General features: G+C 48.8%; 1 protein-coding gene across 3 annotated transcripts; it reads right to left on the bottom strand.

The window, feature by feature from the left end:
• Positions 1 to 18,609: 18,609 nt before the first annotated feature.
• On the bottom strand, positions 18,610 to 58,367 carry TNK2 (tyrosine kinase non receptor 2). 3 transcript variants are annotated; one of them, XM_054575154.1, is made up of 16 exons: positions 57,635 to 58,367; positions 37,824 to 38,004; positions 36,733 to 36,803; positions 34,621 to 34,842; positions 33,520 to 33,672; positions 32,741 to 33,018; positions 31,231 to 31,357; positions 30,673 to 30,819; positions 30,494 to 30,588; positions 25,386 to 25,580; positions 23,818 to 23,909; positions 23,390 to 23,512; positions 21,168 to 22,516; positions 20,973 to 21,068; positions 20,685 to 20,812; positions 18,610 to 19,417 (listed from the first exon to the last, which is right to left on the bottom strand). In XM_054575154.1, exons 2-16 carry the CDS (start codon positions 37,984 to 37,986, stop codon positions 19,411 to 19,413), a joined length of 3,246 nt encoding a protein of 1,081 aa, XP_054431129.1. In that variant the 5' UTR covers positions 37,987 to 38,004; positions 57,635 to 58,367; the 3' UTR covers positions 18,610 to 19,410. The 3 variants fall into 3 exon arrangements, with proteins under 3 accessions (XP_054431129.1, XP_054431128.1, XP_054431130.1); XM_054575153.1 differs by lacking the exons at positions 23,390 to 23,512; positions 57,635 to 58,367 and adding exons at positions 23,184 to 23,228; positions 41,741 to 42,114; XM_054575155.1 differs by lacking the exons at positions 23,390 to 23,512; positions 57,635 to 58,367 and adding an exon at positions 41,741 to 42,114.
• Between the last annotated feature and the right edge of the window lie 12,759 nt (positions 58,368 to 71,126).

Here is a 71,126-nt window from a genome sequence, read left to right as displayed (position 1 = left end):
ACTGTGCTCTGAGTGCAGACAGAAAGAGCTCCAAAAGAAGCTCTCTATTTCCAGTCAAAGGGGCAGAAAAGGGGCTTCTAAGGGGTTAAAGTGAGTGGAAGAAATCAACATTTTTTGTGGTAATTTTGTCCATTCTCTTCCACTCCCATTTCCCGAGCAAACCTACAGCAGTCGTGGCAGCAACAGCTGGACAGGCGCCTAAAGCTCCAAGGGACTGGGTCTTCTCTCTGCTCAGAGAATCTGTGGTCCCAAAAGTATGAGGGAAATCCCATTGCTTGTTTCTCTCTCTCTCCATTCTCTCTCTGCTTGGTCAGAGGCTGCTGTACTCATGGGACGTGTGTAGTAAGCAGGGCAACTAAAGCTCCCTTGGGAAGGGACTGGTGGTTTTCTCTCTCTTAGGAATGCTCTGCACACAGCAAAAGGCACAGAAGGTCCAGCAAACTGAGGACACACTTCCAACTAGCGCTGCAGGGAAGAGGCAGAAGTTAATAGGTAATAAGATCTTACAGCTGGAGGCCCTGACACATTGAGCCCACACAATTGCTCAGTCGGAAACTGACGCTCCTGAGAGATTACAAGACAAGAATGAGGTTGCATGTGTGTAGCAGATCTGGGATTGAAACCAGAGCTCTGCCTGTAACCCTGGGCCCTTTCCACAGGGAAGAAAAGAGAAACGAAGCAGAGAGAGGAGTGCACATGGCAGCTGTCGGGGGAACTGAAGCACCAGCTTTCTCCTTCCAGGGGCAGAAAACAGAGTATAAGAGGCAGGCAGCAAGGACTTTCTTCCAACACACTCCTTCATGGTCTGTAAAACTCAGGGCCAGGGAAGGACAGGGACTTGCCTAAAGTCATGCAATCAGTGAAGGAGATATCTGCTTTCCTGAAGTTTATTTATGGAGAATTAAGTATTTTGAGATTTTTAGAAGTTTTTTAAGGATTTCATTTTTTTTAATTAAAATGTGCACAGTTCAAGAGAAAAGTTTGTCTAAACATCCTTAATAAAGATTTTGCAAAAAGAGCATGATTGGTTTTGTTTTGTTTTTTAAGGAATGCTCCAAATTAAATGCTAAGCACTGAGAGGAGCTGATTAAATAGTGATAAATTTAGCACAATTAGCTTTGACAATAAGAATTAGAGAAAAGTGGAAACTACTTCTATACTCACCCAAAGGGGAATGATTAAGAATATTTTGGCATGTGTACTTCATGGACTATGTATATGAACCTATGATCAAGTGAATACAGTGTAAATTAATTAATTAAACAAAACAGAAACACCAAGATGTTACACAGTGGCTGTATTCAAATACCAGGCTACGAATGAGCTGAAGATTCTATTTTTCTGTGTTTCATAAATTCTATAATGTGAATGTTCTTTTGGCAAAAAAGAAAAGTGTTTTATTTGGTGGGGGGAGGAGAAGCCACTCTTATTTTGGTGAGAGGACAATAGCTGGAACAAAACCTTGTCTGACTAAGCAAACTCCATGGCTGGTAATCCATTTCCATTTTGCTCATGGCTGTATCTGTATCTCCTAGTTCACTGCCAGGTGCACAATCGGAATCCTGGAAATATTTGTTGATGAATAAATGAATGGGGAGATGGATAGATGGATATATGGATGACATATTTAGAAATATTTAATACTTAAAATTTAAAAACACCTATTAGAGAAATAAGGAGTTAAAAATCAGAATTATTCCAGCACTGGCCAGGTGGCTCAGTTGGTTGGAGTGTTGTCCTGTATACCAAAAGGTTGCTGATTCAGTTTCCAGTCAAGGCACATACATAGGTTGTGGTTTTGATCCTTGGTCATGGTATGTACAGGAGGCAGGAGATCGATATTTCTCCCTCTCTCTCTCTTTCTCTCTCTCTCTCCCCCCGCCCCCTCTCTAAAATCAGTAAACATATCCCTGGGTGAGGATTTTCTTTTTAAAGAACTATTTCAAATGGGAACTATGTAATTGAGACAAAGAAAAAGAATTGCATATTGGAGGAAGCTGTTAGCCTTCTCACCTGTGAACCAGGCTGTGGTTAAACAGTGTGTAAGTATCAGACATGACACAGCGCTCATAACCCCAGGGCTATCAACAGTCAAACCTCTAGTCTAAGACATAGGCCTGACATTGATTTTCTGCACCTCTGCCATCCTTCTCCAAACAGCTTTCACTTACCTCCGTGGTGTGATGAACCCCAAGGTTCTTAGGGGAGGCAAGTAAATGAGACAAGTGGGCAACTGTCAGGCCGAGAAGAAACCTGAGGGCCTTCGCTCCAGGCTGTGTCCTCCAGAGGCCAGCCCCTGACAGAGAAGCTCACTGCCCTGAGAGGCGTCTCTGGTTCTGGCAGGGGATGGAGGGACTGGGGAGGCAGTGATTTACCATCACAGACAGTGTGTCTTACATGAATACAATTTCTGTATTCTAAGTACATAACAGTAGCCGCTCAGTTACAACATAGCCACTCAGGGTGGGAGGAGGGGAGGGACAATCGGAGGGAGGAAGGGGAATGAAACCAAAATGCTGACCCAGAAAATGACAAAAAACAAACAGGAAATCAATCCACACTTTCCTAGAGCACTTGAAGAGGTAAGGTGCTCTCTAGAACTTAAAACCTAATCACTGAGACAAAATCATCCCCTGAGGCCACCTTGTCAGCTTTTTCTCTGAGCTTCTCCCCCTGCCTCCCTGAAGCCCCCCTCAACACACACACCTTTGCTCCTTCTAATATCCCCCTTCTTTGCCTGGCAACTTCTCCTCCTTCAAGGTCCACATATTTCTTTGATTAGGTGGCCAGAGATCCTTGTCCCTGTCCTCCCGGTCAGAGCTCTTGGCTGTGGTCATGTAAGGATCTGTGTGTGTGGCCATCTCCCCTCATCACTGGGAGCCCATGAGAGCCACTGACTGAGCACAGCTAGATGGGACCACTAAGAAATGACCTGTGGACTGCTGGCCACGGGCATGCCGAAGAGGCAGCCCGGGTGGAAGGGCCTGGAAGAGCCGGGGGCGGCAGCATTTCACGAGGGCGGAGGCCATCAGCAGGGCCGCCAGCAGCCTCCTTGCGTATGGCCAGGCTAGCGAGGATGATAAGGGCCACATGCAAAGTGCTTCTCCTCCAAGAACAGGTTGCTAATACCCTGAAAAAAGGAACAGCCAAGATAGAAGGTGCTGTGTGCATGGAGGAGAGAGCCAGGCCCACATCTGTGGCTTGGAGAGAAGAGAAAGGCAGAAAGCAGGATTCCTAGAGCCCGTGAACCAGATGGAGGGAGATGAGGCTCCAGGACATGGGGCCCAGCAAGATAACATTTAGAATGACCAAAAAAATCCAGTTAAAAAATGGGAGACAGACAAGTGACCAACAAACAACAAGATGCTTAACATCACTAATGATTAGAGAGATGCGGATCAAAACCACAAGATACCACTTCATCCTCATTAGGATGGCTTCTACTTAAAAAAAGTTGAAAATAAAGCCATTTTATGATAAGAAACCATTTTGCAACAGTACAGAATACAGAAGTTTTTCTTAAAAAAATAGGCACAATCTCATCACTCAGAAATAATCTATCTTAATATTATTGACTATTAATGAACTCTTTCAAGGATGATTGGATTGCTGTGTTATTTCCCATTCTGTGGATGAAGTAAAGTATATTTAACCAGTCCTCTATTATCCGACATTTTGATGGTTTCTGATTGTTTACTATTATAAACACTATTATGATTAAATTCCACGTATATTTTTAAATTAATTTTTTTATTCTAAGAAAGGTGGGTAGTTAGACTGAGGGTTAGTTAGGATGGGTCATCGGGGAAGGTGAGCAGAGAGCAAAACCCCTGCCTGGAGAGGCTCAGTGGCTCCCGGGAGCCCAGGCCCACCAGGTCTTTGGGATTACAGTAGAGCTGCCTTAGTTCAAGGTTTTATGCACTTCAGTGCATCTGCAAATCCTGGGGGAATCTTAGTAGACTGAAGATGCCAGTCAGTGGGTCCAGGATGGGGCATGGGTTCTGCATTTGTAGCAGGTTCGCAGGTGATGCTGTCACTGCCTGACCTCACACCACCATTTAAGAAGCAAGGCCTGCCCTGGCTTGGTGGTTCAGTTGGTTGGAGCATCATGCTGTGCACCAAAAAAAAAAAAAAAAAAAAAAAAAAAAAAAGGTTCCAGGTTCAATCCCTGGTGTAGTCAGGGCGTGTACGGGAGAAACCAGTCGATGTTGCTCTCTCACATTGATATTTTTGTCTCTCTAAAAACCAATAAATATATCCTTGGGTGAGGATTTCAAAAAAAAAAGGGGAAGAGCAAGCAAGACTCCAGGATAAAGGGCGAGCACATAGAAGGCTGTGATGACAGGACTGCAGACGTTTCCCTCAGAACCTGGTCCATTGGCTTGTCAAGATCTGCCTTGATTCTACCTCACAAAGGCCAGCAAGGGAAGGGGATTCTGTCCACCTTGTGCAGGAGGGGAGAAGGCTGATGTAAGGGAGAAGCCATGCATCCCTGGGGGCCATCCTGGTGGTGGCAGCAGGAACAAAGTGAGAAAACTCCGAAGGGGCAGCTTCAGAGAAGACAACTGGACCATCGGGATTTTCCCCACCTGAAGAGTGCGTGTGTTTTTGTTTAACTTTTATTGTGGAAAGGTGCATTCATCCCCTTAAGCTGAGTAGTACAAAGACCAGCTTCAATAATTATCAACTCATGGACATTTCCTCCAACTATCTGGACTAGTCTCAATAGATCATTCAGAAATATTTTAAAAATATCTCCAAAATATGACTGCTCTCTTTAAAAACATACACGTTTTGCTTTAATAAAGGAGATAGATCTTTCGGGAAAGTCATTTAGCGACACTTGTTAAAATATTTGGTCATAAAATAAAAATATGAACAAAATAAGGTGTTAAATAAAAGAATTTATTTCATTTCTATAAAATGAAAAATATGCAGCATCTAACTATCCTTTGAGAATATGAACTTAAAGAAATAGAAAACTACTTGTGGTATAAAATATTAAGTAGAAAAGGCATGTAACAAAACAATACAAGCCAGGTGCCCTTGTTTTTTATAAAAACGTAATACGGACAGACATATATATCTGCATAGGAACAAAACTGGAAGAAAATATATTAAAATTACAAGTGGCTTTCTGGGTAATTTTAATTTTCTCATTGTGCTTTTCCAAATGTTCCAGTTCAACAATGATGCCCTGGCTGGTGTGGCTCAGTGGATTGAGAGTCAGCCTGCAAACCAAAGGGTCACCAGTTCGATTCCCAGTCAGGGCACATGCCTGGGTTGCGGGACAGGTCCCCAATAGGGGGTGCTTGAGAGGGAACTACGCATTGATGTTTCTCTCTCTCTCTCTCCTTTTCCCTCTCTAAAAATAAATAAAATCTTTATTTAAAAAAATGGTATGTATGACAATCATAAAAACAACGTTAAAAGATAAAAACAACGTTAAAAGATAAAAACAGTGGCAGGGTGGGACTTCCCAAAGGGCACTTACGTCCTTCCAGGCCTTTTCACTGGCAAGTGATTGCATGCTCTCCCTTAATCTGTCACATCCTCCCAGGTAACCCATGGTTTCTTTCCTTGGTTTAGGGGTGGCCTCCTTCAGAAACCCCCATCTAGTCCCTTTTCCTGGCACTAGATCCTAGTTGGCCTCCGCTTGGCTTCAGTAGTGTTCCCCGCCTCCCAGCTGCCCTGGGATGAGTCCCTTTAAGCACCTATGGGATTGGGCCAGCAGCTTTTGGACTTGAACTGATTTATTAGGCAATGGCTTTACACAGTCTTAACCCTCCAGACAGCCTGAGACTGCAATGTCACATGTTGCCAGTAGGTGGTGCTGCCTAACTCAAAGGCACTCGCCCAAGGGTTCTGAAGATAGATTTCAGGGACTGTTAAAATGGTAATTGTTGGCCCTTGCCCTGGCTGTGTGGCTCAGTTGGTTGGAGCATTGCCCTGTCAATGGAAAGGTCGTGGGTTTGGTTCCAGGTCAGAGCACATGCCTGGTGAGGTCCTTGATGTTTCTCTCTCTCTCTCTCTCTTTCTCTCTCTCTCTCTCATGCCTGGTGAGGTCCTTGATGTTTCTCTCTCTCTCTCTCTCTCCCACTCTCTAAAAATAAATAAATAAAATAGTAGTTGCTGAACATAGCATGGCTACTGGACATAGCATTACTACATAAGGGCATGGGGACAAATTTACCACCTACCACTGCCATTCAATACCAAAATGTAGGTGGACAAAAATCTCAAAATAAAGACAGTCCTAGAAATTGAATAGGTTTGCCCTGACCAGTGTGATTAAGTTGATTGGGCCTCATCCTGAAAAAAAGAAAAAGAAAAAAAAAAGTCACAGGTTTGATCCTTGGTCAGGTTGCATACATGGGTGGCAGGTTCAGTCAGTGTTTCTCTCTCATTGATGTTTTTCTCCCTGTCTTTCTCCCTCCCTATTGCCCTATCTAAATAAACATATTTTTTAAAAAAATTGAATGTTTTATTTTAAGAAAAACCCACTTGTGTGGTTCTTATCCTTGTAATTTCACCTCAGACCAGTGAAAATTTGACCTGCCCAGCACTGGCCCTGGACTGGACTTCAGGAACTGCTGCTCTAGCCAAGGATTCCAGGAGTTGGTGGTTCCTCCATTCCCCAAGGTCAAATTTCTGTAAAAATTAATTTTCTTCAGGTTATACGTTTGCGCTCCCAGTGTGCAGTGAGACACATAGGCTGTCTTCCTCCAGTCATGGCTGCAGGGGAGCCGCAAGCCACTGTTAAGCAGTCCTCTCTCTTAAAAACAAAGATCTGACCCGATCATTTTTCTGCTTACTTCCTCTGCTGTCTCCCTTTGTCTACAAAATCAGAGAAGTCAGCATTTCACACCAGTGGCTTCGTGGTCCTGCCTCACTCACCAGGATCACATAAAAACCACCTGTAACCCACCCCCAAAACATACATAGATGGGTGTTAGCCTTGCCACCCATCTATTTGCTACCCGTCAGTACTCAGCCAGTTTGCTCTTCCATAGATTTGCACATGCAGTTCCCTCCACCTGCACCATTTTTAGGTCTTCTCACCTTCCTGGAATATGATGGTTCTTCCCCATCAAGCCAGCACAATGTCACCTCCTCCAGGGAACCACCTCCTCTGCTCTCAAGACACCTGGCACATAATGACCTGAGAGCATGCATCATCTTGCTGTAGTGTCTCAGTCTGCTGGGACACAGACTGTCTGTTCAACTGCATCCCCTCTTCCCGTCTTAACACAGAGAAGGTACCCAAGGAATCTTCGCTGATTTATTGATTCTCCTTGTTGGCAATCCAACCTGGCTCAGCTTTTTCAACATCCTCCCTTAAGATCTTTTCAATAAACCCAGGAAACACTGGCAGGCTGATTAGAAGTGAGAAAAACAGGAGGAAATCCTGGGGTTTGGGGAACTGTGTCTGGCAAGAAATGTACACTGGTTTTCCTGATCCTCTGAAGGGCCAATCCTCAGATGCTTTAGTTTCCTCCCTTATAAAAAAAAAAAAAAAATCTTTCTGGAATGTATTAGCTCTGCCATTGTTTAAAAAAAAAAAAAAGAAAGAAAGACCTTTTTTTTTTTTTTTTAATAGAGTGAAAAGCATTATGATCTATAAAATAGGAATGACTTTGCAGCAATAAAACTGTTTCGAAAAATTAAGGGAAAATATGAAGACAATTGTATACACAGAGTTGTGGTCAGTGCATAATATAAGCTATTGATTGGTAGAGATGCTGCAGATGGAGGAGTCCAGGTTCTAGGTGGTCACAAACAAAGAACTGAATGGACCACACAAACAGAGTTAAGTGAAGCAAGTGAAATTTATTAAGAAAAGTACACTTCCCAACACACGGGAGTGGGCCACTTCTGACCAGAGTGGCTCCCTTCTGCCAAAAGGGTTGCAGGCTTTACAGGGGGTTGGTTTTTTCCTGAATTTCTTTGTTTCATTGGATGAGCTTTTTATAGCGCACGCACAAGTGGTTATGTAACTTTTAAGTTTCTGCGCATGCAAATTCCCACAATGATCCTTGATAGCCCACTTGAGGGGGGGGGGGGTGTCAAACCACAATGCTAACTTATTAAAATAGCATGATTATGAAGCAGAGGTGAAACAGTGGTCAACTACAGCTACGGTGCCCAGGGGAGAGGCCCCTTGCTAGGTGCTACAAGCCTTTTTTGGTAACCAGAATGCTGGACGCTGGCTGACAGCTTGGCGCCTCAGGGCTTCCTCACTCCTATTCTTTCTCTTGCCTCGACTTCCCCGAGAGACATGGTTCTCAAAAATTCTTTTTTTGGGTTGCTGAGGGAGGACAATCTTCTGTATCTACTTCCTGCTAGAAAGGAACAGTAGTAGACCCTGCCTACTTTAGAACTACGAAACTCCTGCCCTGTTTTATCTAATGTTTGGAGATGAATTCCTGACACTGTCATGGATGATGCATGTGAGTCAGCTTCAGCATCACCCTTAGGGATTGGTTGGAAACCCTGGAACATTATCATCTTGATGTGGAACTGCTCAAGTCTCGAAGATAAATATTTTTTTATTTTTTAAAAAGATTTTATGTATTTTATTTTTAGAAAGAGAAAGGGAGGGGAAAAAGAGGGAGAGAAACATAGATGTGCAAGAGATACATCCATCTGCTGCCTCTCACACACCACCAGTTGGGGACCTGGCCTGCAACCCAAGCATGTGCCTGACTGGGAATCAAACTGGCAACCCTTATGGGTCACAGGTGGACACTAAATCCACTGAGCACACCAGCCAGGGCTAGAAGACACCAATTTAACCAATAGGTTAAATAAGGGTCGCAGAGCAATAGGATTAGGAGCATTGCTAAAGGACCTAATAGGGCCAGTAACCAAGCTGTACTTGGGAGCCAGGTCAGGGCATCTTGAATACCTGGGCTTTGTTATACTTCTGTCATTTTGCTTGCTCATAGATATTCTTTATATTGGTATCAACTAGCCTGGAGTTATTTACATACGCACAGCAAATCTCATTGATTGCACAAACCCCACCCTGCTCAGCCAGGAGGTAATCAAGGGCCAGATGATTGTCCATGACTACATTTGGTAATGAGTCTATGGAACCATGAATTCCTGCTAGGGTATCAATAGTGTTCTGAGCGGTATCATTTATAATCTGAGCGAACTCTTGTAATATATTTTCATGATATGCAAATCCTCTCCATGGAACAGCAGCAGCTATGGCCAGTGCTGCTCCTGCCACCACTACACCGAAGGCTCTTTTTTTCCTGCCCATGGTCTTCCGCCCTGAACTATGGGTAATATTTAAAATAGTAAGGCCATGCGGGGCCAAAGCACCAAGAGTGCAGTCAGCTCCATGGAGAGAATTTTTAAGATATGAGTAGGCAATTGCTTTTAAGAGTTCAGAATGGACAGTTGAAAAGTTGTTAGGAGTTCCACCGAGCAAAACGAGGCCTGGAGGTGCAACAATGGTGGCCCTATTAGTGGAATTGTATTCTCTCAGGAGCGTGGACAGGAGGTGAAATACAGCCCTTACAGGGGCCTAATATCAGCTCTCAAATATGTTGCCCTACAGGGGGCTGTGAGAATGTAGGTAGGACTCCCTGAAATGGTTTTCCTAGCATCTAACTAGTGCACTTTGAAGTATCATTTTCCGCGATGCGGTGGGTTATGTCAATGCAGGTGTTATTTGGAGTGCAGTTAGGGTCATAGTTAGGGTAAGATATTATATTAGACCAATTTAAGGGTTTAAACATGGATTCCTCAGTTAAAGAATTGAGGGAACTTCGTGCTGGTGAGGGAGACCAAGCCCCAAAATGGATCAATAGCTCCTGCATGAATTTCATTGTAACATGGAGTGCATCCAAATGTTTGGTTACATATAAGGGAGGCGGTGGTACATTTGAAGGTCTTCAGGGTAAGAGGTGGTTAAGAAAAAACATGAAGAGGGGATTCTGTTCCTCTATGACCTCCAAGGAGAGGAAGGGGGCGCACTTGGACAATGGAGGAACGTACAGCCTGCTGCAAGGAGTTAATTACTAACGGGGTAGGTTCTAATTAGAGTATTTATTCCAGAAGGGAACTCCGGATTGGGGTAGCAGATCCAACACCTGGACAAATTTTCCTCAGCAACCAAGATTCTTAGAGGCATTTATTAGAAAGCTATTGCCCCAGCCCTTAGCATAAGATTTTGGCAAGGCTAAGACAATTAAAATTAGAAGTGGGGATGGTGCGAGAGTCCCCATTTATAGTATGTCAACCTGGGCCTATATTTGATAGTGGTGGCAGTGCAAAAGTTGGTTACTTAGCTTTCTTGCTCCATGGTAGGTTCTCTACTGACTCACAGGTAGAGGTGGGTTCCTGGGTCTCTTGGCTGGTTCTGGGATGAGTCTGAGTTGACAGGTAGGGGCTTCACCCAGGATATATGGACCTAACTATTGACCCCTAGTAGCTTCACAGCCAAGGGGGTATTTAGGGTAACCTACCTGGGCCCTTCCACTTTAGGTTAAGTTGATCTGTAGGGATCCCTCTCTCCAAGTTCTCCAAGATTGAGAGGTACTCAATCTCCCAGAGATAGAGTGACCTGGAATTCTCCTTTGGGAATTAGCAAGACCTTATTTCCATATTCTTGTAATGCCTTTTGTGCTTGTCCTCAGTTTATTATATGCTTAGTTCCTTGAGGGGTCTTTGCATCAAGTGTTAAACCTGGAGTTGAGAAAGGCCTACCATATCGCATCTCAAGTAGACTGAGTCTAGTATTGGCCTTACGGGAGCCCCTGTTCTTATGAGGGGTATAGCAACTTAACCCAGGTCTCGGAAGTCTCCTGAGAGTTTTGCTGATGTTCTTTTTAAAGTCTGATTCACCTGCTCTACCTTCCCAGAGGACTGAGGTCTCCAAGCAGAATGGAGGTAATATTTTATGCCAAAAACCTCAGAGATTGAGTGATCTTAGATGTAAAGGATGGCCCGTTATCACTTTGTAGGGAGCATGGGAGACTAAATCAGGGTATTTTTTTCTTCTAAGAGAATTTTTGCTATTTCTGTGGACTTCTCCATCCTTGTCAGAAAGGCCTCACACTCCACCTAGTGAAGGTGTCTATCAAGACTATTAGATTTATATCCTCCACAGGGAAGCATTTAGGTAGTCAATTTGTCAGTCTTCTCTCAGATTAGGTCCCCCTTCGCTAAATAGGTTTTAGCAGTGGGGGAGGGGATAGCTTTTGCCCAGGGGTGTTGTGGGTACAAAGAGTAAAGGTCTGGCAAGTACTCTTTATATTTGTTAGTCCTTTGCCTGAAAATAATTTAACTGATGTTGTTGTAGCATCCCTTCCTATGTGGGTCTTCAAAATTTTTCATTGAGAGGCCTGGGGAAGGAGAATTTTCTGGCCAGGGCCCTTCCTGGATAACCCCCTTGCTCTCTGGCCCAAGATTTCTCTTTGAACATGTACTCAGGCTTCAAGTTGGACTTGTCTGTGGATGGGAATAAGGCTAATTCTGCAAAAGGCCTTTGAGCTGCCTTCTTAGCCTGTTGGTCTGCCTTGCTATTTCCTTTGGTAAGAGGGGACATATCCTTCCGGAAGCCCCTTCAATGTATCACTGCTATTTGTTTAGGGAGTCTGACTGCTTCTAACAGATTTAAAACTTCCTGTCTATGTTTAATGGGGGAAATTCCTTGCAGTAAGGGGCCTCCTTTCTTTTTTTTTAAAATTATATTTTATTGATTATGCTATTACAGTTGTCCCAAATTTTCCCCCTTTGCCCCTCTCCACCCAGCAGCCCCTTTCCCTCAGACAGTCCCCAAACCATTGTTCATGCAGAATAAGGAGGCATATTTGAGTCCGCATAGATATTAGTACTTTTTCCTTGTCCTTGAATAAGAGCTCAGGTAAGGGCCATAGTTTCAGCCTTTTGGGCCGAGGTTTAGGGTGGAAGGCGTTGTGCCTCAGTGGTGTCATAAAAACTAACGACTGCATATCCAGCCTTTCACTGCCCATTCTGTACAAAACTGCTTCCATCAGTGAACCACTCTTTGTCCGGGTTTTCTAAGCTTTGGTCTAGCAAGACAGTTCTACTGGAATATGTAAAATATTCTCTGAGCAGAAATGAATTAAGCCTAGTGATGATTCTGTAGGCATTAAGAAGGCTGGATTTAAGGTATTACAGGTTTGTATAGTTACTTTTGGATTGTCTAGGAGAAGGGCCTGTTATTTGGTTAAGTCTACTTCCTGTTAGCCAGAGATGCCTTTCATTTCTAATATACACCTTGGATTTGATGTGAAGTTAAGACCTCTAACTTCTGCTCGAGAGTTAGCTTAAAAGCTTCCCCAGTTAACATGGCTATGACTGCAACTGCTTTAGACAAAGGGGCCACCTGGTTACTACACTGTCCAGCTTCTTAGAGAAATATGAAACTGTTGAGGTTTGTTTCCTAGTTGCTGGACTAAGACCATTAAGGCTATTCCCTGCTTCTCTGCTATGTATAAAGAAAAAGGCTTAAGTTAGGGATGCATAGGGCCAGGACCTCAGCTAGGGTCTGCTTGATGTTTTGTTTTTATTTTTAAAGATTTTATTTATTTATTTCCAAAGAGAGGGGAAGGGAGGGAGAAGGGGAGGGAGAAAGAGAGGAAGAGAAACATCAATGTGTGGTTGCCTCATGCACGCCCCCAACTGGGGACCTGGCCTGCAACCCAGGCCTGTGCTCTGACTGGGAATCAAACTGGTGACCTTTGGTTTGCAGGCCGGCACTCAACCCAGAGCTGGGCCTGCTTGATTTTATTAAAGGCCTGATCATGCTCCTTTTCCCAAATAATGGGTTCAGTGTCTGGTCCCTTAGTAGCCTCATATAAAGGCTTTGCAATTAGTCCAAAGCCTGGGATCCAAATTCTGCAAAACCCAGCCATTCCTAAAAAAGAGTGGAGTTGTTGTTTGGTAGTAGGTAGTATTAGCTCAGTGATTGCTTTTATTCTCTCTGGTGACAGTTGTCTAGATCCTGGGATTAGGATATACCCTAAACAGTTTACCTTCTCTCTTGTGGCTTTCCCAGGTTACCTCGAGGCACCGCTAACAGTTGGCGCTGTTAGTTTGGCCTGCTTTTCCTTCCCCTTTTTCTCACACTGGCTGCTCTTCCTTTTCCTCCAAATCATGATTGGTAAAGATTGACAAGGCAGTATCGATCAGCTGCGCTAGAGGAGTTTGTGGGCCCATTTGTAATTTCCGAAGCTTTCTACAAATATCTGGCACTGGCTAATTGTGTTTCCATTAATACTTGGCCTTCTGGAGAGGGTGGATCTAGATTAGGATATTTCCATAATGTCTCTACTAGTAGTTTGCAGAAGAGAGCAGGGTTCTCCTCCTTTCCCTGTGTTACTTCTCTGACTTTATCATAATTCTCTGGTTTTTTAATACAATTTTATTCCAGCCAATAAGCACTGTATCGTGGTGTTTTAATTTCTGTTCCCTCTTGCTGTGTTATAGTCCCAGGTGGTTCTTATCAGGCACTGTCTGAGGTGCTGTTCCTACATCACTGGGATTTTGAGCATGTAATTTGTCTGCATATTTGTGAGCCTTTCCCCAAATTTGTCGCTTCGCCTCCAGAGAGCAACAGGTGGTTAAAATTACGTAGAGGTCTCTCCAGAACAGTGCAAAGGCAAGAGTTAGGGTTTGAAAATTACTTCCGAAGCATGAGGGATTTTCAGAAAAGTTTCCTCATCTATTTTTGCGCTGTTGCAGGTCAGTTATCAAGAAGGACACATGTACCCAAACAGGACCTTCTGTGCCTGCTACTTCCCTCAGGGGCAGGAGGGCAGGAGCAGTGAGGAGATATGCGGCTCTGCTCCAAATATGCCCCAGTGGACGAAGTTTCTCTTCAGAGGGTAATTTTGGGGGTACTGAAGGATGGGGTGGAGGAGGGGTTGTAGCTGTTGACTAGGGGGTTGAGGCCCGGAGACTCTGAGACCCACTAGCCTCCCCCTGAGAGACAGGTGGGAAACTTAAGAGGGAGTCATCTCGAATATCATTGCTAGCTTCCAAAAGAGCTGCCTCCTTCAGAGCAGAGAGGTGAATTTTGACAGTGCCATAAAGGCTTCAAAGTAGAGGACCTCTGACCACTTGCCTAACCTCCGACAGAAGAGTCTAACTGGAGTACGGTGTTGTAATTGCTGCTCCCATTTTGACCCCATATTTCCCCACCTCCCAGCTTATACTAAAGCCAGGCTGTATTACAAAAGAAAATTATCCTCTTTTTCTTGAGATTTTCAGGGTCAAATTTATCCCAATTTCTAAGAATGCATCCCAACAGGAATCCTGTGAAGATAGAGGGAGTATTTCTCATCTTGTCTGTGATGTATTTAGGAAAAGGAAAAAAAAAAAAAAAAGAGTGGAACTCCCTGGCTCCCTAGAAGCGTCCTCCTTCATTTGCCCAAGCAGTTTTCTAGTGGGTTACAGGGAGTCCCCCATCCCACCATTCTAAGCTACCAGAAGTCTCTGGCGATACAAAGCCTTGGGTGTGCTGGTCAGCAGAAGACTAAGACTAAAACTGACCACGGACTAATCGTATCCCCTTTGCAGATAGCGAAGCTGAAGGCTTCGATTAAACTGGATGCCCTCAGCAAATCTCCAAGTTTTTACATATTTCACCCCAGAGAGGAGCTGGAGAGATGTATCCAAATGACCGGTACATTTCCCAGAAAGACTGGAGGCCAATATAATATTGCTCAACCTGATGAGACAGATCTCAACGGTGGCAAATTTGCCACCTATGTGTCCCTAGTTCACTCTGGTCTTGGGGGTGTACAGACTAAAACATAGAAGGTGCCTAAAGAGGAGAGGTAAGCCTGTCTCTGTAAAATACCAAGGGGAAGTGACTGACCTGAATCAATTTCCTTTGTTCTTCGTGAGCATGAAGGGGGCAGGATCATTCTACCTTATCTATTCTCTCTGGGTATTTCACAAACCTGACCTGAGTTGTAAAGCTCCCTGGGAGGACTCTCAGGAGGTATAAATAAAAGGACCCCTATTCATATTTAAGGTGGATTATGGAGGGTTGATCTAGGACTTGAATGGGGTGACTAAGGGTGGCTTGAAGGAGTCAAGTGAACAGTCGCAAGGTCTTAGACTCAATGTGGTGAACCAGCAAGAGGCGCAGCCGCCTTTGACAGCAGAGGACTATGAGGTATCTATTGATGGCCTCTGGCGAGTGGCACCACAGGCAATGATGATATGAACAAGAGGGGAGGTAATGCCTCTTCTACTCTGGGATAGCAGCTATAAAAGGGACCCTCCGTCTGTAATCTCTGCCTACCCTCAGAACAAAGGCAGCACTCACCACATCTGCAGATCCAGCAGGAAGGAGAAAACTGTAAGGAGAGCGGCCAGAATTTCGCAGAAGCAAGACAACAGCGTAGTGGTGGGTTTGTGAGAAAGGCTGACAATGCAAGGTGGGGCACAGTGAACAGATGCCTTTGGGAGTTACGCCCAGTGGCCCCTTCTAAGAGTTGAGAGTCGAAGAGATACCTAGAGGGGAAACAGTGCAGGGAAGAAACAATGCTGTTTTTCTGTGTTGTCTCGGGACATGGATGTTGTCTTGTGCCAGGCAGGGAACCTAATGCTTCTCCCCAATCCCCGACCAAGTAATCCTTACACGGGAGTCTTTTAAACAGCAGGCACCCTATAGGCTCTGAACTGCCCAACCCATGCCCACCCAAAAGCAGTAAACTCTCCTCAAGGGGCCGGGGGTGCCTGAGGCATTGGAAATGAAACAGAAAGCAGGCAGAGAAAGTCTTCTAAGCATGGGGACAGAGGGGTTGTCTTACCATCCCAGCGCTTCCAGAGACGATTCCCCTGGCCAAATGCTGCAGGTGGAAATAGGGTCCAGGTTGTTAGTAGTGCTCACAAACAAAGGGTTGAATGGACTACACAGAGTTAAGTGAAGCAGGTGAGATTAAGAAAAGTACACTTCCCAACACACAGGAGTAGGCCACCTCTAACCCGAGTCCCCCCTTCTGCCAAGAGGGTGCAGGCTTTAAAGTGGATTGGTTTCTTTCCTGAATTCGTTTCGTTTGGTGGGCTTTTTGCGGTACACGCACAAGTGGTTATGTAACTTTTAAGCTTCTTTGCATGCAAGACCCCACAATGATTCTTGATCGCCCACTCGGGGGGTCAAACCCAGTGCTAACTTATTAAAATAGCATGATTATGAAGCAGAGGTGAAACAGTGGTCAACTACAGCTACGGTGCCCAGGAGAGGCCCCTTGCTAGGTGTTACAAGCCTTTCTTAGTAACCAGAATGCTGGACGCTGGCTGACAGCCTGGCGCCTCAGGGCTCCTGCCTCAGGGAGACAGGCAAGAACGTGAAGAAATAAAATGTATGACTACTGTTTATTGAGTACTTACCATGGCCTATGCACTAAGCACATTTTACCCATCTGATCTCATTTAAAACTCACAACCATTCTATAAAGCAGGAATCACTCCCCCAAGTTTATAGGCTCCGAAAGGTTAAGTAACTTTTCCAAGATCAAACAGCTGAGAAGGAAACCCAGGTCTAGTGGCAATGCCCAACTGTTACTTAATACTAATTTCTCTTCTTTATTCCACGTTTGACTAAATTTCTTAAGTTGCAGTTAAATATAATTTACTTCCTATCTTAGTGAACAGGGTAGGTCAAAACATGTTTGAATCTCAAGGGCCCAGATCTCCCAGGCCTCAGGGCCTACCACACAGACCAACCGGGGGCAGCAGACACACAGAGGAAAACAATCCTAAATGGTCTTTGTTTTAAGGAACCCAAGCCATTATCTTACTGCATGGTTTACCTCTTTTCTTAAAATTCACACAAATGTGGTTAAAGCCCAAATGACTAATTTCTTTGATCCAGTAATTTTATAAAAACCAGTGAGAGACTGATAATCTAATTTTTAATGGGCTAAGAATATTAATAGGTAGCTCATAGAAAAGGAAATACAAATGGCCCAAATTTTTTTTATATATTCTGTTACTGAACTGGGGACCTGAGCAGGTCTGCCCAGGGCCAGCTGGTAGTGTGTGGGTTATTGACGTTGTATAGGAAAGATCCCACCAGTCTAGGTGACTACGAAGGTATGTTTATTAAAGTTAGAAATAGTGAGACAAGAAAGGGCCTAGGGTAGAAGCAGCAACAAAAGCGATCCTAGGCTGGACTGCCTTAACTCACTGGGAAGTCAGAGAAGAGGGGGCCTAGGGGGCAGACAGACTCATGGGGTTAGCCTGGGATGAGCTACCTCTGCACATTGAGTTTAGGAGATGTGTGCCTGTTGGGGAAGAAGAGAGGGAGAAGGCAATGGCTCCAGCTGCTCCCCCGAGGGAGAGCCATGCTGAGTCCTTTGTCTTGAGGCTTTTCTCTCTCTCTTACAGGCAGGAATTCTAGGGAAGGTCTCAGCAGAACATTCATGTTTTCCAGGTGGGCCCTTTCAGGGTCAAGGCCTCCCCTGACTGGTTGGCGCCAGGGCAGGGGGTCATTAGTCACGGCAGCCAGTCCTGGCATCGCTCAGCTGGTTTTGCTTTTCTGAGCCCGAAGCGGAAATAAAACTGAGGCCTAGATGTTATCTCCAGGGTGGCCTTCTGCATCTGGCTATAAAATGCTTAGCCATTTTGTTCAGCTGTTTCCCTGTTCCACTTCTTGGCTTTCTACTTCCCTCCCTCCCTTCCTCCCCTCCTTCCTTCCTTCCCTTCCTTCCTTCAAGAAATGCAAATTAAAGCTAGAAAGACACCACTTTCCACTTGTCAGACTAAAACCGGAAAGCTCCATGAAACATAGAAAGCTCTCACATACCAGTGGCTGTGACAACTACACCAGCCTCTGCTCAGGAGAGCAATTCAGCAAGATCCGTCATTACCGTACATGCTCTGACTCAGGAGTCTCACTTCTGGGAACTCATTCTTCAGTTGCTAGTGAAAAATAACCCACATGCGCCACTTATTGCAGCAGTGGTTGCAACTGCAAAGGATTAGAAGAAACCAAAATATCCCTTCATCAAAAGAGGCCTGGTTAAATAGATTATGGTACATCCATAGATGCATGTAACCTGAAACAAGAGCGGGGAAGCTCTTTTGGTGGCTAGGGAACACTTCAAAATACTCTAAGGGAAAAAAAAAACAAGGCACACATGAGAAACTGATGATAAAGTCAGCCTCTGGGGAGGGGAAGTGGGCAGCTGGGATGGGAGACCACACTGCATATTCTTTAGTACCTTTTGAATTTTGAGCCATGTGAAATATCAGTTATTCAGAAAAACAAAGTTAAAATACTTAAAGGTACCGAAACCTTCCTTGTTACTGAAGTTTCTGGCTTAGCTCCAGCTGACTGAGTTACTGCACTCTCTCCTACAGGACACCCTGCCACACATAGCACTCTAGGGCAAAAACACGGGGGTTGTGAGCCAGTGACTACATCTGGCAGGGCCTCTGTCCCTCGGCCAGTCCAGGAAGGGGCGCAACCCTTAGGCTGACCAGTCTGCACTTTCTCACTCTGTCCACAGGTGGGGCTATGAGGCCTGCTGCTCTGGACAGATGGCGGTGGCCCAGGGGAGCACGCCGGCCGCTGACCAACAGGCAAAGACACAGACAGGGACAAATGAATAACATAAAATAGAAACTAATTTTATTTCTCTGAAAGAAGCAAATATCCATAGCTGGGGCAGCAACTTTGGCGACAGAGGCTGGTCGGAAAACAAGGAACAGAACAGGGGAAGAGCTGGGTCAGAGGAAGCACTAGTATCTCTCCAGGGCAGCTATCCCCTTGGTCTCCTCCCAACCCTGGGGCCTTGGGCCCTGGTCCCAGCCAAAGAACTCTCTGGCACCAATGCTCTGCTTCCTTAGCCACCTCAGGCTATTTCCAGGCACAAGGTCTTAAGACCAACCACGTCCCAAACCACTGTCCATGGTGAGGCCACCAGTCACATTCTGTTCAACACCCAAATGCCTGCCAGGGGCTCCCTGGAGAAGGGCCAGCCCTGTGCCAGTCCACCTTTTGGTGTGGCCAACACATCCTCCTGGCCCACGGTAAAACCTGGGCTTTCCTGTTGGAAGGACATGGGGACACACTCCAGCCACAGGCCCTACCAGGCCGGATGAATCCGGAGGCAGGTCAGCCACGGGGCCTGCTGAGGCCACCCCAGGCCTGCCTTCACGGGGCAGCTTCCTGCACCCAGGCTTAGGGCACCATGGGCTGAACTGAAGTTGCAGGGTTGGCGCTGGGTGAGGAAGGGACAGGCAAGGCAGGGCTCCCCCAAGCCTCCTGTTTGCCTTGGCCTCGCCCTGCCAGTAGGAGCAGCTGGCGGCAGCAGGTCCTCCAGGCCTGGGATGGGCGTCTTCCCACCCTGTCAGATGGACAGGCTCAAGGGATTCCTTCGGGGCAGACCCTCTGGCTCTCCAGACATCTCAGCGCCTAAAGCGGGGGAAACAGCCAGAAAACCTTTCCATCAACAGGGGCTGATGCAAGCGTATGGAATGTCCGGTGTGGAAGGGCCTCTCTGTGACGGGCAAACTGGTTAAAAACTGGTAGTTCCAGGCAATGATTTTGGAACCTATCACCCTGGGATGCCTTTTTTCTTTAAGAATTAAAAGTAAAAGACCAGCAGGATTGTGTATTAGAGTATTCAAGGGTGACAGGCTAGTAAAGCCTAAGTTTATTTTGATGCAAATTAGTAAGAACGTACCAATGATGTATGTGCCAGACACTTGCTGTGAAGTGTGACAGACGCATCCCTCACTAATTCTTCTAATCTATGAGGTAGGCACTGTCATTCACACACGTTTTACAGACCAGGCCCCTGAGGGACCAGGACACGCGCTGACACTGTGCCTGAGTGGGCACTGGGCTCCAGCTCAACTGCTGCTGCGGCCCAGCTGCTCTGAGACCCCAAGTCCCACCAGCACCTCCCAGAGCGCTGGAGCTCACCCATCTCGCCACTTTTTTTTGACTTGATAAAACTTTCATAAACGTATTTATACTATGTATCACTGTATCTTATTTATGTAACTGTTATTGTGTGATATGCACAAGTAGGTTTACATTTTTTGTAGGAAAGTAATGAATTTTTTTGGTTAGACATTCCTTTAAAAAGACATTAAAACTTAAGTGTTACTTTAAACTAAACTATGAAACGTAGAGGTGACAAGTATTTATTTAGGGCTATGTATTTTTATTGACTTTAGAGACCAAAAGGAAAGGGGGAGAGAGAGGGAGATCTGTTCCACTTACTGACGCATTCATTGGTTGATTCTTACATGTGCCCTGACTGGGGATCAAACGCAAAACCTTGGCCTATCAGGACCATGCGGTAACCAACTGAGCTACCTGACCAGGGCAGAAGTATTTATTTAAATCTCTGGGTCCTAAACCGCTGCCCCCTGGAAGCTGCTCAGGGTACTGTGGGGGGAGCTAGGGAAACAAGGCGATGTCACCACAGAGGCTCCAACTGCCTCTTTTACTCATTAGTTCCATTTGAAGCACGTGGCTAAAAGTCTAAATAAACACAGTTAAGGAGAAACTTGTTTTCACCCCGCACTGTCCTTGCCCCTTCTCCCAGCTGGGGAGCCCTGTGTCTCTTAGTTGTGTGAGACCTGAGGAGGTGCTGGGCTTCTCCCTAGAATGGTGTGCTCCAGGACACGCCTTGGGTACAGGGAGATGACAGGGGGTGGGGCTCACTCACTTGTGGTGGACAGGACCACAGGAGCCCAACAGGTGGCAGCCGGCTTGCTCCAGATTCCAGTCAAACATCTCCAGCACTTTGTGGCACTCGCCTCGTGGCCGCAGACCCAACCCAAAGAGCTGCTCCACCTGAGGAGCAGAGGGTGGTGCCATGGGACGCACAGGGGCCACAGGGCACCAACCAAGAATGGGGGCAAAGGAGAACCAGAGAGGGGGAAGGAGTGGGAGAGAGCAGCGAAACCAGTTTTCAGGGCTCCTGCAAACCAGAGTGGGCAGCACGCGGTGGTACCTTCAGATACTGGGCAGCCCTCTGCACGTTCCAGCTGTGGCTCTGCAGGGCCGCCTGGCACTCCTCCGTGGTCACCCCGTGCACCATGGCCTGCAGCTGGGCATACCCACCCCCCCAGTCAGCACCAAGGGCCCATTCCTCAGGGGTCCTCAGGCGCCCGCCCCTCGTCTCCCGACAGCCAGGCCTGGTACTTACCACCTGGACCTTATCTGTTGGCCGTCCAGCCTCTGGCCCATCCCCAGGGTAGCCCCTCTGTGGCAGCCGAGCAGTAGCCCTCAAGGCTGGTGGCCGGACCCCTGGATTGCTGTTGTTGGTGGAGAAGTTGGCCTTGGGGTCTGGGGCAGCCTGGGGCATGGGTCGAACAGTGGCAGTGGGGGCGGCAGGGGCTGGGGTGCTGGGTGGGGGCAGCAAGGGCACAGGCCAGGGGGCTGGCTCTTCGGGGCTCTGCGCCTCACGCAGGAAGCGCTGGTAGCGCTCCAGATAGGGTGGGCGCTCAGGCAGCAGGTAGTAGTGGGTGCTGCTGACCTTCTTGCCATCTCGGACGATGGGCAGGATGCAGGGACCAGCCCGTGGGCCAGGTGCCTGGATCACCTGTGGTGTGGCATACTTGGGGTCTGAGGCAAAGCTTTGGGTGGTGGGCATGGTCTTCCCGGGTGAACTTGAGAGCCGAGGTGGCAATGGGGAGCTATCACGGGGCACCAGGGGGCTGGGAGTCCTTGACCCTTGAGGGGACAGGGGCTCCCGGGGAGGCACCCGGGGAGGGGAGGCAGGTCCAGGCCACCTCCCCATCTCCTCCTCGCCTGAGGGGGCTGGAGACAGCTCACCACGTGGGCGCGTGGGCCTCGGGGGGATGGGCACCCGGGGGGGCACCTGGGGCTTGTCATCACCCACTGGGCTGGGTGAGGGGACCACTGAGCCAGCTGGGACCTGCAGCTGCCGCATGCATTCCTGCTGCAGCGCCTGGAAGATCTCTGCCGTCTGGGCCAAACTGGGGGGCTTGATCCCACCCTGGGGCGGGAGGAACAGGTTGTCCTCCAGGGGAGGGAGGAGCCGCGCCTGCTCAGGCACAAAAGCGTAATTGGTCTCGCCCTGGCTGGGCCCAGCAGAGACCCCTGCGCCCACCAGGGTGCTGTTGATAGAGCAGACCTCAAAGTCATCCTCATCTTGGGCCACATCGTCGTAGGCGGGAGGTGGCGGCAGTGGGCATGCGTCCCAGTCCACCACAGGTGTGGGGTGCAGGGGCCGGGGCAGTGCCCGCGTGGGGCTCTGTGGCGGGGTCTTGTCCAACAAGGAGCAGGCATCCATGGCCAACTGCGCCAGTGAGGGTGCGCAGGGCCGTGGGGAGGGGACCACAGGCTCCTCACTGAAGTCAATGAGTGTGACCTCACCGCCGCTGCCACCACGGCCTGTCTTGGTGCCTGACACCCGGGCTGAGGGCTTCGCCGGCCACAGCCCACGGGGCAGGCTCGGCTTCCTCAGGCCCAGCTTCTTGAAGTCGCTGGATAGGGGCTCTTGGTCCTCGCTCACAGGGTCATAGGTTGGTTCTGCAATGGAAGGGAGACCCGCACAGGGAGGCAGTGTCAGGCATGGGGACAGAAAGGTGGGGTTAGGAAGAAAGCCAAGTGTCTCCCACCAACTCCCCAAGGGATCAGCCCTCAGCTACTAAATTCTCAGCGCACAGCGACCCCGTTCAAACAGGAAGGCATAGTCTTCTCTGGGTGCTGCCAGCCTTCTACGTGGGTGGGTGAGTCCCAGACTCCATCTCAGCTCAAGCAAGTGACACCCACATTCGCCTACTTCTGACGCCCCTCCATCAACACAAGACCCCAACTGCCCCTGCGCCTGGATAGTAACCCCTATCCCCACCCCATAACAGCACATGATTAGTGCAGGTAGGGGGCTATAGGCAACTCCCCACCATCAAGAGCCACAGGAGCTCCTGACCCACCATCATGAAACCCTAGCCTCCGTACGCCCCGAAGAGAGTGAGACAAGCCCAGCGATGGTGGAGGGGGCAGAAGCCCAGAGACGTTTGGTAGCGGGCAGCGGGGCTCGAAAGGAGAGGAAGGCGTGCTGGGCCAGGTCAGCAGCAAAAGCTCACTACCCCCCACCCAGGGAGCCACCAGGGCTCTGTACCTTCCAGGAGAGGAGGAATGAGAGGAGAGAGGGAGCGGGGGCGGGGGCCAAGGCACCGAGGGCAGGCCCACTTACTCTGAGTGAAGATGGCAGGTTGAGGTGGGCGAGGTGGAGGCTCCCCTGCAGGAAGGGCCGTGCAGAGAGTAGAGGGGATCAGAGCAAAACAGAGAGAGGACAGGGGAGGCAGGCAGAGCCAGACAGAGGGCAGAGTGTGGATAAAGAGAGACAGAGACAGAGACAGAGAGAGTGCACAGTGAATAAGGGCGAGTGAACATACAAACCCAGGAGCAATGGGAAGCAATGGGGCAGGAGGATGGGGAAAACCATGTTCCGGAATGACAGGCCCAGGATCCAGGGGGTGGATGAGGCTCCTGGCCAAGATGAGGCCTGTGGGGTGGTTTTGGCTTGGGAGAGAAGAGCAGGATTAGAGTGGGTGAGGAAGGCCAGGTTCTGAGCACGGCAGGGAGGAGGAGGGTGGAGAGAGCTCAGGCAGGCCAGTGAAGGGCCAACCCAAGATACCCACCTCGGCGGATACAGCTGCCTCTCATCTTCCACCCCACACCCAGCAGGAGCCTGACCCAACTGTCCCCCTGCTGTCCTGGCCCAACCATCACAGAGCCGGAGCAGCTGGCTCAGGGCTGGCCTGAGAAGACGGCGCCCCTGGCCAGCCAATGAACTAGAGGTTGCCAGGGAGTTGGGGGGCTCTTACTTTTCACCCTTCCCAGATGCTGGGTGGGACGGGAGGCGCTCAGTTCCACGCTCAGCAGATCGGGAGGGTCCATAGGATTTCCCAGGTACAGTCTGTGGGGAGAGAACCAGTGTGGAGTGGGGGCAGTGAGGAGACCTCTGGAGATGCTGGGCCTGTTCTCTGGGGTCAGGTGTCCGGGGGACCACCTTGTCCAAGCCCCCTACCGCCTGAAGCACAAGACTTCTGACTCCTTGCAGCTGCCTCCTGCAGAGCTAAGTTGTAACCAGGGGAGGGCACTGTGGGGAGTAGGCAAAGGAAGGACTCCTGGCTGCGAAGCCAAGGCCTAGGACTGTAGGGGCTCCAAGAACACCCTACAAAGGCAGAGCTGGTCCTCTGCAACCCCCACGATGCCCCAACCCACGCCCGGCAGCCACCTGCTGGCACTCTCTCTCCTCTCCTGCCAGGCCCAGAGGCATCCGGCTATACTCCCCGGTAGGGTGGGCAGGAGACATCCTTCTGCCCCACTGCCAGGGGTGGGGCCACCTGCCCTGCTCTCAGTTCCCCTTCAACCCTTGTGCCGACTGTCAGGATCTGGGACTTAGTCACTGGGGCTGATTAGAGCCAGGAGGAATGGGGCTGGGCTGGCCCCGGCATGCCAGGAGCAGGGCAGAGGGCGCCCAGCCTCCTTCTGGAGGATGTCTGTGCTCTGCTGCCCCAACTCTCTCAGGCCCTCACCTGGCTCTTGTGCACAAAAGACACACACGGGCTGCCCTCCCAGGGTTTAGTGCTCTGGTGTGTGGGAGCATGGGAGGGAGGTGAAGGACCCGCTTCACCATGTCCTTCAGGACAGAACCGTGTCGGGTCTGAGGAGCAAGGGCTGCCGAGAGCAGGGGCCTGAAGCCCCTAGGGCCAGCAGAGAGGCATGGAAGCCTGGCCTGAGGAGCTTCCAGATGGAACCCTGGGGCGGTACATCCAGAAAGTGACAGTCTTCTCTGTGTCCTCCTCAGATGCCTCCCAGTGACCTCATCCTTCACTTAAAGGAGACTGAGCACTGCCCCCGCCCCACCCCCGCCACCCCGGCCACTCCGGCCAACCCCGCCAACCCTGGCCAACCCCGCCAACCCTGGTACAGAGTGAGAGGTAGGCAAAGCTCTGAGCTGCTGCTTAACATTAGCGCTGAAGTTTAGCTCTCTTGGGATCTTGTACCCCTGAGCCTGACCCAGTAGGTTCCCATCTCCTGGGCTCACTATTACCAGCAAGAGAAGGGAAACCGCTACTCAAATGTCAGTGGCCATAAGAAATGCTTTCCTAATGAACTGCTTCCAAAGGCTGTTGTCCAGCCCATTTTCTTACGGCCAGCGTGCTGGGGTTAATGCTGTAGCCCCTGTGGGTCTTTCCACCAAATGGAAGTGTAGGTCTCTCCTTTGAAGCTCCCAGCCTGCTTCTGCCTACAGGGAAAAGCTGCTGGGCAATGAGAGACCCCCTGCCCCATGGTTGTAACAGGGACCTTGGAAGCCGGAAAGAACCTGCGTGCTCAGGGAGGGGCTGCTGGCCCCGGAGCCCCAGGTGGGGCCCAGCCCAGTACTCACTCATCAATCTTGTCGGGGAAGCCCCAGCAGTGGCGGGGGTCACTGTCGCCATGCCCCGTGTGAATGAAGCTATTCTGCAGAGGCTGGCTGATGTCCTGGGCTGACAGGCCAGCCACAGAGGTCACCACATTTCGAGGAAAGGGCCCCACACACAGCGTCCGCGTGTTCTGCCCACGCCACCAGTAATTCTCAGCCCTGCTCAACAGAGATGACATGGTAAACACCAGGGTGTGGTGGGGCTGCCCTGCGGAGCAGGACTCTTCCCATACCAAGATCTTTGGCTACGATGTCTAACTACCTCGGCGGAAGGAAACAGGAAGACTAAGGCCCCGAGGTCAGGATGGTCTGCCATCAGCTTGCCCCTCCCAGCAGCGCCCCCATGACTATTCCCCCAGCACAGGGCCCAGCTATTTGCGTACAGCTACGTAGGTGGGTTGGGCAGCTTTTCCTAAAGTTTACAATAACGAAACAGGTTCAAACAAGTGAGGTGACTTGCTTACAGTTACCAGAAAGATCACAGAAGACCCAGGATTCAAAGCTAGTTGTTAGCCTATAAAGCCAGTGCCCTTCTCGCAGTATCACCTCGTCTCCCTGGCAAAGCCTGGGCCCCAGTCCTTTCCTGGCCACCTGATCGCACTCTTCAGCCCAGTTCCAAGAGTTCTGCACTTCAAGGGCCCAAGGAAGCACTACGGCCTTAGCACTGGGCTCGAGACCAAGCCCTCCAATCACAACCCATCTCCCACATGCACTCTCCACACGTCTGGAAGCACTTGGGGCAACCCACGACTTCACATCACCGGTTTCTGTACCTCCGGTGTCTTCCACCTGGCAGGGCCGTGGGACCCTCGCCCTTGTGCCATCCACCTCCTTGGGAGGAGCTCGACTCCTGCCTTAAACAAGGCATCCGGAAGGGAACACAGCCTCCCAGTGTGGCTGGGCCACCTGTACCTCAACCTGACCTCAGACACAAAACCTGTTAGGCAGCCTAAGACCCCGGGGGTGGGGGTGGGGGAAGAAGCAAGAGAGCAAAAAGAACAGGGCACCCTCCTGGACCCTTCAAACGCCAATAGCCCATGAGGCTCCTGTATCTGCTGCTGGGATCACTCACCCTGACAACGTGGGCAGAATCTGAGCTAAGGCAGAGGAGGTGACAGCGGCATGCTGCTGTGGTGGACACGTGTGACACCAAGCAGCATGTTCCCACTGTCAGTCCCCGACCTGCACGTCTCCTGTCCACGGCCAGGAGTGTAAAGAAAGGTCTCCTCCAAACTGCAGCTGGACTGGGGGTGTTGGAGGCTGAGAGGAGGCGGTGAGGTTGAGCACCTGGACGCTCTGATAGGGGGTGAAGCAACCCACCGGGGCAGTGTGAGCCCCGAACAGCCTTTTCTAGATACCAGAAGTCGAATCCCATGAGCACAGCAGTCCCTGGGAATCCTAGAGGCGAGTTAAAGAAGGAATAAGAACCCAGCCTCCTTATAAACAAGGCCGCTGACTGGCCCACCACAGACACAGCAACACTGTGATTACTATCCTCTGGGCGGGAAGGGCAGAAAAGGAAGGAAGAAGTGAGGACAACAACCCAGGAAGGGACAAAGCCCATCTGAAAACAGCAGGGCTATTCCAAGGAGAAAAGTGCTCCTCCAGCCCCACCACAGGGCCGGCTGAGGTGACGGGCCACTGTGAGGCGATTGGAGAGGCACGTCTGGCACTGGGGACCCTGCTGCTGTTGTTCCCCAACATTCACTGGCTCCCTGGGTTCTTTGTGCCCCACCACAGGACTGTCTCAGACACCAACCCCAGGCCTGCATGCTGGACTCTGCTCCCTACACCTCCTCAGAGGTGCTCATTAACTCGGGTGAGAAACAGCTGAGGCGGAGATGCAGCGCAGAGTAGAATAGACTCATATCCAAGGCCATGACCATGCCCTCCCTGGGTGGGCTCTAAGCAAAGCCGGACCGGCAGGAGGTCACTCTCTCCACTCCTCTCCTTTTGCCAACACAGCCAAGCTCCTTCCACAGGATCCCCACTTGGACTCAAATCTGAAAGCAAGAGAGGACACCAAACCCACCTCCCTTCATCGCAGGTATGCTGGGGGTTCTGACACCACTCGTCAAAAACACCTTGCTCCTTGGGAGGGGCAGTCAGAGCGTAGAGCATGTGTGAGAAAGAAGCCCCTCGGGAATCGCACCCCATGCGCATCGGCCCTACACAGCTCAAGTGTAACTCCTGCTGAGAGCCAGTGAGTTGGCCAATGCTGCAGCGCACTGCCCTCTGAGGCTCAAGGTGGCTGAGGTACCAGCAGCCCAGAGAGGACCAAGCCTGGTCCTTCCCAACAGCAAGCTCTGGCCACACCCTCCCTTCCCCCTGCACCAACAGGCCGGAGTCTCCACAGCAACAACCCAAGGGCCAGGCCCACCATGCCATACGGCAGTCACTGTAGCAGAGACGGACACAGACACACGGGGGAGTCCCTAGGAGGGTGAGGAAAGGGCCCAGTACCTCCAGCAAGAATCTTCTACTTCCTGCTTCCTGTCAGCCTCCTGGGACAAGCAAAATGTGAAGCAGCAACTGGAAACCAAGGACTGGGCTGAGAACTGCCTAAGGTAGCCTTAGCTCCACTGGGAGCCAGCCTCTGAAATCACAGCCCCTTGTCCCTGTTCTGGCCTCAAGTGGCCCAGAAATGGCTGACAGATGTTGTTTAAACATTCTGCTCAAAACACCGCCCCACCCACTTTTTCCTGGGTGTCCCAAGAGCCCCTGGCCTTGAGGAACAACACAGACCCTTGCTTCCCCCTGCCCCCCCTACTGCAAGAATCAGAGGCCCCAGGGACCAGGTCAGGCCAAGGACCTGCACAAGGATTTCAGAACCTCTGTCCCCCTTCTCCAATTCTGCAAACACAGAACACAAAAGTGCTGTCAGCCACCTCAGCCTCCAGGTAAGATCCCCTGGAAAAGAACAGTCACCGTCTGTCCAAGTCTAGACTAAGCCTCCCAAGTGTGGCTGACAGAACATCAAGGTGTCTTTCTGTCTACTGCCCAGTACCCCGAGAAGCACTGAAACTACAGAATCAGTCAGAGCTGAGGCAAGAGGGTTCCTAGACTCTGGACTAGGAAGCAAATACCGGAAACAGCTTCCATCAGATGTAATCCAAGACTCACAGAAGAGGGCAGATAGGGAGAGAGCCAAGAGCCAGGCCAAGAGGAGACGGAGAAACAGCCAGCAACCCACACATACAATCGCAGACCCAAAGAACACACATGAACAGAGGGCCCATCCACCCAGATACATGGAGATAAAGCCAGACAAACAAACAGAGACATTTAGGCACTGAGAAAACCAGGGGGCAGAGTTAAAACTCTGGTACCACTGACACACAGGACCGCCCCCAAAGCCCACCACCTGCCATGGCCTCCTGTCCCTCACCTCCCACCTCCTGAGAAGCTCCAGGGACTGTGGTCCAAGTCAGCTGGTGGCCCTGGAGAAGTCCAGCGAGCCTACACTGGCAGACAGCAGGGAGCCTGTGACAGAAGGGCGGGGCGGGGCATGCCCACAGCAGCCTCCTGGGAGGAGCGATCCCTGACCCCTTCCTTCTCGCCTTCCCCCACCTTGCTCCAGAGATGATCCAGGGCACCAGCGTGAGACACACGCCTTAGAAACACAAGGAACTCCTGAGTCATCCCCTGGGGAACACTGGGCTCTGGCACACAGAACCCCCACTGAGAGCAAGGGATGGGGGATGTGAGGACTGACTGGGGACTGTGGGGAACAAAGGGATCAGGGTCCAAGGCTCCTGGAGGTAGGAATGGTTGCGGGCCCAGATTTCTGGCTTGCAGTCCTGCCATGTACCTCTAGAGGGGCCCTCACCCGAATCTTCCTGTTTCTAGGAAGTTCTCCGAAGTGCCAGGCCTGCAGTACCTTCCCTGGCCCCTCAGCTCCAAACCACACTATATTCCTTCCTGTCCCACAGGCCTCTATCCTAGAAGCTTTCTGCTTTCACCCATTGCCACTAACTTGTTAGTATGTAATTCTTATTCCCAGATACTGTGCCCCAAAGTGAGGGGGAGCCCTGGCCTAGGGGAGAGGTGCTGGGGCCCTAGCAGGTACAGGTCATGTTCCTTTGCAACCAGCCTGGGTTCCAGCACCGACCTCATCACTGACTCAAACCCAGAGGCCCTCCCCTGTCACCAACCCCCCACGTAGCACAAGGTTTAACCAAAGGCCCAGACCCCCGAACCTGAAGTCCAGGCAGAAAGGGCTCTGCTGGGAAATAGCCCCTGCCCTCGCTCCCACCTGGCTATGACTAGAGCAGCTTGAACCACAGGGAATTTCCTCTGCCTCCCTCCCTTCCTGGCCCTCCGTGCTCACCACCGAACCCAAAGGCACCTCAAGCCTGCCCTGCCCCAACCAGTTCCTCAGACACCCTGAGGCTCAGATAACAGAGGGCGGGGTGAATGATGGGTAGGGCTGGAAGTAGATGTGACTCAGGAGATGCTGCCCACAGGCAGATGCAGGCAAGTTGCCAGGTGTGAAGGGAAGGGAAGGACGGTGAAGAGAAGGAAGCCTGAGGACAGAGGCCAGGGCAAGAGACCCAGCAGACGATGGAGGGGGGCCATGGGAGGACACAGTGGGGGTTTCAGTGGAAAGGCAGAACCTGCCAGGAAGAAGAGGGGCTTTGGGGTACTGAAGTGCACTCAGGTGTGTAGTTAAAAAGCCCATATCCTGGGAGGAGGTGGGAAAAAACGGGGAGGGAAGGACTGGAGGAGGAATGTTTAGGAGTTCTAGAGTCTGAAGTTATGGCCGCAAGGCCGGGCCGCCTCATTATAAAGGCAGTTTGGCCATGACCCACACAGCCAAGGGTGGAGCCCCGTGTGAACAGGGTAATGGAGACGGCGCTAGGCGGGGGAAAGCCCTCCGAGCAGCACTGCTACATGCTTAACCCCAGTCAGGTGCAGACCCAGGCCTGTCCCCACCATCCGTTGCCCAGCTCGGGCCCACCGCAGCCTGTGTGCTGCCATGGGGACCTTGGAGGCAGAAGAGCTCTTGGCCAGCAGGCCCCTTCACCCTGCACCCTTCAAGGCAGTGCAGGTGCAGCCCCCTTGCTCCCTACCTCCCCTCGATGACAGTGATGACATCATTCATCTGGATGTGCAGCTTGTCTGGTTCCTCAAAGTCCTGAAGGGCCCGCATGTCAGTGGGCTGGGCCTGAGGGTAGAGACAGGTGACTCCCCACTTTGGGGCTGACCCCTGCTTGGACCCCCCAGCCCCCGTGGGCAGACCTCCCCTTACCTCCAGCAGGAAGTCCCGCAGGGCCACAAAGGTGGGTCTGTCCTCTGGTTTGTGAGCCCAGCACTGGACCATGACATTATAGATATCTTGGGGGCAGTCCTCGGGCCGGGGAAGACGCTCCCCTTCCTTGTCAATCTTATGCAGGATCTGGAGGGTGAGTGCAGTTTGAAGACAAGCAGAGCACCCAGCTCTTCACTTCCCATCCTCCCTCCAGCCCACGGAACAACTGCAGCTTTGGGCTGCCATGCCCGCACCCAACAGAGGTCTGACTCTTCTGAGGGCAGGGCCTAGCCCCAGGCTTCAGACCTCTATCCCCGGGTCTGAGGCCTCCGGACAGGTGGCTGTGGCAAGAGCTGAGAATGGGAGCAAGCCCCACCCATCCTTCTCCTGACCACAGGAGGCCCTTCACTTGGCTTAGCTCTCTGAGGTCACACAGACATGGAGCCTAGGGGACAAGACTCTAGCAAACAAAAGCCAGTTCTGACAGGGTCAAGAAGGAAGCCAGTGATCAAATCAACCCCCACTCGCCCTATAAGGAGCACATCCCCAGTCCCTCACCTGGCTGCCATTAAGGCCAATCCAGGGCTCCTGGCCATAGGTGAACATCTCCCACAATGTTACCCCAAACATCCAGGTGTCGCTGGCATGGGAGAAGGTGCGTGTCTTCAGGCTCTCAGGGGCACACCTGGCAGAAGCGAGGGTCAAACAGAAGGCCTCTCAGAGCACCCCTACCCATCAGCCCCCAATGGACACAAAATGCTCATTCAACAAGCACGTTGTTGCCCCATGTGCCAGGCTCAACAGCAGGTACTAGGGACATGGTATGAAGGGGAAGGGTGGTTGTCTTGACGAGGGGGTACAGAGACTTGGAGAAAACCATCAATGCTCAGGTCTCTTACCCACATGCGGCCTGGAGTGGGAAGAGGGTAAAGGTGCCAGGTCAGGAAAGCAGGGAAAGGAAGAATGTCAGAGGCTCTAGGATGGGTGAAGGGAGAGGGATAGAGCTCAGGCTGTTTTCTAACTGAGGTGGGAGGATGACAATTTCCAGATTTTGGGAAGGGTCCTAGCATTTGGGTCATTTCAGCAGGAAGGTGTGGGTGGGAAATTTGGATACGACCTGGGAAAGAACCAAAATGGGTGCAGTTACACTGGCTTTATCCAAATATCCACACACTCCCTTTTGGATGAGAAGGACAAATGAGACTGCAGTGAAGCTGGCAAAGAAGTATTCCAGTGGGCTGAGGCACAGAGTGAGGAGGGAGCCACTCTGTGTGAAGAATCAAAGGATGTCTCAGGGGTATGGAGCTGGCCCTGCCACTCAAAGAGGGTGCAGTCCAGAGAAAGTCACTCAAGATCTCTAAGTCTCATATTCCTCATCTATGAAATGAAAATAGTAATAAAAACCTGCCTACTTCACAGAGTTGTTTGAAGGGGGCTACATAAAAACCGGTGACCTTATAATTTACCATCCGAACCAAGACGCTCGATTATGAAAGGGGGTGCTATTAATTATTCCAGGACGACAGGCATAATCCAGGATGTCTGGTCCCCTAGGTATAAAGTCTCTTACTCAGAAGGGTGACCAGACATCCTGGATTGGGAGGGTTTTTCTGGCAAGCTGAACTGGACTGACTCCTTACTCCCTGACCATACTCTTTTGGGTGCCTTCGTTACCAGAGAACCACTTCATGCTCAAACTTTCCTGCTCATAGCCGACAAAGTCCAGCCTGGTCTGGCCCTGCCTGCCACCAGCTCTACCTGAAGCATGCTTGCCAACCAGTCTTTGCCTGGCTAACTTCTGATATTTCAAGAGCTTAATATTGAGTCGTCCAGGAAGCCTTCGTGAGACCCCACATGCACTTATCCCTGTGTATTCTAGTGCCTGGCACATGAGAATCCCTGGAGGAACGAGTGAATGGGCACACAAGACAGGCACCCCAGCTCCAGAAGAGACAAGGGCTGCTGTGGGTATAAGGGCCTCAAATACTCTGAGGCTAGGCGTGCAGGGGGACCATGGTGGGGCAGGGTGGGGTCCAGGCCCTGTGAGCTGGCAGCACCTGCCCCTCACCAGGCAAAGGGCACCTTGCGATGCTCCTGCATGACGTAGTGGTCATCATTCTGGGGTAGTGCTCGCATTAGCCCGAAGTCTCCAATCTTGACCAGGTCACGGGTGGCCAAGAGCAGATTGCGCGCAGCCAGGTCACGATGAATAAAGCGCTTGGACTCCAGGTAGCCCATGCCCTCAGCCACCTGCACAGCATAGCGACTTAGAGTCCCCAGAAGGAAGTGGCCCTGGTGCTTGCGAAGCCGGTCCAACAGTGATCCCAAAGGAGCCAGCTCTGTGACCTGGGGCCGTGGAGGAGGTGGGAGGAATTAGCACGCCTGAGCCCTGCCCCTCCCTTGGCACCCCATGCTGGCCTCCCAGTCCTCTCCTAAAGGCCTGCCAGAGTCAAGCTCAATGCTCCTTCCTGGCCTTTCCTTTGGGGCCCTCCACGAGTTCTACAGCTTCCCTCAAAGCACTGTGAAAAACTGAGGCCCAGAGAGGCAAGCCAGAGAGGCTCACGTTAGAAATTCTAAGCATTAAACTCTAGGACCAGCTCCTCCCATAGGTGTAACTCTGACGATGAATACAAACAAAATGCAGAGATGGACATGGGCTCCGCTGAACCCAGTCAGTACCGGGATAGGCCCCAGTGAGCTCCTTTGCCACATCACGTCATGGACCAAAGCAGGATCTGGAGGACCTCTGACCTTCGTCAGGATGAAGGGAGTTACGACAGCACACGCAGGAGAGGAGGTGGACCTGGGTCCCAGAGACTGCAGGCCCCTCCCATGTACAATACTCACCATCTTCATGGGTGGCGTGAGCACCACACCATAGAGGCGAATGAGGTTCCGGTGGTCGAGTGAGTGCATGGCGTTGACCTCCCGGATGAAGTCGTCCATGGCCTCTGGCTGGCTCAGCACATCTGGCTTCAGGCACTTCACAGCCACACTCACCTGCCCAGAATGGAGACTGTCGGGAGTCAGGACAGGCCCCAGCCCCTAACACTCTGAACCAACCTGCTCGTCCCTCCAACTCAGCTCAAACATTCCAGCTTCAGATCTGCTATCTGGGCGGGTGAGCACATCACAGGTTCCCTGGCCTGGCTGGGGAAGGGCACCTGGTGACCCCCAGAGGCCATTAGTTGGGCCTCCCCTTCCTGGGGGAATGCCCAGGTTAAGTAATGACCATTAGGTAAGAGATGACCGACCAGTATGATGATAGGATATTAAAATGTTATAAAATGAAATGTTAAAAATAGTTTTGGTGTAGAAGAAAAATGCTTTAAATATAATGCCAAAACACTGATTTATGGTGACAGAAGTCAGGATAGTGGGCTTCCCTGGAGGAAGGGGACACTCAGCGGAGAGACAGGAGAGAGGTTCTGACACGCTGGAAACGCTCTGCATCATGATCTGGGTGTCACTACCTGGGTCCACGCATGTGTGAAAATTTACTAAGCTGTGTTCTAAAGAACGGCATGTTTTACTGGATATATGCTGCTGATTCTTCTGGGGAAAAATTTTAAATACAATACCGAGAGAAAGGGCAAGATTTTAAAAGCTGTATCTAAAATTTGTATCTTAACTAAATTCAACAAAATACCTACCTGGAAGGGAAAAAGGCAGAAATGCTAATAACTCGGCTTCCTCTGTGATGAGATTACATGCATTTTGCCCCCGCTTGTTTGTAAGTAAATTCTTTGTAAAATTTAAACAAGAAACAGATGTGTCTAGTTAAACCTGAGTGTAGAATCCAGGGCAAGCCACTCTGAGACTTGTGCCGGCCCCCTTCACATCCTATCCAAGGGGACAGATCCATCTCAGAGGGCAGAGTGGGACCTCTGCCAGAGTCTCTCAAGGGCCTGTCCCTTTGCCACACCATACAGGACCCAGAAAGCTCACCGTCTTCCCCGAGGGGGCGTCCCACTCGCCCCTGCGCACCACGCCAAAGGAGCCATCTCCAAGCTTCTCGAAGAGATGTAGGTCCTTTTCCCCAATGAGGCAGGTGAGACTCTGCAGGGGCCCTTCCCCTGCTGGGCCACCAGGGGTGGGTGAGGTCTTCCGGAAGGTGCTCTGAGAGTGATGGAGGGGGAACTCAACCTCCAGCCGCTTTCCACTGAACACCTGTTTGAAGGCAGCCAGGAGCCAGATGGAAAACCCTGAGGCCCCAGAGGCAATCACTCTATCCTGTCCCGGTGGGTCCTCACACAGGCCTCCAGGTAAGTCCCGACTTTGCCAAACGTCCAAGGGGCAGCCTGGCTGGAGGGCCATCCCCCCTCCTAACACACTCCCAAACAGGAACCCAGAGCCTCAGTGTGGCCTTAGGGTGTGCACCAGAAATGGACTGACAGGCATGTGGCCTGTGGCTACTGCGGCCCCTCACCTAGCTGTGGGGTCTGGGACAGCCCGAAGCCATTCTAGGCACTACCTTCTGCCTCACCTATCCCTTCCTGCACACCCTCTCCTACCCAGAACAGACTGCAGCCCTAACCAGAGCACATGGGTAGGAGCCTAAGGGGCCTGCCACAAACACCTCTCTGTCCATTTTTAGCCTTGGCCCCTTCTCTGGACTGCCCACTTGGCGCTGTCTGTCTCCACCCTCCCCAGGGAGCCGGCTGCCCTTCATCCTGCCAGGGGAAAGGATAATTTGAGCCTGAGGTTAGACTGTGAGTGAGTGGGGTGCAGATGAAGCAAGGCCTTGCTGGGGAAGGGCCTGGGAAGACAGCTGGGTTTCTGGAGGAGCGCCTAGAGCTGAGGGCGGAGAAAGAAGGGAGACTGGAAAGACCTCTGCACCCTGGGCTGGAGAGGGAAGGGGATGAAGGCAAGGGGGCAGGAGGAAGCAAGTCCTGAAGGTCAGAGCTGGCCCGTCAGTTTGACGTGGCCACCCCTACTAGGGCATCCAAAGCCTTGGCTTCACACTGCAGAGCCTGCCCAGCTGGGCCCCTGCCCCCAAGGCTGGCAGGGCCTTATCTGTACAGACAGTCTCCAATCTAAGGGCCTCTTCTGGCCGCTGTTCTGTCCTTTCTCCCAGTAACTGGAATCCCTTACGTCTGCAAACAATGTTCAGCCCGGTGAGGTGAGGTGAGCCAGGCAAGTGTTGCCAGCGCTGTCTTACTGAAGACATGCCTCAAGTTTGGAGAGGTTCACTGACGGGCCCAGGAACCTCCTGCGAATCCATGGTGGATCCAAGAACTGTGAAACCCTGGCACACTGCATAGCTCTTCCCTTCTGCTTTCACTCGCCCCAACACGCTCATCCTTCCCTAAAACCTGGGCAAAGGACCAGGACAGCGTCCCCAGAAAAGGCCACAGGGTCCCAAGAGACAGCCCCATTGCCAGATGGCAGCCAGGAAATCTCTGCTGCCCAATCCCAGTCCAGTTGTTCTGCCCTGCCCACCCCCCCCACCTCAGCCCTGAGGCCAGAAGTGGGGAGGGAAGACCCTGACTGGTTCATTTCCTCCCATATTGCCTTCCAGACAATGGGCAAAGTTCCACTGAATCAGACCAGGGACACACCACTCGACAGACCCAAATTGGAACAAAGCAGGGGGTGGGAATGGCAGGGGCAGGGGGCTGGAGGGGGCTGTGGGGAAGGAAGATGTCAGCAAGGCCAGTTGAACAGAGCAGCCCTCCACAGACCAAGGAGGGTGGGGGAGAACGGAAGCAAAGCAAAGATGTCCTAGGTCCAGAGAGCCCCACCCCACGCTGGACACCGGCCTTAACACTCAGAACAAGGGCTCAAGTTACGGCATACTGTTCCACACCCAGCATCACTGCAAAGCGAGAGGGAAGTGAAGCCACGGTTGCACACAGGCTACTTACATGCTGTCTCTACCGGAGACAGACACTTAGCCAGGCAGCTCTACAAGTACTCTAACTGATAAGACCCTGGAGGAAGGAGGTCCGCACAAAGTGTGAGATTATACTGCCCGAGAATGGGGGAACTTCCTAGGACTAACATCAGAGTGGGATCCCGTGAGGCTGCCCTAGCCCATCTCATTCCTTGTCCACCCACCTTGCTCATCCAGGACTTTCGCTTGCACATGGCCTTTCTCCTCTTCACAGCCTCCCACAGCCGCCGCTGGCCTGCAGAAGGGACAGAGAACCCAGTGCTGTTAAGGCTCACACCCCTCAGAGAGGCTGCTGCCTACCTGCAGGCTTCCTTGGTCTCCTGGGGCGGGCCCACCACTAGATACTGCCCAGCACAATGACACCAAAGAAACAAACCATCCCAACCAATCAGGGGCTGCAAATGAATCAGACGATCACTGCATTCCATGTCTAAGCAGTGGTTCTTGAACTGGATGGAAGCGTTTGATCACCAAAATTGAACAGTAGTTCTCTGTTCCCAACTCTCAGGAATCAAAGAAATTAAGGTAATAGAATTTCCTAATTTTGAGTTTTTCTCCCATAAAATTTAACATTACTGGCATCAGACACCAACTATCCAGACCAAAAGTAGCATAAGTCCATGTCTAATTTAGCACATTATTATTTATTTAGCTGCTTTAAGTTGAATTCAGGAATAAGTTTCTAGATTCTATATGGAACACCAGGAGTTTTAGGTGCTGCAACCACTATTTTTTAGGATCAATACATAGAAAAGAAATGCGTTCAACTGATAGGGCAGATATTTGTGAGAGAGAAAGACAAAGAAAGAAACAGTAACAGAAAATCAGCAAAGCGTCTGAGGTTTTTTATCTTCCCTTCCTCATATACTCTGACCACTGAAACCTTGGTGACTAGACCAGACTCAATTCTACATGTACAAAGGAGGAGAAGATGGGGAAAACACATCCTACAAATGTCTGAACAAACAAAAAAGGTAGTAGTTAGTCCTAAGTAGTCAGAGCTTTAAGTAAGACTCCTCGAAGTCCAATTCACCTTTACAAGTGCACACTGTTCTCATGCACTCACTGTGTGTGGCATCTACTGAGGCCCCTCCACCCCACCTCAGGGGTTCTTGGACAGGCAGGGAGAGTTCTCAGCTATGCCACCCCATGGAATAAAGGGGGGAGGACTCTTCCAAGTGGTCGGAGACCCTGAGGACAGAGAAGGTAAATGGTCAGTGGGGAAACAAGGTGCAAGGCCAACGTCCCCACCTACCAGGCCGGCCCATGCCAATCTTCTCCAGGTCCTCATTCTTGACATACTCAAAGTGGGACAGGCGGGTAACATTGAGGTCGTCACGGAGCCGCAGGAAGTACTGTTGCAGCTGCACCTCAGACAGCAGCTCCAGCAGCCAGCCTGTGCCTTCCTCTGGCTGCATACTGCTGCTCCCCAGCCTCTGTGGGGAGGGAAGAATGAATCAGGGACCAAGGTATGCAAGGAGGTAACAGGGGACCCTGTCCACGTGCCCCGGGCTCACCCACATTCTAATATGCTGCTTCCGGGAAAGACTCACATCACCTTCTTGCTGTTCAATACAGCTGTACAGAATAGCCTGTACCCACCTGCCCCCTTTCCTGCCAGCAACAAGAGTTGAATTAGGACAGTTGGGATATGGCCCAGATGCCGAAGTCAGGGTCTTATTCCCAAAATCCATGGCCCAGTGACCCGAGATCAACCTCTAGTGTTCTCAGGTTTCCTGTCGGCTCAGACTCCCTTGGGGTAACAAGCCCTTTGAGAGCTGATGAAAACTATTGATTTGTGTCTCCAGAAGAAATACACATTCTTAATCATAAAGTTTCAATATAAAATATTGGGGGTTACAGTGTCCCTTGAGACCCACCCACGGGGCTCCTCAGACCTGATGGACCCCCAAGAACTCAGCCCTAGATGAGTCCTCCCAATGCCTGACATAGCCAGAGCCTCTCCCTCCCCAGTCAAAGACCTCTCCAAGTGCCTCCGGGACCACAGTGAGTGGAAGAGGGAAGGGGAGAGGCTGAGGTGGCTTTCAGACCCAGCTCAAAGAGGCAACACTGTTCAGCTCCTGTCAACGGTTATCACAGCAGACTATGGCCCAGTGTTGTCAAAGTTTTCAATTTTTTCAAGAACTACTGGCAATCTGAATCTATAGGTGTAATCTTGCCACTAAAATTGTTTTGAAAATATATGCACATGGTAAAATATTCAAAAGGCACACAGAAGCCATAAAGTCTGATTCCCTCCCCTACTTTATAGCCACCTAGCTCCCCATCCCCAAAGCCAGACACCATTAATGACTTAGGCATCCTTCCAGGCTTTGTATTTTTCCTCACAGAAATATTCACTCATTATCCATACCATTCTGATCCTTGTTTTCATTTCATATTATCTGACTTTTTAACTAGGTCAACTGACTGATGTTTCTCTCTCTCTCTCTCTCTCTCTCTCTCTCTCTCTCTCTCTCACACACACACACACACACACACACACACACACACACTGCCCCCCCACCTCACTTCAGTGTTGGCCAAACAACTGACTGATGTTTGAAACACACACACACACACACACACACCCCCGCCCGACCCCCCCACCACCTCACTTCAGTGTTGGCCAAACAACACATGTATGTACAGGCCAGTCAGCCAAAGGACCACCAGTGAGTGAGCTCTGACTTACACTTTCTTGGGCCCAGAGAGAGAGGCCAGTGGCATCCTCAAAGCTAAGCAACCTGGCCCATGGGACACCAAACCCATCCCAGTCTAAGTAAAATACCTCAGAGCTGAGGGTTCCGTCTAGCCAGCCTGTGACTCTTGTTCAGACCCCATGGATGAAGCAGGCAAGAGGGAAAAGTCCAGCTGCCCGAGACCTCCTCCTCCCCAACTCAGAGGTGGCCTTGTCCCCCAGCTCTCATCACAGATTATACTGAGAAGCAAGAGCTTGTAGCCCAGGCCTAGCGTGAGCCTCCTGCACCGTTTCCAGAGGTTCTGCCAGCCCAACGCCAGGAGCTCAGGCTTTCCCAGGCAGCTCACAGCAGTACAAAGAGCAACAAGCAGGAACTAGAGAACCTCAGTTCAAACCCTGGCTCTCCTACCAAGGTGGCTGGGCCAGAGGAGATTTCCAAACTTTAAGCTGTAACCCTTTACCCAGATGGTGCTCACAAAGGCTGTACAGCCCCCTAGGGGATATTTTTGGTTGTCACAATGTTGGGGGACCACTAGCGGCCTTCAGTGGGTAGTTGGGAGACAGGAACGTGAGTTACCCTGTAATGTGCAGGGCAGTCTCACACACTGTCCCAAATCCCATACAACTTAATTCATGCAGGTGAAAAATTTGTTTATAATCATTAGAATCTAGAACTGAATTCCAATTTACATTCTTTTTTAATCCTCACCCAAGGATATGCTTACCGGTTTTAGAGAGAGAAAAGGGAGGGAGGGAGGGAGGGAGGGAGGGAGGGGGAGAGAGAGAAACATCAATGTGAGAAATATCGATCAACTGCCTCCCCTACATGCCCCAACTAGGGATTGACCTCGTAACCTAGGTATGTACTCCGACCAGGAATCAAACCCGCAACCATTTGGCGCACAGGAGGATGCTCCATCCAACTGAGCCACCCAGCCAGGGCCTATTTTACCTTTGAACAAGAAAGTATTTTTTCAGTTTTAAAACATACCACATTTTCTTGGAATGGAACTACTGTGTAAACTGAGGGAAAACTGGCCTTTGTTTTTGGTCAGAATTTAGCAAAAGTTGTTCACTATTCAAAAGAATGTCACTGAAGGCAACCCATCCTTACTTTTTCAAAACTCCCCTCTCAGTACTTGCATATGTTGCTTTCATGGTGGTTCTCCATTAGATTTTAGTGTCTACTTCACTATGTCAGAGTGCACTGACATTAGAATACATGAAGTGATATAATTACTTTCCTTTTATTCCTCTTTTATATTACAGGTAGCATTATGTTTGTTAACTGGCTGATTACACACCCATGGGCATGGCAAACAGCTTCTATTTCTATTCATTTTTAAGAAGAATAACAATAAAAAAATAACTCTAACACTTCAACTACACTTACTGTATGCTGGGCACAGTGGTAAGCATGTAGCTGTATTAATTCACTTATCCTCAACAAAACCATCTGTTACAAACAAGCGGGCGTGGGCTTAAGAGAGCAGGGCACCACTGCCTTCCAGAAGAAAACCCCGAAGGTGCCCTGTGAGCATCCCTGACCTCAGCGCTGCCTCTCCATGGCCTGGCCCAGGGTGACAGGGCCAGCACTTCCACAGTCACTACCCTGTTCCTGGAACAAAGCGATCCCACCTTCGACACGGTTCAGCCCTCAGATGGGGCTTTGCCACCAGGGCAGGCGGTCTGGAAGTCCAGTCCTCTCCTTCCCCGGTCCCCAAATTCCAGAGCCCCAGGCTCCCCCCCATTCCTACCCTCCTCTGGGGCAAGAGGCAGCCACTCCTGAGAACAGGTCAAAGCCATGTCCTGCTGGTCAGAGCTAAGGAGGACCCCAACACCCCTCCTCTGAAAGGCACAGTCTAACCTGTTCCTTTTCCCTGAAACACCAGCTAACAAATCTCCCGGGCTCAGCTGGACACTCTCCTCCCTGCTCCCCAACCCCAGGCAACAGGGCTGCTCTGCGTAGGGGCAGGTGTGGGAAGACTGAGGACTGCCGGTGAGAAGAGAGCAGGCAGGGTCCCAGTTATGCCTCTACCGCCAAGCCAAGGGCGACCCTGGCCAAGCCACCTCCCCATCCCTACCTGCCACCTCCACCCCAAGTTTCTTTGTGAAGAACAGAGCACTGCTGCAGCTGAGCCCCACTCAGTCACTAGTTCGGCATGTGCCCAGACCCCAGCAGAGCCCAGAGCCCACCCATCTGTGTTGGACACATATATCTCTCACGGCTGCATGCACACTTTTAAAATACACTTTTCTAACACTTGCCAACAAGAATGCAGCAGCTGGAGGGGAGAGGCCACGCGGGCCCAGACCCCCTGTCCGACCCTCCCTGGAGGTGTCCCTCAGCCATCCCAGTCCTGCTCCCTGCCCCTCAGTAAAGCACTGGCTCTGAGGAGCTGATCCAGTCTCCAGTCAGTCGCCACGGCTCCTCCCCGGCCCCAGCCAAGGCCCCTCCACCCCTCACTCACTGTGTATAGTCTTCGCCGTAATCTGGCCAGGAGAGGAAAGGAGAGCTCTAAGCCAGGGAACCGACGAGCTGTTGGCATCTCCACGGAGCTGGACCCCCTGACTGGGTCACTGGGACTCTGGCTTGAGAAGTGGGGAGCAGGGGCCTCAGATCCTGAATTTCAGGTTCGGCCCAGAAGGGAAGTTGGCCAGACGTCTGTCCCAGGAGCCCCCAGAACCTCACACCAGGGGTGGAAATGGGGCAGAACAACAGGGTGGCTCTCTTTCCCCTGCTGCACAGCTGTTTCTACAGCTGGCTAGTCTGGCAAAGAGCAGGTTCGCTCTTCTCCTGACTGTCTGCAGGGTCCTCTGTCCTGTTTCTCTGCCTTCTCTCCAGTGCAGTGGTCACAGCTCCAGTCCTACTCCCGGGCTCCCCCACACGACTGCCCTCCCTCCCTCTCTCCTCCCTCTCTCCCCAGCTAAGCAGCTCTGACACTGGCTGAAAAAGGACCTCTCTGAATCACTGCCAAGAGGGCGGCGGGAATGGGGGGACTCTTCCTCTCAGCCACCCGCACCGGCCCCCCTGCCTCCCCATACACAAGGCCCCCTGTCTCTGGCTTCCACCCCAGCCCCCACAGTTGCAGACAACTCCTGGGGTTTTCGGGTGGGGGCTATGTGAATCAAGCAGCAATGTACAAAGAATGGTTGCAGGCCCCTACATAGGCTTATCTGAGGCTTGGGAACTAGTACACAGTCTGAGTTACAAGCTAGGACCCCTGAGTCATTCCTAGACTCCGCAGGAGACCCTTTGGAGACCCTCCCCCATCTCCCAGTCCCAACCTTGGCTGGGTGTCTCCTGGCTCAGGCCCTAATGTGGCCCTGTTACCCTGGTGCCCGACGGAAATAGGAGGCCGGCAGCCTGCCAGAGTGGGGCAGTCCAGCCAAGACCGAGAGGGGGTGGAAAGGGTAAGGAATCTCCACCCCCTCCCCTGGGGTTGCCTTGTCTGCTGCCCACAACACCCAGGGTGCCTCCTCCCAGACCAGCTGGCCAAGATCCAAAGCCTCTCAAAACAAATATGCATCTAGACGCTGCTGGGATTTCCCCCACCCCAAAACTGTGATTCCAGGCTATAGGATGTCTCTTGTGTAGCACCCCCATATGCAGACAACAGTCCCAGCTAAAGGGAACTGGAGACACTCCATCAAGCCCCTGTGGGCCCCCCACGTTCCTAGAGCTGACAAATGATCCCTCTGCCCCTCCTCAAGGGCGCCAGCTGCTTTTACACTCCCCTCACTACAGCCCCCAGACACACCTGACAGCTGCAGGAAGTCCTCCCATGCTCCCTCAGCACCCCCACCCCATCCCCCAGCCATGCCCAGGGAGCCCCTGTTTCTTGCACACTGCTCTCTTGTCCATATCCAGCTGGCAACAAGTGTTGAGAGCCCCAGCTGGCTAGTAGGGCAGACAGCTGGGGTGAGAATTTGGGGGAGCCAGCATCCCAGGCTCTCTTTTCAGGGCCTCTTTCAGTGTCTGACCTCCTGGCAAGGAGGTACCCAAAGGGTCAGCCATTTCCTGCTCTGAGTCCCAAAGCAGGCAGGAGAGGACACGCCCCTAGCAACCTGTCCCTCTTCCCCACCCCCATCACCCACTCCCCAAAGCTTATAGAGCCAACCAGGTACAGCCTCCTCTCTGTCGGCGTGAATCGCCAGTCTGAAGGGGGAGTCACAGACAATGGACATGGCAAGGTAAGGCCAAGGGCATACTGGAGCTGATTTTTCCCTAAACCCTGGCAGAAAATGTTTCCAGCTAAGACAAAGAAGCCTACTGCCTACCTCCCACCAGGTACCCAGGGACCTGATCTCAGGGGACAATTAAAGCAGGATTAATCCCTCTACTGCAAGAGGGGGGCTGTTGGATCAGAATGGACAGGTTAAAAATTCTAGCCACCCCCTGAAAGATGTGCCCTAAATCCACTGGAACTCCATGCCTGACTCTCCCTTGGACATCAGGTAAGAACAAGCCTCAGCAGCTTGCTCAGCAATCCAGCTGTGGGAGGCTGTAAAGAAAAGGAAAGCATGGCCAGGGGTCAGAGCTCAGGCCAGCTCTTGAACCCCTTTCTCCAGGCCCTGAAAAACAGCTCCCCACCTCATCCTATCAGCTACTGCCCTCTGCCGGCCAAGAGAGAAAGTGCTTGATCTCCAAAGGGAAGTGGTCCCCATACATACAGTGATCTTATTTTCCAAAGCAAACAGGAACATTTGGCTTGAAATGCATATACAGAAGGTCAGTAGCCGAAATGTCCAGGGCACAGGAACTCAATACCCATAAAAGACTAAACCCAAACCCTAGAGCTTCCAGGGCTCTCACAGGGCGTAAGAAAGCTTAAACAGGGGGCCCAGAGGCACTGAGGCAAATGTCAGCATCAGTAATTCACTACCATCGATTCATCCCACCCCTTAACTCCCCACAGGAACATCCACTCTTCTTAACCCAGACTCATATCCCCCAGGATCTGTCCTGGGGCTCAGGAGCATAGGCACCCCTCACTTCTGGAAGGCTGCTGCGGAGAGCAGGGCGGGGCCTCAGCAGAGCAGCAGACGATGGGGATGGGGGCTAGGGCCCGGGTACCTGTCTATCCCCTCCTCCATTACCTGCTGTCCCTCCTCGCCCAGTCAAGCGCTGATATGCAGATCTCTCCCCCAGGGAGAGATACCTCCCTGCATTAAGGCCAGGGAGGGGAGCAGAGCCCTCTAGCAGCCCCCGCCCCTCCAGCGCACCAGCAGCGTCATGGCCCTGCGTCCTGAGGGGCCGGGCCTCCAGCATCCGGAGCTTAGAAGGGCAGAGCTGCTAAAGCACCTCAGCCAGGGGAGGCCCGTTCCTTGTTCCCGCCCCCGCACGCACCCCGCACACACCCCACAGCCTTCTGCAGCCTTCTACAGCCTTCTACAGCCTTCTATCCACAACCAGCTGGCAAGAGCCCCGGTGGTCCCTCTCTCTCCTGCTAGGACCGCGGCAAGCCCCTCCCCCAAAGTTGTTCCCTCGCAGTGCCACTGGCTGACCCCCAGAGGGCCAGATGTTGGGTCCTACCTTCACTAACCACGGAGGAGCCGCAGCTCCTTTGAGCGCCTCGGCTGTCTCCAGCTCCCCAGAGCTCCACAGCTACCAGTTTAGTCCTGGGGATTCAAAGGCCCCCATATTCCATAAGGGGGTCCATCTAAGAAGTTCAGAGAAGAGAAACACCCCCTGTCCTGACTCAGCCTGAGATTCTTCCTTGTAGACATCAGGGCCTGAAGTCTATTCCTCCACCTCCTCGGCTTCCACCAAGCTCCAAGCACCAGCCCACCAGCCAGCTCCCTGAGGCTCCACTCCATTCAGCTCTACCTGCTTGACTAACTGGGCCCTTGAACCTGCCCAGCGCACTCCTCACAACAGCGGGCGCCACACCCCAGGCACGTACCCCAGCCCTCATCTCTGTGCCTCTTCTCAGCCTGCCTTGACATTCCCCTGCCTACCCACTTCCCCAAGATAGCATGGGCTGTGCACAGGGGAGGGCAGGGAAGAGTGCTAAGGCTGACTCTGGCCTCAGAAGAGGGCCTTGACCTCTGCTGGAGGAGCTTATCCAACACCTGCCCACGCAGAACTCTCACCCAGCCCTCAGGAGAGGCCACTGCTGGCAGAGGAAGTCCTTCCTTCTTCTAGCCTCCAGGGCCTCAAGGTGTAACACAGACCCTCTCATTTTGCTGGCATATGAAGCATCACTGACTCCACAGTACCAGGTATTTAGGGCTGAGCTCAGGGCACCTTCACCCTTTCGAGGGTGGGGAAGAGGAGGAGAAAGAAGCGGAGACACCCCTCCCCCCTCAACATACACACTTAACCTCAGGATTGAGAAGAGGCCCCAAGGAGGGCACTAGGTGAGTATGTCATAAGGCTCCCTCCTCACAAGCTCCTTCTCCACCCTGAAGCATGCTGGGATAGGGGATGGCCCTGCCAGGCGGCGGGTTTATTCTAGGCAGAAGCTCCTTTGCATCTTACTGCAGCTATGGCAGAAACTAGCTTTGAGCAGCTGCTGCAAGAACCCAAAGTCAGACACTGTGGGGAAAGAGAGGCTGAAAATGCCAGTCCCGTTCTTTCTTCTGGTTGAGTGAAGGGTCTGATCCAAACCATTCCTCCTTCCTGCTTTCTCCCTACCTCCATCCCCATAAGCCCCCTGCCATCTTGCTGTAAGACATTCCACAGGACCCAATCTGCCTGTAGGATTTGGGGAATCCAGCCCGCACACACCTCTCTGGTCTGTAACTTGCCCCCTTATCTCTAAAGGGAGCCTGGAGTAGCCAGGAATCTGCTGTCTACCCTCCTCCCCCAGCCTCTCCAACAGCATCAGTGAAGTGACAAATCCACACTGAGGAGCAGACATGACATGTAATTTCCGGCCAGAAGGATTTTTCCAAAACAATCTACCGTATTCTTAGGAATATTTGCCACCCCCACCTCCAAGCCAGCCCTCTCCCACTCCTCCCCTTCCTCTTCTCCAGGCTCTAGAAGGACGACAACTATGGGGTTGGGGGCAGGATGGGGGCTCATAGCTCCTCTCCCAGCCAGAGGATTATCTTGCCTCCACACACCAGTCCCACTAAGCCCAGTCAGCCTCAACTCACCCTCTGTGAGCAGGACCTGAGCTTCTGGACCAAAGCTAGCTTGGTTCCCCTCAGGACCTCATCCAAAAGAGAACTGCAGGCAACCCCACACCTCCAGGTAAGGCCAGGTCTGATGTCACCCTGGTCTGGGGAGGAGGCTGGCCAGGGGCCAAAGGAAAGAAGGGGATGATTCAGACACATACCATGGCTGTTCACACCTTCTCCATCTCCAGGACACAGGGGTCCACTTCCTCCCAGGAGAACTTGGTATCTGAGGTTCTGAGGACAGGCAAGGCTGAGGCATACTTGCCAGTAATGCTGCGTCCACAGACCCTGAGTCTACCCCTAAAGCCTCTGTACCCTTCTCTTCAACTGCTGATGTTGGTGTTTCCTAAGACTTCTGAACTCCCCCTTCCTTTCTCAATGGATGCTCTGTTGCTCCCTGGGGGGTCACCCCCTTCCCTATGACTCCAGCTCCTGAAGCTCTAGACCCACATTTATACACATTTACAAGACAGCCCCACCAGAAGGACGCACAGGTACCACAAATTCTGCATGTCCAAACTGAGCTCATCATCCCACCTAAACCCACTTAAACCTACCTAATGTGAGCTCCTGTATCCTGACTGAAAACATAAGCCACCACCAGTCATGCAGGCTAGAAACCTCACCCCTCCCCGAGCCCCCCCCCCAAACATCATACCTTCTTCCCCACTGGGCAGGCCACAAAATCTTATTGTTTCCATCTCCCCATTACTCCTCCCATCAATAGCATTGCGATCAAAAGTCAGACAGACCTGGGCTGAAATCCTGGCCGTCGTTTTCTAGTTGGGCAACTTTTGGGCAAATCACTTAACCTCTAAGCCTCAATTTCCTCATTTGTAAAATGGGGATAAATAGTACCTCCTTCATAGAGTGTAGATTCAATGAGATAATGAGTAGCAAGCACCTGGCACAGAGTTGCCTACTGTTATTACTGTCATCTGAACACTCTCCCTACCCTGCTTATAGTCTTCCATAACTCCTCCAGGATCCACTCCTTGCCTATTTGTCTAACTCCATCTCTTACCATTTCCTTCAAACGTCTCCATGCTTTCAAATCCAGTAAAGCAAACACCTTCTTGGGAAGAGGGGCTGCCAATCCCATTACAGTGACTCCTGTCCCAGACCCACTAAGCTACTCTGCTCCCACAAAGCTGCTTCAGCCCCAGGGACAACATGGCCCATCACAAAGGCTGGAGAGTCTTGAATCCGCTTTCCCTTCTCATGGGAGAGAGAAAGGGGCAGAGGAGGAGAAGGGGGAGAAAGGAAGAGATAGGGGGAGAACTTGGGAGGGAGGGACAAGGGAGAGGAGAGGACTGTAGGGGGACAGAGGAGTGGCAGGGAAGAAAGGCAGGCCAGAGGAGCAGGGACAGACACACCAGACTGAAGGACGCTCCTTTGCCATCATCTCCTTAGACAAGAATGAAAGCAATGTAACTTTCAGAGATGAAAGGAAAGGATCTGACTAAACACCATGACACAGACCAACAATGAATTCAACACCTCCCCACATGTACTAACTTGGTCTTTAAAGTATTTTGTAATTATTTCGTGCTCCATCAGCTAAAGACTGGCATGCCAACCCTGACATTCAGAGACAGGACACCGAGAGGCCTAATGCATTTCTGGAGTACTCCTCTCCCCCACACACAAAGACCGCTAGAGTGTAACAGAGGATACATTCCTGCAGCTGTCTGGGTCTCGTGCATATGCACGCCACACAAGCTGGACTGCTGCCTCTCGCCCATCCTCTGGCCCAGGCATCATCACAGCACCAAGGCACAGCAGTAACTCCCAGGAAAGGAGGAAGGATGTAGTCCCAGAAGCCAGCCACTCCCAGAGCTTTTCCAGGGCTGAGCAGAGGCCACCCAGCTAGTCACCCTGCCTGCTGGCTCAGGCCTTGCCCCACCCCCACCCCTTGGGGAGAGCCTAGAGCTGAAGCGGCCTATTGTTGGGTCCTGGAGGTGGGGTGGGGAAAGCCAGAGCTGTGTATTATAAATCATTTACTCTGCAGGAGGGACTGCTCATCCCTTGGGGACCATATCCGCAACAGAACCCTGGAAACTGGGAACTAGGAACATCCAGTGCAGGGCAGGCTGTGAGGCCCAGGAGAGAGGAAGGGTCTGAACCTGGAAGTGAAAGAAATGTCAGGGACTTAAAGATATTTAAGATACCTTAAATCCCACAATATCCTGCCTTCTGATTTTTAGTGATGGAGAAACTAACACCCTAAATTGGAAGGTGCTTGCCTGGTCCAAGGCACTTAAGAATCTGTTATAGGGAATAGATCTCCAGGAGTTAGGGGAGGTCAACAGTTCAGAGTGATGGTAATTCTCTTCTGGCCATGGAGGGGCACCCTGCAAAGTCAGGGACTAGTACAGGCCAGGGACCCAGAGAGGAGACCCTGACTCATTAGAAGACAGAGCATACAGAGGACAGGCAGAGACGAGAAGACGCCAGTGTTCTCACACCCAGGTGAGGCCCTTGGCTGCAGGGCTCCCAGGAGGTACAGCTGCTGAAGGGAGAGACCTGGCCAAACTTCTCACACCATACCCTTCCCTCAGGCACTTTCCACGTACCTACTACGTTTTTACCCTGGTGAAAACATACAGTTTTGGGGAAATATGAAGGAGAAGTCACAGTTTGGGTTCTCAGGAAAATATTATGTGTAGTAGTTTCTTTACTAAAAGCTTTATTTTCATTGACCAACTTAACTCCCTCCCCTTACTACCCTATCTTCTCCCCATTTTACAGATAAGAAAATTGAGGCTCTGAAGAGGTGAACAGGGTCACCAAGAAAGCAAGAGATGAAGCCAGGACTCAGTCCATACACAGCTGTATACGACATTGCTTAGCTCAAGGATGCAGGCCCATAGAGGGCAGAGCTGGAGTCTGATTCATTAAATATATACTGGACACTGAATAAATTCATGGATTATTTGGTTCCAGGAGAAGACTGTAGACTGTACACATGCACATAATTTCACTCCCTCCCAAAACTCCACCAAAACTACAATTTAAAACAGAGAAATTTTTGAATAGCAGAAGTCCCCATGGATGAGAAGAACAGTAGAAACAACCACAACAAAATTTTGGAAGCTGGAAAGCAGATGGGCTAGTGACAACTGAGGGGATGTGCCCTACCAACACTAGAGAGGAAACCAACAGACATAAGATACAGGAAGCAGGAGACCCAACACAGAAGGGCTGCAAAGGAAATGCCAGGACGCTAAAGAAAGATCCCAAAAGGAACAGCTAAGCGTCATGATAGAAAGCAACCAGTACTGTGCTGATTCAGGACACAAGGTTCTGAAACTTCTTCAGAAAGATGAATTTGATAGAATACCTAATGGAAAATAACACCTTGAGAAATTCAAGACAGTTACTGGAGAGTTCGACCAAAATAAAGTTGGACAGATAGAAGAAAAAAATGAGATGTAGAGTGGATGGACTGAATGACGGGAAGCATTAAAGGGGTGTAATGAGGGAATTACCGTTTTTGCCATGTATAATGTGCACTTTTGCCCAAGTTTTTTAGGGGCAAAAAGCAAAAAGGATGCACATTATACATGGGAATTAGTACTAAAACATGGGGGTGCATTATACACGGGAGCACATTACACACAGCAAAATACAGTAAGTCAAATCCACCTCTTTGACCAAGATGGAATAACAGAGATGAGATTTAAACTCCTTACTGAAATAACAACAAAAAAAAAAAGGATAAAATATGCAAATTGGTTTAAAGACACCAGACATGAGGAAACAAAAGACAGTGATGCCTGTGAGACAGGAAACAAAGGAGCTCAGCCCTACAGTTGGGTTACCAAGCTTCAGCAGAGGGAAGAGAGCTGGTCATCAGGCCCCTGAGAACTCCCTGAGCTGAGGAGGTGGAGCTGAGAGTCTAGGGAGGCTCAGCTGGCCAAAGTTCACAGAACAGATCATCAGAAAAGAGAGAACACCATAAAGGTCTGTAAAGGGTCCCCTCAAATATTCAGCTGAGAACTGACCATCACAGGAATGTGCAGAAACTACCCATGGCTAGGAGAAAAAACACCCAAAAGTGCTCACAGGCTGGTTAAAGTGCCTGTTCCTAACTGCCTGGCTGGAAAAGCTAGGCATTAGGTAGAATACACAAATGAGTCTTGATTCAGCAGTGGGGAATTACTGGCCCTAGACAGAGTATACCCCTGGTCCCCATCTCACAAATCTTACAAGTAAGACTCAAAGCACTCATACTGTTGCCAAGTCTCTTCACTACATGCCTGAATAAAGTCCAAGAATATTTATAGAAATAGAAAAATACACAGCAACCAACAAGATAAAATTCACATTGTCTGGCATCCAATAAATAATTACTAGACATGCAAAAAAGCAAGACACTATAATCCATAACAAGGAGTAAAAGCATTTAATTAAAACCAACCCAGAACTCACACACATTAGAATTGGTAGACAAAGACATTAAAATAATTATTTTAACTATTTGTAAAAGACTGTAATTAAGCTTCTAGAATAAAAACTACACTGTATAAGATTAAAAAAAAAAAACTGAATGGAATTTAACAGATTACACACAGCAGAAGAAAAATTGGGTGAACTTGAAGACACAGTAATAGAAATTCCAAAGTGAAAGAGAGCAAAAAAAGAGATTTGTTTTTAAATGAACAAAGCATCAGTGAGCAGTGACAATTTCAAGTGGCCTAACACACATATAGAGTGCTTGAAAAAAGGAGAGTTGGGCACAAAAAAAAAAAAAAAAAAAATGAAGGACTTACAGCTGAAATTTTCCAAATTTAATGAAAACTGTAAGCTCACAGATTCAAGAAGTTCACTCAACTCCTATAGAAGGCACTTGAAGGAAACTACATCAACACAGATTGTAATCATCCTGAGCAAAAATCAGTGATAAAGAGAAAATCTTAGAAAGTAGCTGGGGAGGGGGAGGGAAACGTTATATAGAGAGAAATGAAGATAGAAATGATAGCAAATTTCTTGCAGAAACAATAGAAATGAGAAGACAATGGCACAACATCATTAAAGATCTGAAAGAAAAAACTAACTAGAATTCCATTCCAACAGAAGTATCTTTTTTTCTTGTTAATTTGTGGTTTTTTTCTCTCTCTCCTGTTCATGTCTTTTATTAACCCATATACAGTTACTTATCTTCTGGTTTGTTAAAGCATTAGGTCAGACAATATTTGCCATAATAATGCCTGTCAAAGTGCCTGGCCAAAAAAGCTCCAGCACCACATTCGCCTAAAGGGAACGTCCAACAAAGGCAACTGACTTTGTAGATGCCTTGTAGATGGTGGTATTTCAAGACAGCCAACCTATACTTATTCTTCTGGGGAGTGGTGTTTAAGACTTTCTCTTCCTTCTCTTAGTACCGCCAAGTCTCAACACAAGATGAAGAGCGGACTCCTTTGGAATGTTGTAGTCAGACAAAGTATATCCCCCTTCCAGTTGCTTGCCAGCAAAGATCAGTCTTTACTGATCAGGGGGAATTCCTTCCTTATCCTGGATCTTGGCCTTGACATTTTCTATTACGTATAAAGGTTCAACCTCAAGAGTGCTGGTCTTCCCTGTAAGTATTTTCATGAAAATTTGCTTCCTGGCATTGGTTCCACCACAGACGGCAGATTGAAAATGAAAATATCTTTTCAAAATAAAGGTTAAATAAACTTCTTAAATATACAAAAGCTGAAAGAATTCCTAATCAGCAGACAGATCTATACTGTAATAAATGTTAAAGCCCTTCAGACAGAAGAAAAGTAATACCATAGGGAAATACAGATCTCTGCAAAGAAATGAGCAGCACTGGAAACAGTAATTGCTTGAGTAACAGTTAAGATATTTTTATTATTTAAATTACTTTAAAAGATAAATTAACTGTTCAAACAAAAGTAATACCAGTGTAGTATGGTGTTTATACAACATGTGTAATTTTTAACAATAGCACAAAGAGAGGAGAGAAATAAAAACATGCTACTCATATTTTAAGGCTCTTACACTAGTATCACTTGGAGGCAGACTATGATAACAAAGATATATATTATAAGTCCTGCAGATATTACAAGAAAACCATCCTCATAAGCATAGATGAAAAAATTCTTAACAAATTCTTCAGCAAATAGAATTCAACTATATTTATAAAGAATAATACATCATGACCAAGTGGAGTTTGTCTCAGGAATGTGAGGTTGCTTTAACATTTAAAAATCAATCAATGTAATTCAACACAGTAAAAAACTAAAATAGAAAATTTTATGATCATTTTGATAAACACAAAAAACAATGACAAAATCCAACACCTATTCCTATTAAAAATCTCAGTTGAGTAGGAATAGAAGGGAGCTTCACCTAATCAAGCGCATATATGAAAAACTGACAGCTGACCATGCGTAATGTGCAAGACTGAATGCTTTCCCCTGAAAATCAGAAAAAAGGAATCTGATGTTCTACTCAACTTTGTATCAGAGGATATAGCCAGTGCAATGGGGCAAGAAAAAGAAATAACAGGCATAAAGTTCAGAAAGGGAGAAGTAAAACTATCTTTATGAGCAGATGACATGGCAGTCTATGTATAAAATTCAATGGAAGCGACAAAAAAGCTACAAAAAAAAGTCAGTTTAGCAAGGCGGCAGAATTCAATGTCAACATACAAGGAGGGAACCCCAAAACCCCAGAATTTATTTTTAAAAAACTGTATATTTATTCTTACATGTTTAAACTTCAGTCACCCTCAAAATACTCTCCGTCTGATGCATGCAATACATCAATACACCTATAGGGACTTTTCCCCCACTGCTCGAAACAGTTTCTGAATGCGATTTTGATGCCTTTTAGTGCACCTGCCATTTTTTTGTTTCACTCCTTCCACATTAGCAAAACATTTCCCTTTGAGGACTTTGTTTATCAGGGGAAACAAACAAACAAACAAACAGGTCGCCTGGAGTGAGATCAGGTGAATAGGGAGGGTGGGGCATGGGGGTCATGCCATTTTGGGTCAACAACTGCTGAACACTCAGTGCACCATGGGCAAGTGCTCTTATAAACCACGCATCATGAAATGGGCAAAGGAGCTGAAAGAGTCTTCAAAAAATTTTCACTGAAGCCAGCTGTAGCCTCTCACAACAATGCCAGCTGGTACACTGATACAGATGGGTTCCTAGAACACTCACCTAGCAGAGGTAGCCTGTATTACAAGGGACCTGCACTCCAGAATTCCAGTTTTTGGGGGGGCCCACTCCCTGTATAAAAATCAACTGTATTTATATATACTAGCAACAAACAAATTGGAAACAAATTTTAAAAGTAACAATGCCACTTTACAGCAAACTCACTGAAAACAGCTGAAAGATAGAAGCAACCATCTATGAACGAATCAACAAAATGTAGTATGTTCATATATTATTCAACCTTAAAAAAGAAGGAAATTCTGGCACATGCTACAACATGGATGAAACTTGAACACATCATAGTAAGAGAAAAAAGTGACAAAAGAATACTCTATGATTCTACATCTATGAGATACTTAGAATAGTCAAATTCACAGAGACAGAGAGTAGATCGATGGCTGCCAGGGGCTGGAGTGGAGGGAGGAATGGAGAGTTACTGTTTAGTAGGTACAGAGTTTTAGTTTTGTAAGATGGAAAAAGCTCTGAAGATGGATGGTGACCATGGTTGCACAACAATATGAATGTACCTAACAATACTGAACTATACACTTAAAAATGGTTAAAATAGTAAATTTTATGTTATGTATATTTCACCACAATTAAGGTAAATAAAATTTTTAAAAATTAAAAAAAAAAAACAGACCTGTTAACTGAAAGGTCACTGGTTCGATCCCCAGTCAGGGCACGTACCTGGATTGCGGGCCAGCTCCCTAGTTGGAGCTGTGCAAGAGGCAACCAATAGAGGTTTCTTTTGCACGTGGATGTTTCTCTCCCCTCTCTTCCTCCCTCCCTTCTCCTCTCTCTAAAAATAAATAAAATCTTTAAAAAAATCAAAAACAAATATCATAAAAATACCGTTTATAATAACACCAAAAAAAAAAAATGTTAATACTTAAGGTACATATCTAACAACAAACGTGAAAGATCTATATACTATAAACTATAAAACATTAGTGAAATTCTTAAAAATCTAAATAAATACAGAGGTTTGCAGTGTCATTGGGTCAGAAGGTTCAATGCTGCTAAGATGTCAATTCTCCCTAATTGAACTATGTATCAATGCAAACTCAATCAAAATCCCAGCAGGTTTTTCTGTAGAAATTAACAAATTGATTCTAAAATGCATATGGAAATGCAAAGAACATAGAATAATTGAAGCAATTTTGAAAAGAACAAGGTTCAAGATCTTACCCTGATTTCAAGACTTATTATAAAGCTACAGTGATCAACATAATTGGATAACGACAGATAAATAGACCAATGGAATCGAGTCCAGAATTAGATCTACACAAAGACAACTGTGACAAAGGTACAAAGGCAATTCCCTAGAGAGATAAGTCTTTTCGACAAATGGTGCTCAAACAACTTGAATCTTTACATAAAAAACTCATCTTCAATTCATACCTTGCATCATATACAAGATTACCCCAAATGGATGGGACACCTAAATGTAAAACACGTAACTATCAAAGTTGTAGAAGAAAACCACAGTGGCTTTGGGTTAGGCAAAAACTTCTTCAACATGACATTAAAAGCACAATGCATTAAAACACACACACACACACACACACACACACACACACACACGCACGCGTCTCAAAGAGACCAGTCACAAGTGCTGACAAAGTGGACAACCTAGAACTTTCATACAAAGCCAGCGAGTTTATAAAATGGTACAACCACTTTGGAAAACAGTCTGGCAATTTCTTAGAAAGTTCAATACACACCTACAATAAGATCCGACCATTCCAGTCCTAAGGATTTATCCAAGAAAAATAAAAAGCATTTGTTCAAAGACTACAACAAATGTTCATAGTTTTATTTGTAATAACCAAAAACTGAAAACAACCCACTGAAAGGTGAATGAATAAACAGACTGTGGTACATACACAATGGAATACTATTCAGCAATAAAAAGGAAAAAGCTATTAATATCTGCAATGACATGGATGAATCTCAAAATAATTACGGTGAGTGAAAAAAGCCCAGCCAAAAAAAAAAGTGCACATGCTGTATGGTTCCATGTGCATAAAATTCTTGGTAATATGAACTAATGTATGGTGACAGAAAGCAAACCAGTCTGTTACCTGGGGAAGAAGGGATGGGGAAGGAGGGGTAAGACAGAAGGATTACAAAGGGGCCTCCCAAAATTCTGGAGGTTTGCGAATATCGGGTATGCTCATTATCCTGATTGTAGTGGTGGTTTCACAGGTAGATATGTACAGTAAAACATTAGCCCTGGCTGGTGTGGCTCAATGGACTGAGTGCCAGCCTGTGAACCAAAAGGTCGCTGGTTCGATTCCCAGTCAGGGCACATGCCTGGGCTCCAGGCCAGGTCCCTGGTTGGGGGTGTGCAAGAGGCAACCAATCGATGTATCTGACACACATTGCTGTTTCTCTCCCTCCCTTTCTCTCTCTCTAAAAGTAAATAAAATCTTTAAAATATTAAGTTATGTTTTAAGTATGTTCCATTTACCAAATGTCATTATACCTCAATAAAACTATTATTAAAAACAAACAAAAAAGCACTTTGGATTCCAGAATAAAGCATAGGGAAGAGGGATAATTGTGGGCTTAGGGGCAACATCTGGGAGCACTGGCCACTCTTCCCCAACATCTTCCAGCCAGGACTCCTGGGAAGATGGGCACTAGACTGGCAAAGGGTCTGAGTCCTATGCACTCAGGACACTGTGGGGACAGGCATGGCCCACCTCACAGACAAGGAAACTGACACCCAGAGACTAACTTGCCCCAGGAGTTACATAGCTAGTAAGTAATCTACACCCAGATTTGGCAGTCTTTCTCCTCATCTTCATCAACCACAAATGCAAAAATGTTGACCTGAATAGGGTGAAGATGTGTGCTTGTGCATTTGTGTTTAGAACAAACAATTTTTCTGCACTGAAACCAGAGAGATGGAACCAGTCTGGCCATCCCAGAAGAGCTAGGCAGAGTGGACACAGCACGTGAACTTCAGGTGCATGACTGAGTGTTTGGGGTAGCAGTGAGATAGGCAGGCGGGGGATGAAGCTGACAGACAGGTTTGTGTTTGACTGAGGGGAAGGCTAACCGGCTCCTCCAGCACAGTCCCAGCAGTTGTCGGCCTAGGACGCCACCACCACTCCTCTGGTCACAATGATCTCCACCCTGCTTGCTTCAGACAAGGGTCAGGGGTCATGTGCCTCTGAGCCACACCTCCAGCTGGGGCTGAGAGGGGGCCCAGCTAAGGCCCGGAGGCAGGCAGCAATTCTGCACACCTTCCACCAAGTCCCCAAGGACAAGGGAAGCAAAAACCCAGACAGTACCAGATTAAGAGGTGAGCAGCTCCAGGAGGACCCATGGGTACAGAACCCCTGATGCCCCTGCCACCCATCTCTCCACCTCCACAGGGTGAGCCTGAGGTCTGGGCCGCAAAGGATGCCCGCAGTCCAATGGTGTAGGTACCCTGTCCTCTCCCACCCTTTTCAGGCTAAGGTCCTGACAGCCCAAAAAGAAAGCCTACCCAATAGCTCTCTGCCCTTCTGCCCACTATTCATCCTTGGCTCTGGGCCCTCAATGTTAATCAGCTGTGACAAGAAGGTGCAACAGGAGCAGGTCAGGCTCCTGCCCAAGTCACTGGCTGCCACACTCATGCCTCGGGTCATGTGAGCAACAGGGTTGCAAGATAAGGTTCTGGTAAGAGAACTGCCCCCTTCCCTCTTTGGAATGTGTTGTAAAGACTTGAGGTAACAACCTGTGCTGACTGCACCACCCCAGCTGTGGCAAGGAGGCACCACTGTCTCCACAGGTAGATGGATGACTACCTCCTCTGCAACCTCAGCCTGGAGCTACCCCTCTTCTTCTGCCCAGGGCTGGCAGCCACCCAGTCTCACCTCCAGTCTAGACTCTAAGGATATGCCCCATCACTCTAGTTGGCATATACAGTACTGCTTCGTTCGCTATTGAAAACTGCACTGCTTCCTCCTTCTCCAGGTTTAAACACAAGGGAGTGAACAAGGGCAGTTTGGAGAGCACCCCCACCTCACATACCTGCACACCCCCACCCTGCTTCCTTACCTTCTGCAGTCTTTGTGCAGACACAGCTTCGATATCCAGGCTGAGGTTGCAGAAGAGGCTCCAGCAGGACACAGCAGGCTGTCAGCGCCCTTCTGCTCTCCACTCCCCAAATCCCTACATCTTGTGTTCACTTCAGCCCTGGAGGGATCCTGGTCCTGGGTTGCCAGTCTGTGGGGTTACCACCTCCTCCGCCGCCGGCGCCTTCGGGTCCTGTGCCCCTCAGGGGGCCTCTCTCCCTCCTGGGACCCCTTCCCGTCTAGGAATGTTTCCTGGACCGCCCGCACCACCTGTCCCTCCTGCACCCCCGGCAGCCAATTTGCTTCCTGCACCCCCAGGCGCCCCTCCCCCTCAGGCCCCTGGGGCCCGACAGGCCGTGCCCTCCCTACCAACTCGAGTCTCTCTCGGCGAGCCGGGGCCTCTCCTAGAACGACCGCCTCCCGTCTGAGGTGCCTGCAGCTCTCCCAGTACTGCCCGTCCTGCTCCCCGAAACTTTCGAGCCCCTTCCCGCGCTCCCAGAAGCGGTCCTCGAATTCGGACTGCTGCCGCAGCCGGCGTGGGCTCCCCTCCCCGCGTTCCTGCACCCCGGCGCGGACCTCCCCACGTTCCTGCACTGCGGGGCTGCCTCCCCCCTTCTCCTGGTGCTGCTTGCGGGCCCGCAGCCCCTCCTCTTGCACCACAGGCCAGCTCCCCGAGCCCGTCCACAGCGGCGGGCGCCTCCAGTCCGTGCCGTCCGGCGTCCCCCACACCACCCCCAGGCTGGGCTCTTGGCCGCGGCCGCCCCGCTCCTGCACCCCCGGGCCCACCCCGCCCTCCTCCTGTACTGCCGGACCCACGCCCCCCTGCTCCTCCACGCCGAGCTTCAGCCCGCGGAGCTGCTGCGGGCCCCAGCTGAGAACCCCGACCCGGTGCGGCTGCTGCTCGGGCAGCGCGGGGCTAAGTCCGCCCCGCTCCTCCTCCGCGAACCGCTGGGGGTCCCCCGCCCGCACTGCCCAGCGCACCCGCTTGCCCCCCAGAGGCCGCGCGGTCCCGCCTCTCCAGATGGTGCTGCCCTCGCCGCTCGCTCACACCGCCCCCCACCCGGCTCCTACGACTCCGTCCCTCCGGGAAGACGGCTGCAGAGTCGCTTCCCTCCGACTCTTTAACCCACCCACTTCCCCGGCACGCCTCCCCGCCCTCTCCTCCGGCCTCGACGTCCGCCCTGTGGGCGCCGCGCCCTACGCCGGGCCCCGCAGGTGCTGCGGCCCCGCGCGCCGGCCCGCGAGCCAGGAGCGCCCGCCCTCCCGCCTGAGTTCCTGGAGCCCACCTGCGCCTGCGCTGCCGGAAGGGGGGCGGGGAGGCGGGGCCCAGTTCGCCGTCTTAAAGGGCCAGGTCCCGCTTACTCCTCCCTCTGCGCCCACTGTTAGGTCTCCTTCCTGCTCCCCCTTCGGCATTTCAACCCCTCCCTCTTCCTTCATGCTCTGCGGGCGACTTCCTGTGATGCCAAAAAAGGAAAGAGAGGTGCAGACTAAGGTAAGGCGTCCACCCTGAGAAGGTGTAGTCACTCACACCCTGTAAAGGAGCACTGAAATAGGAGTCTTGAATTCTAAGTAGCAGTTCAGCTCTGCTGACTTACCGTGGGACAGTGAAAAAAATCACTGCCACCTGGCCTCATTTGCTTCGTTTCTAAAATGAGGAGGTTGGGCCCTGGCTGGTGTGGCCCAGTGGATTGAGCGCCTGCCAGTGAATCAGTTCGATTCCCAGCCAGGGCGCATGCCTGGGTTGTGGGCCAGGTCCCTAGTTTGAGGCTTGTGACAGGCAACGGATGGATGTTTCCCTCCATTCTCTGTAAAAGTAAATAAAATCCTTAAAAGGAGGTTGGATTGCAAAATTTACAAGGTCACACTCTAGTGAGTGTTTGCAGAGAGGGATTTTAGTCCTACACTATAAACCTGGGCCCACCCCACCCTTTTCCCAAACGGCACTGAAGTGTACTTCAACAAGGGAGAGCTCTGTCAGCCTAGGTCAATGACACTTCCTGCTGAGATCACGGACAGAAAAAGCCCCTGGTGAAAATAAAAAAGGGTGGCTTTCCTCCGTCCTACATTACTCCCTCTTGGGCGCTCTTCTCCCTGTACCCCTCCAGAGGGGGAGAAAAGGTACAGCTCCTCCTCCCAGTGGTAGTGCAGCCTGCACTTTGGAGGCTGCCTTGGGCTGTGGCGTTTAGAACCCAGAAGCTTAGGGCAAGTTGACCCTGCTGCTCACTGTCTCCAAAATCAGACATCAGAGAAGTGTGTGAGGGTGGCCCTTTCTGCACTCCCACTGGCCAGATGACAGTAAGGCAATGAGAAAGCCCTGTTTCAGACACCTATGAGGAAGGGGACGGGCCTAGATTGGGTGGATTTGGGTCCGGACATCCATGATGGGGCTGGTCTGGGTGGATTTGGCTCATTGCCTTTCCCAACCTGTGAAGTGGGCCGGGGCTGGGCAACTTTCTACTAAATCATTTCTTAGCAGTGTGTTTAATAGCTACCCTTCCCCATGGAGCCGAGGTTGCTGAGCAGGATGTGAATGTACCCTGCCGGGGGCAACAGAGGGTCTAGGATAGGCAGGACCCCTGACCCCACCTATGGGCACAGTTAGGCTAAGGTCTTCCCCCTTATTGCCTGACCTCAGGGAAAAAGTCAGGGGGAAGGAGTCAGAGGGGTTCTCTCCCCAACCCCCCTCACACTGCCTCAGTAATGACAGTTGCTAAGTCTTTTGGAGCCTTCCTATGGGTAAGGCCCTGCACTTGGCATTTCTTCACATCCAACCCCCACCACAACCCAGTGAGGGATACATTATCACCCCCATTTTACAGATGGCAGAACTGAGACTCTACATGGGAAAGTAATTTGCTCAGGGTTATTCAGCTGGTAGTAGTGACTCCAAGATTCAAATCCATTTTTCTGACTCCAAAGTCTGCTCGGAACCCCTAAGACACAACAAAGCAAAGCCAAAACCAGGAGCCTCACTTTGGGAAACATCAGTTCTGACTAAATTTTTAGTAGTCAGCAGATGCAAACAACTGATTTGGAGCAAGCTTCTCTGCAGGTAAATCAAGCTCCAAATCAACAAAGCAAGGAATCAAAGTACCCCCATCCTGGTAGGTCCTGCTAGGTGATTCATTAGAGGAGCCCAGCTCTCCATTCTCCCACCTCTCTTCGTGTTACTCTCAAGAGCCAAGTGCATGCCTCTTACATCCTTAGTGTAGGGTTATCTTGAGCTTTAGGCTCACAGAAAAGAGGCCATCTGCTCTGTTCCCCAATCCTGCCTGGCCTCAGCTCCTGGACTGTCCTCACCAACCACCATATTGAGCACTGGAGCTTTGCTGAGAGACGTCTCTGAGGCTGTCTCCTTCTCTCTGCACTGTTCTGTGACGCCGGTACCACCCCTCAGGGAGCTGTCAGCGTAACGGAGGAAATGAGACAGTCTAGAAGCATAAGACCCAGAAGATTGAGGAGGTGGCTGTAGGAATAACTCCAACCCTCTAACATGCCTGTGCCAATCTCCTCCCAAATTTGGAATTCAAGGAGAGCTGCCCACAGCAGCATGACTCTGCAGGGAGAAGGGCTTGTCAGGTCTAGTTCTAAGCAGAGGCTCGTGATGGTGCCCTTAAGAATCTCCACTGTGAGGTAGTTGCACTGCGGAAAAGGCAAGGAAGGCAACTTAGGGTGGTGACTGCAGCCTGACTCATATCTGAGGCAGGTGCTCAGCCAAGAATGGTGGATGCTGCTGAGTGCTTGAGCTGAAGGTTTTTTTGTTCTGTTTTGTTTTCTAAAATAGAACTATGTTTTAAAAACTAGTGTTGCAACATATTAATGGGGGTGAACTGAATTTAATGGCTTTTGACTGGCTTATTTTTTAATGAAAGAGGACAATAGGAAATGTCAGAATGTATTTTTTGAACTTTTTATTAAAGTATAACATACATCCAGAGAAGTGCAAAAACATGCAAGTTTTACAAAATGAATATGCCCAGCACCCAAATCAACAAACAGAACCAGCATCCGAAAGTCCACTCCCCCCTACTCCAGATTTTATTGATCTTCTAACATGCTCTTTGATGGGGAGGGACAAACTTTCCTCTACCCCCAAGGTTCTTTTGGCTGGTCTAATAATCAAACAGACATGAGACACATTAGCAAGAGAAAATAACCAAATTTAATACATATGTCTGGGAACCCTGCATATATGTCAGACACCCCACATCCAGGAGAGGTTCAGAGACAGAAAGGGGGATGGATGTATATATGACATCCCGAGCTAGGAATCAGGTAGTGCACGTTAGGGGCTTCAAAGTGTCATTGCAGGATGACAAGAACAGACTGTTTAGTAAAAAGAAGTCTCTCCTGGTGTTTCTCTTGAGGCTGAAGCTGAAATTTTTTTAGCTCAGAATAATCTGCATAACTAAGGCACATCTTGGGCTGGCCAGTTCTGAACCCCCGCAGCTTCATATTAATAATTTTTTACTTTGTAACACCCCCCCTCCCTCCCACACACAGACAGAATGTAAACTCTACAAAGATGGGGATTTTTGTCTGGGAACGGACTGGCACAAGCACTAGAACAATGCCTAACACAAAGTGCGTGCCAACAGTATCTACTGAATGAATGAGAGTGCATCGCAGGGAGTAAAGGTATTCTGACATTTTTGTTTCATTGTGCATGCTACGTCTTGATGTGAAATCTATTTCTTTCTGTAGGTCATAGTCAAAAACTTCTGAAAGCCACCGCTCCAGCTTGAGAACTTGTGGAGGCCGTGATTCAGGCCAGGGCAAGGAGCGTGGGTGAAGCAGAACGATGCGCTAAGATCCATGCTTCTCAAGCTTCAACATGCGACTGAATGACCTGGGGACCTTGAAATGCAGCTTCTGATTCAGCGATTTGGGAAAGGGATGCTGAGATTTCTGCATTTCTATCTACACCGTGATTAGCAAGACCTTGGATCCAGAGATTCTCAATAGTGCTGCACGTAAGAATCACATGTGAAGCTTTTAAAATCACTGCTGCCCTATGCCTCACCCCAGAACAATTAAATTGGAATCTGGGGTGAGGTTCAGCATCTGTAGCTTTTAAAAGCTCACCAGGTGATTCCAATGTGCACTCAGAAATGGCAGGTGCTTGCTTCCCTAGGGTCCCCCAATGCATAGAAAATGCTGGAGCTGAGTTGAGAGAAGAGTGAGGTGAGGGATCAAGACTGGTATATGAGCAGACAATCTGATTTGACAAAGGGCAAAAGATTTCTTAGGAAGGTACCATTTGGCTCTTAGTGGAAGTGACAGGAGGGATCTCTGAAGGAATTCTTAGGCATGTGGCTGTTTGCTAACCGAGGTGTGTTCTCCCGGGAACAAGAACAGACTGTGCCTTCACCCTATCCAGCAAGTCAGAACTCCCCCGAGCTGCTTTGGGGGACCAGGCTCACATGCCCCCAAGCAATTCATTTCCAAAATCTTACTAGGGTATTGCAAGGCGGGGCTGCCAGCTGCTCCCACATGTATGCCTCCTCTGCCCACCGAGAGAGAAAGGGCGAACTGAGCCAAGATATTACAAACCATGGATCACCAGGGCTTTTCGGAAAAGAACGTCATAGTTCTGGGTTCTGACGCCCCCTGGCGGACACTTAGAGTTGAAGTTGGTGACCTATAAATGAAGCAGTGACTACCGGTTATTGCCTCTCCGGAGTCTAGTCAGGTACAACCATTTAAGACATGGCCTAATATGTATAATCAAGAAACTGTACTGGGAAAGGCAAGACTAAACGTATGGAGTTTATTCACCTACTCCTTTTTGTCCATGAAATCGGGCTTCCCCTGCAACTCACTGTATTAAGTTTAGAAATGAGAAGCAGTCAGGGCGTACCATTAAACAGTGAGGTATCTTTTTTCACTTATGTACTTCCCTCCTATTCTTTTTTGTTTAAATCTCCCCGGCTGTTTTTTTTTAATCCTCACCTGAGGATATGTTTTTATTGATTTTAGAGAAGCTGAAAGAGAAACGTTTATTGGTGTCCTCCTGTACACACCCCAACTAAGGACTGAACTGAAACCTAGGTATGTGCCTGACCAGGGATTGAACCCTCAACCATTTATGATGCCTGGGACTAAGTCCAAACAACCGAGCCACCCTGCCAGGGCCCTTTATTATCCTTTAATGTCTGTGGGATCTGTGGTGATAACCTCTCTTTCATACCTAGTATTAATGATTGTTTTCATTCCAAAGAACCAGAGTTTTGCTTTGTTAATTTTATGTCTGATTTCTATTTTATTGATTTTTTTCTCTATTATAATTTCTTTTCTACTTCGTTTGGGCTTACTTTACTTTTCTCTAACTTGTTAAGGTGAAAACATAGGTCACTGATTTTAGGTTTCTTCTTTTCTAATATAAATACTTAAAACTTAAGTCCCTCTAAGCCATGTCCAATAGAACTTTGCAGTGATGGAAATACTCTTAGTTTTCTGCTGTCCAATACAGTAATTGCTAACCACATGGCTAATGAGCACTTGAAATGTGGCTGGAATGTCTGAGGAATTGAGCTTATTTTACATTTAGCCACATGGCTAGTGGCTACTGTGCTGAGCGGTGCATCTGTCTCTAAGCAGTGCCTTACACGTGTCCATAAAATTTATGTTGTAATTTCAATAAATTCAAAATATTATCTAATTTACCTTATGATTACATTTTTGATCCATAAGTTATTTACAAATATGTGTTTCTGATATTTTGGGGTTTTCTGGATATCTTGTTAGTGATGTCTAATTTAACTCCACTGTGGTCAGAGAATACACTGTGTTTAATCAACGCTTTTCAACTTTCTGACACTTACTTCAATTTCACAGCCCAGCCTATGATCTGTCTTGATGAATATACATACCATGCATACCTGAAAAAAATTGAGTGTTCAGTACAAATGTTCTGCCCTTTGACCATTAGCATGTGAATATTTTTTTTAAAGGCATTAACAACTAGCCAAAGTCCACTTGGGATGAATTACACATTAAGCAGTATAAAGGACAGGGGCAGCGAACCGCAAAGCCTTTAACTCAAGCACCTAAGAAGATAAACCCATTGATAGCCACAAGTAAGAAATATTAGTATCTGATGTGTTAAATTTCAAGTGAAGGTGTATTTTGCAGATACCCAGATGTCCTCAAATATTTGTTTAGAGCTGTCTCCTGGCCCATTGCCTTTCAGAGAGATACTTCCTCCTGTAGAATTCAGCAAGTTTAATAATCATTGTCCAGCTTCTCCTCAATGGTGTACACGTGGCTACTAATTCTGACAGAGTAAAGCTCTGACATAGGTGACAATTAAAAGGATTCCCAATTCTAGTAGCTGCAGTTACTGCAACCATACTGAATACTGGCTGGCACTTGTACTGACGAGATGAAATTTGGAAATTGCATAGAAAGCCTGTAAAAGAACACCCATCATGCCTTTTGCTGTAGTATAGAACCACAGTGTCTACTAACCATAAATAGCTAATGAGTACTTAAAATGTGGGTGGCCCAAATCAATGTGTTTTAAGTTAAATGGATTTTGAAGACTTAGTATTAAAAGACATAAAATATCTCAGCAATAATATTTAATGCATACATGTTGAAATGAGGGTTTTTGATATACTGAATTATATTAAAATTAATTTCACCGGTTTGTTTTTAGGGTCAATGTGGCTACAAGGACATTTAAAATTACATAGGTAGCTCACATATTTTTGGTGGGACAGTCCTGCTGTTTTTAAAAAAGCCAATGACCAATTGGATACCCACATGCAAAAAAAAAAATCTTCACACAGATCACAGACTATTTTTAAAAATTATCTCAGTCATTCACAGACCCAAATGTAAAATACATACCGATGAAACTCCTACAAGATAACTTAGGAGAAAATCTAGGTCATGCTGGGTTGGGCAGTTACTTATGAAGATAAAACACCAAAGGCACAACCCATGAAAGAAATAACCCAATTAAAAGAGGGGCAAAAAATCTGGACACCTTACCAAAGATACACACGTATACTTAGTAAATAAGGATATGAAATGATGCTCAACATTATACCAGGGAAATGTAAATGAAAATGAGATACTACTACGAAGGTATTAGAATGGTCAAAATCAAAACACTGACACCACCAAGTGCTGGAAAAGATATGGAGCAAAAGAAACTTCCATTGCTTGTGGGAATGCAAAATGGCACAACCACTTTGGAAGAATTTGGCAGTTTTTTATAAAACTAAATATGCTCTTAAAGCATATAAGAGGGGACCATCCCAAAAAACAAGAATTTATTTATAAAAATTAGTGTACTTACTCTTACATGTTTAAACTTCAGTCACCTTCAAAGTACTCTCCATTTGATGCAATACACCTATCAAGACTTTTTTTTTCCACTGCTCAAAAACAGTTTTGAACTTGTCTATTTTGATGCCTTAGTGCTTCTGCCATTTTGTTTCACCTCTTCCACATTGGCAAAACATTTCCCTTTGAGGACATTTTTCATGGGGACGGGACAAAAAAGAAGGTTGCTTAGGGTGAGATGGGGTGAACAGGCAAGGTGGGGCACGAGGGTCATACTGTTTTCAAACACTGCTGAACACTCAGTGTGGTGTGGGCATGTGGCCCTTGTAAGCCACCCGTCATGAAAATGTGTTGAGTCTTCAAAAAGATTCACTGAAGCTGAACAAAGCCTCTCACAATACCAGCTGGTACGCTGACACAGAGGGGTTCCTAGAACCTGACGGGGGTGGGGGAGTACTTCCAGCCAAGACGGAGGTGCAGGTAGATATACTTTGCTTCCTCGCACAACCGAAAGGACAGCAAATTTTAAAACAAAAAAAAACCAGAACTGCCAGAAAATTGAACTTGTATGGGAAGTCTGACAACCAAGGAATTAAAAAAGAAACATTCATCTGACCAGTAGGAGTGGCAGAGGCAGGGATCCAGGGTGAAGATGCGCGGCAAGGCAGAGGCTGGAGGACTGGGTGGGCAAGATGGTGGCTGGCAGTCCCACATTTGCTTGCAGAGAAACTGGGAGGAACAACAGGGGAGTGAGACAGACTGTGCAACCCAGGGTTCCAGTGCGGGAAAAGAAAACCTAGAAACTTCTGGCTGTAAAAACTTATGGGGGTTGCAGCAGCAGGAGAAACTCCCAGTCTCACAGGAGTGTTTGTTGGAGAGTCCCATGGGGTCTTAGAACGTACACAAACCCACCCACCCAGAAAGGAAGGGCCCAATTTGCTTGTGGGTAGCAGAGAAAGTGACTGAAAGCCAGCGGAGAGCAAGCAGTTGGCACTGTTCCCCCTTGGACCCCTCCTCCACATATAGTGTCACAACACGGCAACCTGGGCTGCCAAGCCCTGATGAACACCTAAGGCTCCACCCCTTACAACATAACAGGCGCGCTGAGACAAAGAAACATGGCTCAAATGAAAGAACAGATCAAAACTCCTAAAAACTAAGCAACGAAGAAAGAGGCAACCTATCAGATACACAGTTCAAAACACTGGTAATCAGGATGCTCACTGAATTGGTTGAGTATGGTCACAAAATGCAGAAAAAGAGAAGGCTATACAAAGTGAAATAAAGAAAAACATACAGGGAACTAACAGTGAAGGAAAGGAAACTGGGACTCAAATCCATGATTTGGAGCAGAAGGAAGAAATAAACATTCAGTCAGAACAGAATGAAGAAAAAAGAATTTAAAAAAAAAAGGGGAAAAAGCCTAGCAACCTCTGGGACAACTTCAAACGTTCTAACATCTGAATCATAGGGGTGCCAGAAGGAGAAGAGGAAGAGCAAGAAATCGAAAACTTAGTTGAAAAAATAATGGAGAACTTCCCCAACCTAGTGAAGGAAATAGACTTCCAGGAAGTCCAGGAAGCTCAGAGTCCCAGGAGTTGGACCCAAGGAAGCACAGACCAAGGCACCTCATAATTACTTTACCCAAGATTAAAGATAAGGAGAGAATCTTAAAAGCAGCAAGAGAAAAGGAGACCATTACCTACAAAGGAGTTCCCATAAGACTATCAGCTGATTTCTCAAAAGAAACCTTACAGGCAAGAAGGGGTTGGAAAGTATTCAGAGTCATGAAAGGCTAGGGCCTACATTCAAGATTACTGTACCCAGCAAAGCTATTATTTAGAATGGAAGGGCAGATAAAGTGCTTCCCAGATAAAGTAAAGTTAAAGGAATTCATCATCACCAAGTCATTATTATATGAAATGTTAAAGGAACTTATCTAAGACTAAAACTATGAACAGTAAAATGACAACAAACTCACAACTATCATCTGAAACTAAAAAACAAAAACTAAGCAAACAACTACTACAGGAACAGAATCACAGAAATGGAGATCACATGGAGGGTTATCAGCAGAGAAGGGAAGGGGGAAAATGGGGAAAAAGGTACACAGAACAAGAAGCAAAAGTGGTAGGCACAAGATAGGCAGGGGGAGGTTAAGAATAGTATAGGAAATGGAGAAGTCAAAGAACTTATATGCATGACCCATGAGCATGAACTGGGAGGGGGCGGGGTGGCGGGGGTACTGGCGGGAGGGGGTATACAGGGTGGATGGGAATAAAGGGGAGAAAAAAATGGGACAACTTTAACAGCATAATCAATAAAATATACTTTTAAAAAAAAAGAGCCTAGTGGGGGTAAGCCTGTCTTACAAAGGACCCACCCTCTGGAAGATAATTCTGGGTTGGTTTTTTTGGGGGGTCCCCCTTCATTATGATCCAGCAACTGCGACTGCATTCCTTGGTATCTACCCCCATGAACCGAAAATTTATGACTACATAGCAACCTGTAAAATCCCCAGGTGAGGATTAGGAAAAAAACCTGTATATGTTATGTTCATAGTTGTTTTATTCATAATTGCCAAATTTTGGAAGCAAAGACATCATTCAATAGGTGAATGGATTAATAAACTACGTCACATCCAGATGACAGAATATTATTCAGCACTAAAAAGATTAGCTAGCGAGCCATGAAAATACATGGAGGGACCTTGAATACTCATACATGTTACTGTGAAAGAAGCCCATCTGAAATGCCTACATACTGCATAATTCCAACTACATGACAATGAAAAGATCAGTGTCTGACCAGGAGTTAAGAGGGAAGGAGGACAAACAGGCACAGCACAGGGGATTTTCAGGACAGTGAAACTATTCTGTACTGCACTGTAATGGTGGATGCCCATCATTATACATTTGTCAAAACCCATTGAATATACAACGCCAGAATGAATCTTAATGTAAACTATAGTTTTTGCGCAATAAGGATGTGTCATTGTAGGTTCACCAATTGTAACAATGTACTACTCTGGTGAGAGATGTTGAGAGTGGGGTAAGCTGAGGGTGGGGTGTGCAGTCAGGGAGTGTATGGGAATTCTCTGTACTTTCTGCTCCATTTTGCTGTAAGCCTAAAACTGCTCTAAAAAGGAAAATCTATTTTAAAAAATGACAGCTCAGTGTTCAAGCATTTTATTACTTCAGACAAGAAATCTCCAAGTTGTTGCACATAACCAGCTTGTATACAATTACAAGGGCATATCACTTGTTTACAAAGATATAGCTGAGCAGTAGGTTGAGAAGTTTAATTAATAGGTCATCTTTAGCCAATTAAAAATTTCAAGAACATTCAAAGAGGAAACACAGTAAAGGTCATGCAAGTTCTAGAATAGGGAATCATGACAGACCTCACTCACCTTATCCTTTACCTTCAAAATGCACATGATTTCTATATCCAGAAAAAAATGAAAACCAGCAGATATACACAGTAATACATACATTTCATCCAGGAATATAAAGGCTCTTCCTACTTTCTGGCCTGTTTGATTGGAAAGAACTCAATCTTAACCATAGAAGAGTTTTTTGAAGAGATTTACTGCTGTAAAACATATGCCCATTATTCGTATTATGCCTTGAAGTCACTGAGCTTTTATTAAAGTAAGATAAAGCATGATACTCAAACCAGGAATCCCAGCTCTGACCTTTTTACTTAGCTACACTAAATATTGTTCAAGATAAAACAGTGAGGACTTAACAGACTGCAGAGTAAAACAATTCAGTGGGGCTGTAATAATCTAGATCTGTTTTAACTTGGGTAAGTGACACTAAGTTTAAAGAGCCTTAAGAGACCCTATGGACAAATAAGTTTGAGGCTACATGAGAAAAGACTGTTTTCTACTTAACCTGATAATCAGCTGTTTGTTACTGAACTGCCCTATAACAAACAGCTAATTATTAAGCTGAGTAGAAAACCAAGTCTTGTCTCATGTAGACTCAAACATATTTATCCATATCTTCACTTAACTTACGGTCACCATACACTAATAGGTAGGTAGGTAGACATGATCAAAGATCCTTTTGCAAATTTCAGCTACCCGCACCCCTCACTCTCCCTCCCCCCAGACCTCCTATACTAGTTTCCTCTAATTTAAGCTAAAAGGTCAGTTCTGGATTCAATCTTGTATGAACTAAGGCTATAGGAGATAACATGCACATAGGGAATAAAATTATATTCACTTGTCAATAGCAAACATTATAAATGTATGCTACTATCCCGCGAAGCAGAAGACCCAGAGAAACCACAAATACAACGAAACACCACATCAGGTTTAAAAACAACCTTTGAATAAAAAAAAAAGATCTTGAAGGAAGTAATTTTACTTGACCGTGGTTGAATTTACCCACCAAATGTTTAATGACCACAAAATGTTTCTGCAACTAAAATGAAAAGATCAAGAATTATAGGGAGCTAGAAATACATGTTAGATACTAACGATCTTCAAGCTTAGAAGATGTCATTGCATGAAGAAAATTATGGGAAACACTGTTCCCGATAATTATGTACACCCTTAGTGTAACATATGGAGATCACTGTCTCCGATATAGACACTGTGGTAGGCAAAAACTACCTTGTTCTTTATACATTATGGAAGACACTGCTCCCGATAATGTGAGTTAGGTATGTGACAAAGGTACTGGAAATTTTGCAAAATTAAAGTTACACCTTGGATAAACTGAGCTGTTAAATTTTGCATGAGTACTACCACAGCCTTTGAGTGACATTAATTCATAACTTGGTCACAATTCACTGCATTTAGGAAAACTATCATTTTTATCTACTTAATAGGAGTCTAAATAGGAGTCTAACTTGATTAGCAACCCTAATTAAATTTAATTCTTTTCTAATAGCTTTAAAAATTTTATTTGAGGCTGTTTTCTAAAACCCTCAAGCATTGACCATTATAAATGCAAAACTTCCAGTATCTGTTGGGTTTTATTAGCAGATGCTGCTTTTATTTAAAAAAAAAAACAAAACGACAGTATAACTGTCATAATTATGGAAGGCACTGCTTCCGATAATTATCTTCTATAAAAAAAACACCATTTATAGTGAACTCTGTCACTGATAAATAAACAATAAATATCTCAGAGCCAAAATGATAGAAAGCTTTTCCAAAAAACTAA

This window comes from Pteronotus mesoamericanus, unplaced genomic scaffold (assembly GCF_021234165.1).
Source record: "Pteronotus mesoamericanus isolate MK-2021 breed Mesoamerican mustached bat unplaced genomic scaffold, CSHL_Meso_final contig_27, whole genome shotgun sequence".
NCBI lineage: Eukaryota > Metazoa > Chordata > Mammalia > Chiroptera > Mormoopidae > Pteronotus > Pteronotus mesoamericanus.
This window is presented reverse-complemented; position numbering and strand designations above follow the sequence as displayed.

Bases quoted from the DNA above. Each gene is read 5' to 3' on its own strand.
- TNK2 (XM_054575153.1), bottom strand. From the start codon at position 41,818: ATGCCAACAGCTCGTCGGTTCCCTGGCTTAGAGCTCTCCTTTCCTCTC. The intron at 33,673-34,620 runs GTGAGCTTTCTG...CATTCTGGGCAG, and splicing joins ACGCCCCCTCGGGGAAGACG to GTGAGTGTGGCTGTGAAGTG. The intron at 23,229-23,817 runs GTAAGAGCCCCC...CCCTTCCTGCAG, and splicing joins GCATCTGGGAAGGGTGAAAA to GGGAGCCTCCACCTCGCCCA.